Source organism: Petromyzon marinus, chromosome 42, assembly GCF_048934315.1.
Source record: "Petromyzon marinus isolate PM22_M1 ecotype Great Lakes invasive population chromosome 42, UKy_Petmar_22M1.pri1.0, whole genome shotgun sequence".
NCBI classification, from domain to species: Eukaryota; Metazoa; Chordata; class Hyperoartia; order Petromyzontiformes; family Petromyzontidae; genus Petromyzon; species Petromyzon marinus.
In genome coordinates this window covers 3,608,271-3,680,359 of record NC_133708.1, presented here as the reverse complement: position 1 = coordinate 3,680,359, position 72,089 = coordinate 3,608,271, and the positions used below count along the sequence as shown (strand labels likewise).

Sequence of the window (72,089 nt, the reverse complement as noted above, 5' to 3'; positions counted from 1 at the left end):
GGTCATCGATGAAAATATAAGTAATATTAACAGAGCACCTCACGGTTTTAGGTCTTAGTTACAAATGTCCAAAAATATTCTCATCACCTGGTGATGGCTGAAATTTTCTTTTAATTTGGAGTGCACTTTAAAATACAACCGTTGTTTTAAAAAAAAATGTAAGGAGTTTATTTTTTTATATTTAGTCTATATTTTAACAATGAATTTTTAACAAGGAATATTCTTTTTAAAAATACTTGCAAAAAATAGACTCAGTCTAAGACTATGGTTTGTATGATGGTGAACCTGACACTTTTTCATGAGCTCACATAGCTCAGAACTCTCGTCCAGCTTTTTTGCTGTGCACACTTGATCAATTTGATTGATTCCCTCAGGTGTGTTGAATGAGAGATGATCTTCTATCCACACCAGCATGTGTAGATGTGGACTTCCACGATTTTGGAACTCGATTCACCACCAGTAATCCTTCAATCGACCACCAAACACCTCGTGAGTATTTGTCAAGAATTTCATAAGTGCCTTCAATCGAATCATGAAGTGTCGAGTGACTATGACAGCATACCGTTCGATCAATCGTTGTGTTTCATATATGTTGAGTTCATTTGGATGTTCATCAGGTCTTTCATCAGCTATTAAGAATGCCTTGCGCATATCAAGCCAATTCAAATCATCGCAACCGAATGTGGCGAAGTATGTTGGTGGTCCTATTGAACGTATTTGTCCGATCAATTCATTCAGCACTCTTTGGCAATATCCAGCTGATCCTCGAAGGTTCTTAAGGTAGAGGTGAAGATCTTCTACTCTATCATCTTGTCCTTGAACCTTCTTTCCACAAGCTGAGATGTTAGATTGGATGCGATAATACTCGAACATTCATAATGCGTAGAAGAGGTATTCGTTTCGTTGAAATCGTGTATCACTACCCAGAATTATTAATTGAAAGTAGTCCAATTGAGTGATTCTGACAGGTCTTACTTCTTTGAGTCCGTTGATTCCTTTTGGGAAGAGGTAAAACCATACAAACTCTTCACCTTTCAATTAATGTGCTTCGTTCACAATGTTGTTGGTTGTTTTACGCCTTATTTCGTGAGTATTATCAGAGACTTCCTATTCATCCTCCACATTTGGCTGATCACAATCTATCGAAGCCATGACTGATGTTTGTACAGGCATCCATTCAACTTGTGCTGCCATATTTTCTTGCATTGCCTCTCGCAGATGTGGTGATGAATCTTATTCTTCTCGCATTCCTGGATCGGCAATGTCATTTTTGGATTAACATCTATGAAGTTGATGGTGAATTGAACATTTTTTTATCCTGTTGATCGTCTGTAGATTCGTTCAAGTTCTTAAATTGTGTCACACTCACTTATGCATGCTCTGCCATTGCCTGCCGGTGTACCTTTCTGACCAGATGAATGTGAATCAGTGAAGGAGTATTTGTCATCTTAATGCATAATTCCTACCTGTTATTAGTACGGCAGCCTGATGATTTGTGAACAGATCATTAAATGCATCGCCCAAAGTGATTCCTTGTGAATCGCCTTCATTGACCGAGTCTTGTAGACTTCCAATGAGCAGTGTTTCCTCATCATCGGCTTTGAGAATGAGATGTTGAACATAATTAAGTTGTTTCTTATGACATCGAAATGTTTGACTTCCAGATATCCATTTGCTGTCATTGGATATCCTAGATTGTCAAATTTGGCCAATCGAATGGTTTCATACATTTCATCACCCACAATCAAGTTCACGTTCAATATGTTTGTGGTCTATATGCTTGGTGGCAGTATAGCAGCTCTTCCAATATTTGCCAACATCATTGTACAACATTCAACACCTGCATTGCCCCATGTAAACACATCTTCATTTGTTTATGCCATGCAGTGCGAACAATTCTAGATCTTTCATTGATTGCCATGTAAGCATTTGCAGGTTCTTGCGGCTGATTTTGCTCCACTGGTTGTTGCGCAGGAATAGCAACTGAATGTACATCAGCGATGTTTGCTTCTTCATTGACTGTTACATCCCGATAAAGTGGATTGTTTAGAATTAGGAAGTTGAGTGCATTGTAAACCTGTTCACGATTTATAGAGAATTCACGTGTGAGATTCTCAAGATGTTCTGTGATGACAAGCATTGCATTATTATCCATTGCTCGTGGAAGTGTGTCACTAACGTCAAAGATGTCCGTAGCAAAGAGCACTGCCTGCATACGGAAGCCATATTGCGCAAAGACTCCACTGAATTTGATGATCTTCACAAATGGTATAACTCTTGATAATAGACGTAGTTCTGGCTGTGTTAAGACTCGAATGACATCTGGAATTTCACCAGGATCCAAATTATTCCAGTGAGCTTTTGGCGGTGCAGCTCTTTTGTTACTGCTGATGTGTGTCTTGCAACGTGAAGATATTTTCCATGTTTGCTTTGATAACAATTCGGTTGGTAGATAGTGCAATGCATTTCATTACGTCGTACTGTACTCTGTAAATCTGATTTGGATAGCAGCGTTTGATGCAGACTTCACAGATTTTATCACAGAACGTATCTTCATTACCACGCTTTTCTTGGTACTTTTGCCGAGCCTTTTCTAACCGTCGCTTTCGTTGCGTTGCAGTTTATTTTGGCTTTGTCTCCCCATGATCCGTTATTTGTTTAGCATTTGTCGTTACCGTAGTTCCTTATTTTTTGTTTGATTTGTTGGTTTGCATTTTTGTTGGCACGAGTATAGGGCAAATGACGTTGGGTGAAAGAGTGGCTGGTAATTTTTGATAAGTCGGGGGCTTGAACTCATGAGCTGAGTTTTTTTATCCTATATAAAAGTCACATTTACAAACCTTAACCAACTTATGAAGCACAAAGAACCCACTCTTAAATATGCTACAGTTTAAAGCTCTATATGAAGTATCAAAAATCTTAATTGAAAAAAATATATTTCATTCCCAAGAATTTAACTTTTGAGCTTTAGATCGAAAGGCCAACACTCAACCGATTCGTTCACCACAACGAGCTTAATTTTTAAATGTAAATGGATAAAACATCAATATGAATGTGAAAAGTTCACTTTCAATGGGGTTAGTGCAAAAATTATGTCACCGACCCTATCCATGCATTATCCCATTGGATACACAACATCATAATAAACAACTTTTATAAAGACACCAAAGCATTTAATGTGACTGTTGACCTTAAAAAAGGAAAAATGAAATAAAAATAGTACAAAAATAATATGTTCCGGGCGAATTTCGAAGTGTCGACTCCTACGTTGGTATTAATATATATTTTTAACAAAACCTGTTCGCAAAGCACTCGTGGAATAAGGCTTCCATAAAAAAATGTTAATTGCTTTAAACGAGCCAAGTAATTGATTAATTGATGGCGATTTTGATTCAGGCATGCATTGTCTCCGGATGTCAGTATGTGTGCAAAATTTGAGATCGATTGGACAACGGTAACTGGATGACATTTTGATTACAAGATTTGACCACGACATACAAACAGAGATATGACGTTTAATAATAACTTGTTTTCACAACTTCATGGAACTCACCCTCGAGAAGTATGTCAATGATGCGGTGCCTACTCCCACATCAATCTTAGCGAGGGTATTAAAACTCAAAGTTGATGACCTCATGATGCTTATTATGACCAACGAAGGTGGCGTCTTTGGATAGATAAGCAGTAACATGCACACCATTGGGTGGCAAAAACGTCGTCTTCCTCATGCTCACATTTCACTATGGATGAGGGAAACAATTCATGCAAGTCACATTGAAACATTTATCAGTGCTGAGCAACATCACCCCCATCAAGACCCTGCCCTCTTTCTACGTGGTCTGCAACCAAATGTTCCATGGCCCATGTGGCCAGTTCTATCCAAATGCGATATGTATGCAAGACCACAGGTGTACCAAGAGGTATCCACGGAACTACTTGAAAGACATTCAGTCGGCCTATGATGGCTATCCTCTATATCGTCACAGAAATACTGAGCATGGTGGATTTCAAACAATGCTCAGACATGCCACTAACTTGCTAATTAAGGTTCACAACCGGTGGATCGTTCCCTACTGCCCTCTTCTGTGCAAGATCTTCTAGTCCCACTTTAATGTGAAATTCTGCTATTCTAAAAAAAGTCATAAAATATGTTTGCCAATACATCAACAAAAGCTCTGACATGGCTGTCTTTACCTTACAAAACAGAGGGGCAAAGTGTGCATGAGCTCTAACTTTTTTTCCAAGGAACATACATCAGCAAGAATAAAGGCCATTTGCAGAATTATTGGCTTCCCCATCCATGGCCATTCCCCTACAGTCGTCCATTTGGCACTTCATCTCCAAAATGGTCAACACATCTACATCACCAAAGAAAATGCCCAACAACAGACCCTGGCTCCACAAGATACCACCCTTATGGCGTTCTTTGTTTAGTGCCCAAGTCACCCATTTGCTGCCAACCTGGTCTACCATTAAGTTCCCTCCTAATATACATGGACTGAATTTTGATTTAAAGCTTTCGTGACTGCAGTAATTCATATTCTTAGTTTTTTCGGTAAAGTCACGTTGAAGAGAAACAACAAAATAACAAAATATATATAAAACAATAAAAAAATTCTCACGACGTTTCGACCATAACTCAAACGGTCATCATCAGGTGTGTTGGTTTGCATAAATTTATTTTTAAACGGCACATTTATTTATTTATTAAAAAACGTTGGCGTCACGCGCAGCGATTGGCAGTTTGCCCAGGACTAGTCCATCTATTTTTTTGAAAAGAGGAGGGGGGAGACGAATTTTTTTATAATGTATGCTGTCTGAAAGCCACTGTAAGCGTGAACAATCAATCAAGAACTGAAATGATTTATCAAATCTTTCCAATGATTGCTAAGATAGAATCCATCTTCTCGGTTGAAATTGTCTCTGTGCTTGTATATGTGGATAGCCTCATGAACGAATCTCTCATGGAAGCCAGATGGCTTACAAAGAACCTCCGTCTTGGAAAAGTCAATGGCATGTGAGCCTACTGAATTAGAACAATGATCTGCTACGGCCGAGGTGTTGGTCCTACCATGTTTAAGGTCTGCTTTATGTTCACGAATGCGGTCCGAGACATGGCGTTTGGTTTCTCCAATGTAACTACTACCACAGAGGCAACTTAGTTTGTAGACACCAGGGTATTGTATGTCCGGAATCACATCTTTTACAGACGGAACCAGATCACGGATTTTATGTAATGTGTTGAAACGGACCTGGATCTTGTGTTTATTCAAGATTTTGGAGATCTTTTTTGTGATCCCAGCAATGTAGGGTAAAGTGATGGTTTTGAAAGGCTCCTCAAGAGGGTTCTTCTTCATGGTTTGAGTGATAGCTTTGCGGATTGTATAGTCGGAGTAACCATTAGCCCTAAGAGCTTGGTGTACGTGCTTGAGTTCACTGCTTATGTGTTCCTGGTCGGATATGCATTGGGCTCTATGATACAGAGTCTTGATGAGAGAATTCTTCTGTGATGGATGGTGGTGGGAATCCGGTTTCAGATAAGCATCCGTATGGGTAGCTTTCCTGTAGACAGAGTGGCTCATTGAACCATCAGGTCTCTTTTTAATTAGGACATCCAAAAAAGGTATCTTGCCATCTATTTCGACTTCCATGGTAAATCTGATGGCTGGGTGTATGGAATTGATGTGGTCGAAGAATTGGTCTAGAGCAGGCCGGCCATGTGGCCAGATGACAAAAGTGTCATCCACGTACCTCTTCCATAAGGTTGGGCGCAGAGTGGCAGTCTGGATGGCGTCAGTCTCAAATTTCTCCATGAAAATGTTAGCTATAACTGGAGAAAGGGGGGAGCCCATTGGCGTGCCCTCAGTTTGTTTGTAGAAAGTTCCATTCCAAGTGAAGTATGTATTGGTTAAACAGTGTCTCACCAGGGGGGGTACCTCAGTGTTTAGTCCTTGATGAACCAAGTCTTCAATGATTGCAATGGTGTCAAGGGTATTTCCCTGTCCCCAGACGACCTGCTTGTCAGTTTTGATGTAGTTTCCTTATTCACCAAGGTTCCTGTAACTGACACCATTGCAATCATTGAAGACTTGGTTCATCAAGGACTAAACACTGAGGTACCCACCCTGGTGAGACACTGTTTAACCAATACATACTTCACTTGGAATGGAACTTTCTACAAACAAACTGAGGGCACCCCAATGGGCTCCCCCCTTTCTCCAGTGATAGCTAACATTTTCATGGAGAAATTTGAGACTGACGCCATCCAGACTGCCACTCTGCGCCCAACCTTATGGAAGAGGTATGTGGATGACACTTTTGTCATCTGGCCACATGGCCGGCCTGCTCTAGACCAATTCTTCGACCACATCAATTCCATACACCCAGCCATCAGATTTACCATGGAAGTCGAAATAGATGGCAAGATACCTTTTTTGGATGTCCTAATTAAAAAGAGACCTGATGGTTCAATGAGCCACTCTGTCTACAGGAAAGCAACCCATACGGATGCTTATCTGAAACCGGATTCCCACCACCATCCATCACAGAAGAATTCTCTCATCAAGACTCTGTATCATAGAGCCCAATGCATATCCGACCAGGAACACATAAGCAGTGAACTCAAGCACGTACACCAAGCTCTTAGGGCTAATGGTTACTCCGACTATACAATCCGCAAAGCTATCACTCAAACCATGAAGAAGAACCCTCTTGAGGAGCCTTTCAAAACCATCACTTTACCCTACATTGCTGGGATCACAAAAAAGATCTCCAAAATCTTGAATAAACACAAGATCCAGGTCCATTTCAACACATTACATAAAATCCGTGATCTGGTTCCGTCTGTAAAAGATGTGATTCCGGACATACAATACCCTGGTGTCTACAAACTAAGTTGCCTCTGTGGTAGTAGTTACATTGGAGAAACCAAACGCCATGTCTCGGACCGCATTCGTGAACATAAAGCAGACCTTAAACACGGTAGGACCAACACCTCGACCGTAGCAGATCATTGTTCTAATTCAGTAGGCTCACATGCCATTGACTTTTCCAAGACGGAGGTTCTTTGTAAGCCATCTGGCTTCCATGAGAGATTCGTTCATGAGGCTATCCACATATACAAGCACAGAGACAATTTCAACCGAGAAGATGGATTCTATCTTAGCAATCATTGGAAAGATTTGATAAATCATTTCAGTTCTTGATTGATTGTTCACGCTTACAGTGGCTTTCAGACAGCATACATTATAAAAAAATTCGTCTCCCCCCTCCTCTTTTCAAAAAAATAGATGGACTAGTCCTGGGCAAACTGCCAATCGCTGCGCGTGACGCCAACGTTTTTTAATAAATAAATAAATGTGCCGTTTAAAAATAAATTTATGCAAACCAACACACCTGATGATGACCGTTTGCGTTATGGTCGAAACGTCGTGAGAATTTTTTTATTGTTTTATATATATTTTGTTATTTTGTTGTTTCTCTTCAACGTGACTTTACCGAAAAAACTAAGAATATACATGGACTGCTAAAAACATATGGAAGCGACGTGCTGCTGACGGTGAATCTGATGCCTTAGGACGAGTCTACACAGTTCATCCTAACAATCAGCAGTGCTACTTTCTTCCAATGCTTCTCCATGTTGCCAAAGGGCACAAATCTTTCCAAGACCTCTAAACAGTGGAAGGAGTTGTCTGTCAAACGTACAGGGAAGCTTGCAATCTACGTGCAATTCTTGCGCATGATCACCATCTTCATGAAACTATGACAGAAGCTTCTGTTGGTCAGTCCCCTTTCCAACTGACATTGCTCTTCTGCATAAATCTTCAAGTTGGCAGCCCATCTAACCCCATGGGACTCTGGCAAAAATACAAAGAGGGCATGAGTAAGGACATCCTCCACGGAGCTCAATGACAAATTACAAACCTCAACGTCAACCTTTCTGATGTCATCTTCAAACAGGCCCTCATCCTCCTTCACAACAAACTGCACTCAATTAGTGGAAAATACCTCGCGTCTATAGGACTACCAACACCCTACAGGGACAACCTGCATGCCCTTGCTCAAGAGATCTTACATTAAATATGATATTATGCTTTACAGCTTCTTAAATTTAATGAGGAAAATTAACCAAAGCTAATGGATGCACAAATAGAAGCCTACACGAAAGTCTTGGAGGGAGACTACAAATCGAGTCTATTTTTTCCTTGATGCACCTTCCAGTACTAGGAAGACCTTTGTTTTCAAACTGCTCCTCGCTAAGGCTCACCAGAGAGAGAAAATTGCTCCAGCTGTGGCATTATCAGGGATTTCTATGTAAGTCTTGTCAGGCACGCTGAGGAGAGGCTTGCGGAGCCCCAATGCGGTTTCAGGAAAGGGCGGTCCTGCACAGATGCCATATTTTCTGTCCGTCTGCTACAGCTGAAGTGTAGGGAATTCCAACAAGACCTACATCTCTGCTATATTGACCTGGTCAAGGCCTATGATACCATCAGTAGGCCTGGGCTCTGGGTTGTTCTTCGTGCTTTTGGAGTACCTGACCCTCTGCTCACGATCATTGAGTACCTTCATGATGGTGAGCGGGCCCGGGTAAAACTACGTGGCCGGGAGTCAGAGCCATTCCCTGTACACCTTGGGGTGCGACAGGGATGTCCTCTGGCTCCCACATTATTTAACATCTATTTTGACCACGTAGTTCGTGAAGCCTTCAATAGCTGTACCGGGGGAATTTCCATTTGGTACAGATATAATGGGAGGTTGATCAATGCCCGGGTGCGGTCAAGGGATGGCTCCCTATTGCTCAAACACGTTATGTATGCCGATGATTTGGTAATAGCTGCTCATTCAGAGGAGGAGTTGGAGACACTGCTGCTGAGACTGGAGCATGCCACTAAGATGTGGGGCCTTATCATCAGTCCCACCAAAACTAAGCACCTGCCTGGGTATTTTGTACCATCGGACACTCCACCCCCACAACTGCCAATCGGTGATGGGGCAGTTGTGGAGAGATTGGAGAGTTTCCCATACCTGGGCAGTGTGCTTATGACCGGTTCCAGTTTAACAGCAGAGGTCTCACTCCGAATCAGTCAAGCGGCAATATATTTTCATGGGTTGCGTAACGCTGTGTGGAAGCTACCTGGTCTGTCGCTCCACACTAAGCTTCAGGTCTTCTCGGCCACAGTCATTCCCTCCCTTCTCTGCACTTGCGAAACGTGGACCCCCCTAATGGAATATCTTCGCTGGTTAGAAACATTTAGGCTATCCTGCCTACGAACTATCCTGGGTTTAACCAGGCTGGATTGTGTGAGGAGCTCACAAATCCTTGAAAGATCTGGACAAGGTCCCATCGGTGAGCTCCTCCGGCAGGCAAGGCTGCGTTGGCTGGGTCATGTAGCCCACATGCCCAGCCACCACATGCCTAAACAGCTTTTGTTCGGCCGGATAGAGGGGGCTAAACGGGCGCGGCATGTGCTAGAGAAGAGATGGACGTGGAGCTGAGTGGACTTGCCGATGACTGGTACCAGCGGTGTCAAGATCGGCCTCTATGGAGGAGGCTCGTGAAAAACGCTACTGGGCAGTTGGAGGCAGTCGCCCTCCAACAACAACGGAGGGCGGAGGAGCGACGCTCACAACAACAAGCGGAGCGCCGGGTGGCTAAAGCACAGCAATTTGGCACAGTAGGGGGCACAGGTGGTGCATCAGCCAGTCATCTCAGTCATCTCAGTCAGTCGACCCGTGGCACTTGGGTCTGCCCCGTGACCTCCTGCCAGTGGGCGTTCAACACTTCACGTGGCCTCAAGGTGCACATGGCCTGGCGCAAGCGTCGTGGCAAGCATCGTGGTGACGTCACTGCCACTTAGTGGCGAATGGCGGTTGTTGTTGTAAGTCGATGTGTGTCTGTCTTTTTTGCCCGGGCAACGCCAGATGTGTGTGTGTGTGTACGTCGATGTGTGTGTGTAAGTCCAAGTGTGCATGTCAGTCCATGTGTGTGTGTCTGTCGCTGTGTGTGTTAGTAGATGTGTGTGAATGGCTCGATGTGAGTGTGTAATTCACTGTGTGTATGTGTGTCAGTCGATGTGTGTGTCTACATCGATGTGTGTGTGTCAGTCGATATGTGTGTGTAACTCTATGTGTGTGTATCTAAAGTCCATGTCTGTGTGTGTGAGTCCATATGTGTATGTGTGTGTAGGCCCATGTGTGTGTGAGTCGATGTGTGTGCATGGGTCCATGTGTGTGTGTAAGTCCATGTGTGTGCTTAGGTCGATGTGTGTCTGAGAGTCTACGTATGTGTGTGTGTGAGTCACTCTATGTGTGTACGTCGATTTATGTGTGTAACTCCATGTGGGTGTATCTAAATTGGATGTCTGTGTGTGTGAGTCCATATGTGTGTGTGTGTAAGTCGACGTGTTTGTGTGTGGGTCGATGTCTGTGTGTGTGCCTAAGTGTGTGCGTCTTTTTCGCCCGGTCAAGGTCGGGTACTTCCCGCTAGTCTAACCTATGAAAGTATTTTTTCGTCTGTTTGTCTGTCCGTCTGTCTGTCTGTACACGCGCGCTTGCGAGGGTTTTGGCTCACAAACGGTGGGGTTTACGTAAAAAAAATAGCCAGGTACCACGCTGTAAGCCCCGTGCTGGGCAAGCGCTATTTCCTTTTCCCATCCGTCACCTTTAAATGAGTTAAAATAGCGTTTTGTGCGATTTATTATTTTTTTTATTTCCCCGCTCCGCTAAAGCTGCCCAGGGGTTGCCCCTGGCAATGCACGTGCGTCATCGGTGGAGGGTGGGGGGGATTTCTCATTTGCGTTCAAAATGCAAAAAAAATACATGCAACGCTGAAGTAAATTCATCAAAGTGTGATGTCCTCTTCTCTCCCCCCACACCCCAATGTGTGCACTTACTACTATAGGGTCGGTAGATACTGATATTATAGCGCTTAGATAGTATTATTGTAGCGCGGGCGGAGGGATGGGGGGGGGTAGCGGCCCAGCCCCCAGCCTCGGCCGGCTGGGCAATCTAGGCGAGGCTGGGGGCTCTGCACGGGACTAGGCCTCACCACGCCACTCTGTCAGGTTAGTACTTTGTGCTATAGAATCGATATATACTGCTATAGAGTCAGCATGTACTACTTTAGTGATAGCAGGTACCACCACAGTCAGTATGTACTGTTGTAATCATAGAGGTTCACCACCACAGTCGGTATGCACTGCTGTAATGAAACCAGGTACAACCACACTCAGTATGCACTTCTCTAATCATAGCAGGTGCCACCATAGTCAGTATCCACTGCTATAATCATAGCAGGTGCCACAGTCAGTGTGCACTGCTGTAATCATAGCAGGAACCACCACAGTATGCACTGCTGTAGTGAAAGCAGGTACCACCACAGTCGGTATGCACTGGTGTGGCTAAAGCAGGAACCACCACAGTCGGTATGCACTGCTGTGGTGAAAGCAGGTACCACCACAGTCGGTATGCACTGCTGTAGTGAAAGCAAGTACCATCACAGTATGCACTGCTGTTATCGTAGAAGGTACCACTACAGTCAGCATCCACTGCTGTAATCATAGCAGGTACCACCACAGTCAGTATCCACTGCTGTAAATAGCATGTTACTACCACAGTCAGTATGCACTGCTGTAGTGAAAGCAGGTTAACACCACAGTCGGTATGCGCTGCTGTAGTGATAGCAGGTTACCACCACAGTCGGTATGCGCTGCTGGGTGATCGCAGATACCACCACAGTCGGTATGCACTGCTGTAGTGATAGCAGGTATCCACCACAGGCAGTATGCACTGCTGTAGTCATAGCAGGATACCACCACAGTCAGTATGCACTGCTGTTGTGAAAGCAGGTACCACCACAGTAGGTATACACTGTTGTAGTTAAAGCAAGTACCACCAAAGTCGGTATGCACTGCTGTAGTTATAGCAGGTGCCACCAGTCAGTATGCACTGCTGTAGTGATATCAGGTGCCACCAAAGTCAGTAGGCACTGCTGTAGTGGCCGATGGCGTGCCGGAGGTGCGAGGCATGGTCCCGCTTCCAGACTACCCACACTGACCCCGAGTCCATTCCGGCTTCCCCTTATAACCCCCCTCCGTGTCACCAAGCCCCACCTCTAGCCACGCCCCCTTACGAACCTTCTAGATAGTATCCCAATAGCGCCCTCGGGCTCCGCCTTTGAATTCTGGCCCAGATAATCCCTTTCACCCGATTGGCTTAGAGGCTGAGCGGCGAAGCCTATCCCACCGATCGGCAAAGCCTATCCCACCGATCGGCAGTGTACGCTCGCATTACACGATGAAGAACATCGGACAAATGCTTCAGGTCACTCTTGCAAATGAGACCTCCCTCGTATCGTGGGCTCTGGCCTGGTTAATTAAATAAGCGTGAAACCCTCTGATTGTGTTTCCTACGCAAGGGGAGCCCATTTGAGGCGACGATTCCCCCTCAGTTTAGCGACAGCAAACGTCATCTGCTGCAGAATGAACACCTCATTCGAGACCCAAACATCATGAAACCTCCCGTATTTGACTTTCGTCAAATACAATGCTGTTATCGTCAACTGCATCAGAACATCAACAGGAAATTAAATATGCGCCAGAGGAGTGTGATTGTGGCCATCCATCCCAAACTATGGACCATACAGCAAACCACATGATAAGCTTCTTCGTGGAGCTATAGTTTTTGACCAGGTCGCATCTGAAAAATAAGTTAATACCTCGGTAAGTTTTGCCTGGTAAGATTTAAAATATATATTTGTATCTTTTTCCAGTTTGTTCTACTTTTCCTATACTTTGCACTCCCATCGTGTTTTCGTATTGTTTGTTAGCTAATCGGATTCCTCCAGTATAAATACATCTTCGTCTTCTTCACTGTAGTCTGAACTCCTTCAACAAACGTGTTGCACAATACTCTTAACGCTTAAAGCCATCTTGTTGTTGCGAGCATACACTATCGATGTTGCCAATAAGAAAAAAAATCACACGCAAGAAGAGCATCTAATGAGATGCCGACCACAATGAACCAACTCGTTTTTTGCTTGGCTAAGTGATATTTAAAAAACCCATCATCACGCAAGCCTGCATTCGCGGCAGTGTGGCGTAGCCCAGTTCAGTCACGCAGTGGAACTCTGCTTTGGGTTATCAGAATCAGAATGTTTACTCATACTGGAGAAATCCGATGACCTATGAAGCTCTTTTTCCACAGATGTCCACTTGGGGGCGGGTAAGAACGTTACAACAAACAGTACAGGAAACACGATAGTAGTGCAATGTACAAGAAAGGTAAACAAATGACCAAAACACAAAAACAAATTAAACCAAACCATCTCCATTTTACCAGGCAAAGCCCACTGAGGTGTTAACTTATTTTTCAGAAGCGACCTGGCCACAAATGATAGCTCAACAAAGTGGCCCCATCATTTGGAGATGTATAGCCCCAAAATAATCTAAATAATCTCAATGCACGTTTTTAAATGTAGAGGGTAAAAATCCATGCGACCACGGGGAAAACATGCAAACTCTAATTATACAGGCGTCAGGATCGGGATCAAATCCCCAACCTCCTGCTCGCCAGTCGAGGACGAGAACAGCTCGCCACGTGAACCAAGAATACAAATAAAGTATATAAGTTAAAATTTCATTATCAATTCCCAAGCTTCGGAAAGGCAGTAAAACAACAGCAAAATCAGTCCCAGGCCACACAAAGACAACAACACAGTCCCTCGCCAATGATCTCAGACGACAACCCCCACCCACCCCCAGAGGTCAGCAGGTCTGCTGCTTCAAAATGGAAGTTAAATATCCCGCGGCGTTACTTTGGAAGGCAGATTCGGTCATGGGCCAAATTTTCCACGCAAACAAAAAAATGCCCTGAAAAAAATATTAAAACATAAGACAAACATCAACACTGTCCCCCCTATTGCTCAACGACTGCAGACTATAAACTTCCCTCCAAACCTCCGATTAACATGGTTGGCTACGTACAGTGCGAAAGAAGTTCAACATAACATACTATTGGGGCAAGTGCTGTTAGCGAGTAGCACCTATGAGGGCCGGAACGGCACACGAGGGGGTGGGTGGCCAGCCCCACCCCTGACCGCCTTTGTTTCCCTCGGCAAATGTTTACACACCACACCAGCTACTCATTTGAGGCTGAGTCGACCTACAGGAGGCCCAGGACCGGGTAAAGTAATCGTCACTGGGTGATGGCCGTGAGCGGGAATCGAATCCCGATCGCCAGGTTCATAAGCGCAGGGCCCTAACCGCTACACTACTACTCCCCAACATACATACACACATACGAAATCAGAGCGCGTTCATGATAGCAATGGGTTACGAAGAAAAGCGCGGACACCACAAATGAATTCGTGATTTCACTTAAACTGAGGCAAGATTGGTGACCGCCACCGTTCACTAATATGAAGCACAATGGGCTCAGGACCATAAACGAATTTAATAGTTAATCCAGTGTTTCGTAACAACATGTGGCAACAGATCTCCACATATTACAAGAGGACAAACGGACATCAGAGATGTGACCGTTGCTCTTTCCGATTGTTGATTGTCAACGGTGAACTTTGCACACTCACAAGGGTGATCTGCAAGTTTATCATATTTTATATTCCCATAGCGTCGTTTTGCCCGCGTGAAAAATGTTCACTTATGAAATTACAAGTGAGCAGTGCAATTGCAAAATGCCAAAATGCAGACCGCAGAGCAGCCGGCACGATTCGAATGAGGTGCAAATAAACGGGCATTCATGATGAAATGGTGAAATCATTTCACTACCTCAGCCGCAACCTGCAACGTACTGGGAGCAGCGAAGGCAGACGTTTAAAACACGAATCTCAATTGCTCGTGCGCGTGTGCACGCAACGCCTCGACAGACACACACGTGGCCGCTCCGACATTGCGACGGCCACACGGATCTGCCTCTGCAAATGTGTGCATCCTTCCAGGGCGTCCGTATGGCTCAGAGAGACGCGGTCAATGACATCCTCTGTGTGCATCACGCTGGACGCATTCGACCAGTGGTGTCCGCGACGGTTCAGGAATGAGAATCTTTATTTTATACTGGAGGAATCCGACGAGCTGCAGAGAGCTCTTTTGTCCCATATGTCCAGGTTACTCTGCATCCTAAACTAAACTAATAAACATTGTTTTGTTTTTTTACCAGGTAAATAGAGATCGTTTCCGAAGAGACCTGGCCACAAATAATAGCTTGACACAGTGGCTTATTATCATCATGCGGGAATTCACAGCAGCCAAATACTCTAAACATGTGATGTTGATTCTAAATGTGGAGGGAAAACCCGGATGACCCAGAGACAAATTCACACAACCACAGGGAGAGAGAGACACGCTATTTACGTGATTAGTACACGTAAATATATAAATGTGTCGTTAAAACCCGCCACCACCCAACACAGCCAACGAGTAAGGTTTGTCACGTAAACAGAACATGCCAATTCGTCACTAGTACAGCACACCAGTGTGTTGGAGAGCCTAGCCACAACATTCACAATCTGAGTATGACGTTTCGCCAGTAATTACAACTAGCTTCATCAGGCGACAAACAGATTTGTGGTGACCACGCTTCTGCGCTCTTGTGCAAAGTTGGGGGGGGGGATTACTGAGTCAACGTACATTATGCAAGTGCATTATGCGAGCCCATTTATATTGTCCTTCCTGTCCATTGTGTGTATTAAAATAACCGTACCAACGGTAATCCCTATTGAAGTATGGTGGTCTGTATAGGCATGCATTTATGTATTTGTTGATTCGCTTTCACGCAGCAGTAAGTCGGTAGCTATCCTAATGGTTAAAATTATTTTTATTTCTTTCAATTTCGATAGATTATCTAATTAGTCTTGGCCAGTAGTAGCTAGTTTTGCACAGAACTTCAACATGATAAAAATAAATTGAGTGTCTATGTTGGCATGCGTGTTCTGCTACTTCTGACAGTTGCATTTGGGATCATTTAATATTTCTCTGATGTTCTTTTAGTCTCGTGATGATCATTCGTCCTGTTTGCCCAACATAACATTTACTACACGTGCAGTTAATCCTGTTGATAGCTTCGGTAATACATCTTTTGTACCAGATATTAATTTCGGTATTTTATGTGCCGTGCCAAATCTGACTCGCATGTTTTGTTTTTCCAAACATCTGGCTAGTTTAGCAGGCGTCAGGGTCGGGATCGAACCCACAACCTCCTCCATACCAGGCGACCTCCTGTATACCATACCAGGCGAGGAAGTTAACATCTCTATGGGGAGAGAGAGACACAAACTCTAAATAAACAGCAGGTGTCAGGGTCAGGATCGAACCCACGACCTCCCGTATAACCAGGCGAGGTAGTTAACATATCCTAGCCGCCGTGGCGCCCACTCCAGTGAGCAAATCAACAAACGCCGAGATCCGCTGTCGGACCGCGTCTCCTTGGCGGGAATGACCGAAATGGTCAGGGGGACATGGGAGGCTTCACTTCTTTGGATGTGTTTACTCGGGCGGACGCCTCGGCCGATCGCACCGGAGGCCCCGCGCAGCCACAGCAGCAGCATCAACAACAACGGTGGCGGTTTACCGCGGGGACGGCAGCCGACCTCGCAGGGGGTCCATACCGCGATTTGACGTGGGACGCGTAGCCACTGTCGAGGCCGCCTTCAAGCGCTGCAGACAAGCGAGGACTGCGGTGGTGGCACGCTAACAAAGTGAAATGTCACGGCGAGGTACGGAACGAAACATAGTTCGCTTAATTGGCAACATTTTTGTGTCAAAGTAAAATTCACAGAGGTTTCATAAATTGTATATTTTTTTATTCTTGGTTCTTTCGGTAAAGTCACGTAGAAGGGAAACAATAAAATAATAAAATACATTCTCACGACGTTTCGACTGCAACACAAGCAATCGTCATCAGGTGTGAAAACCACAGCAATTACGTATCTCTGTTTCTTTCTGCATTTCTGTGTTTCCCCCCGTCTCTTTTTCTGTCTCTCAGCAGCTCAGTTAGTCTCTCTTTTTGTCTCTCTGCATCTTAACGTATCTCTGTATCCCCATGTGATAGGGTGGGGTCACCTACCCGTATACAAACCAATCCTGTTTTCCAACTTCTACACGAATACATTTGAAAGCTACCACCTCTATGCCTCTCAGACTATATAGACATCGTATACAATACAACCTCTAAAACTAATTTGGATTTACTGAATCCACTCTCTCATTTTGCCTGATTAATGTGTTCTGTAAATTAATAATGATTGTATGAGTCTTCAAATGATCTACCCAACTCGGCTTATACCATAGGGTATTAATTGTTTTAATGTTGATTTATGTTTGTGCAATGCTGTATTTCCAATATCTCATGTGACACCGTTGTTTTTTAACGTTATTTATATATGCTTCATTTTATGTATTTTATTTGCTATGCTCTTGTCATTTTTGGTGATGCAGGCGATCCCTGAAAAATGAGACTTCATCCCGGTCTTCTGGGTTTCTCCCCTGAATTCACAAACTAAACCTCGACAGGACTTCACTGTGAGTTGGGTTTTTTGGTTTAGTAAAAAGCGCACAACAAACCCCATTTTGGAGTTCACCTACCAGCGCGAAGAGAGGCACTCTTTTACTATCTATTTGTCTCTTTTGCATCCCCATCGTCCCCTCTACATAACCTATTTGTCCCCGTACGACAATCTTGTCCACGCAATCAAAATAGTCCACCCGCCGGAGCTCCTGTTATTCGCGGGCGTTACACGCATATAAGAAGGCACTTTGGAGGTAACGCTACCTCCAAATTATTAGCCATTATCAGCTGTTATCAGCTCACTGTGCAGGTGAATTGTTACACAGAAAAGGACCAAAATAGGTTTGGGGGAGGCCTTCATTCAGCAGTGTATAGATATGCAGCTGTCAGGAACAAATGTCAAAGAACAAGTTTGTTGTGATGTGTGAATAATTAAGAACACAATGTCTCGTGGACTTGTGTGTGTCTGGCAAAACAACCCCCTACCTCCTCGCGGTGCCGGACGGGCAACTCTGTCGTGGACAGTGCTCTGGGGGGAGGTCCAATTTTGATTGGCTCCTCCCCTCATGGCATATGTGTCCACCACAGGGGCTAAACGGGGGCTCTGGATGGGTGCGAGGGGCTGGTAACCCCTCCACCTTCAATTAATTACCACTAAACCACGAGTTAAACTGAAATATGTAACTAATAAGCTTGTGCCGGAGGCTCCAGGGGGCCAGGCGTCTATGACCTCTCCTGGCCAAACCCCAATTGGCAGAGCCAGGAGATTGAATATCTACCCTCGGGGCTCCCCCAGAAACAATGAAAAGCCACTACGGGTGGCCACGTGGAATGTTCGAACGCTCACTGCGGAGGAGAGGCTGCCACTCCTCTGTCGGGAGCTGGACCGGTACCGCCTGGATCTGTGTGGCATTCAGGAGGTCTGGTGGACCGGCTCTGGCTCCTGCCACCATGAGGGGTGGACAGTCCTCTACTCGGGGCAGCAGACTGCCAAACAACAGGGTGTGGGTCTTCTTTTGAACAAAAGAATGAAGGGGGCGTGGGAGCGTGGCGGTGAGGTGTGGGAAGCTGTAAGTCCCAGGCTACTTTGGGCTCGCCTTCCCATCAACCGGAGGCGAGGAATGGTGGTCGTGGTTACTTATGCCCCCACCGAAGATAAACATCCGTGGAGGGATGCAGGCAAAGCCGATGAGTCAGATGCCTTCTATGACCTCCTGTCACAGGTGCTGGCTAAAGTGGCCCCTCGGGATAGAGTCATCATGTTGGGTGACTTCAATGCCCGAGTTGGTCATGATACTGGCACCTGGTCTGGAGTGATTGGAGGGCATGGGCCAGATTAGCTCAATAACAACGGTAGGAGGCTGCTAGATTTTTGTGCAGCCCATGGGCTTGTAATTACCAACACGCTGTTCCGGCATCGGCGCATCCACACAACATCATGGATGCATGCCGGGTCCAAGCAAGAACATCTGCTGGACTACATAGTGACGGACCAGCGGATGCCAGCCCATGTCCTTGACACCAGGACCTACCGTGGAGCTGATCTGCCCTCTGACCATCGATTAGTCATCTGTAAGATGCGCCTGCCATTCTTCCACTCCGGTGGTGGGTGTACACCCAGGACCCCATTCCAAACAAAAGTGGCCTGGTCTCAGTTATCTGATGAAAGTTGCAAGCGAGAATTTCATCATCACTTGCGGCTGGGATTGGCATTGTCCCCGACTCCTCCTGATGTCGAGGGTAAATGGGCGAGGTTTATGACTGTCACTCATGCAGCTGCAATGGCTGCTTTGGGTACGCGGTCCAGACCTCCCCAGAGACCCTTGCTGACAGAGGAGGTGTTCAGGATGGTTGAGAAAAAGCGACAGGCCCACTGTCATCGGCTACAGAATCCCACGTCAGAGAATGAGGAGGCTTACCGCAGCCTTCGCTCGGAGGTTCGGAGAGCCGTGAGGCGCTGCAAGGATGGGTGGTGGTCGCGGGTTGCTGAGGAGATGGAGTCTGCCTCAGTGGCCCGTGATCACAAGTCTCTATTTAACTCCATCAAAAAAGTAATCTGCAGCGCCACACCTATTACCATCATTAGGGGAAAAAACGGTGACCCAATCTCCAACCCCCAGGAACAGGTTTGCAGATTTGCTGAGCATTTCTGTGAGGTCCTGGGGGAGGGAAAATCCCTCAGCCAGGAAAACATCGTGGCACAAAGTGAGGATGACCCTGCTGAGGCTGCGGTGCCTCAAATATTGGAAGAAGTCACCCCCTGTGAGTGGCTGGCTGAGGTGCCATCTGCTGAGGAAGTACTGAAGGCGATCCAGAGTCTGAGACCAGGAAAGGCAGCGGGCAGAGATGATCTCCCAAGTGAAATGCTGAGGGGGGGCGGCGTTTGTGCACAGACTGCCCTATATGACATCATAACAACAGTCTGGACCACTGGACGGGTTCCGCAGGATTGGAAGGATGCCCTGGTGGTCCCCCTTTTAAAGAAGGGGGACCGCACAGACTGTAACAACTACAGGGGCATCTCACTCCTCAGTGTGCCGGGAAAGGTCCTGGCAAGGATTTTTCAACATCGCCTTGCCAGGCACGCTGAGGAGAGGCTTGCGGAGCCCCAATGCGGTTTCAGGAAAGGGCGGTCCTGCACAGATGCCATATTTTCTGTCCGTCTGCTACAGTAGAGGTGTAGGGAATTCCAACAAGACCTACATCTCTGCTTTATTGATCTGGTCAAGGCCTATGATACCATCAGTAGGCCTGGGCTCTGGGTTGTTCTTCGTGCTTTTGGAGTACCTGACCCTCTGCTCACGATCATTAAGGACCTTCATGATGGTGAGCGGGCCCGGGTAAAACTACGTGGCCGGGAGTCAGAGCCATTCCCTGTTAACCTTGGGGTGTGACAGGGATGTCCTCTGGCTCCCACATTATTTAACATCTATTTTGACCACGTAGTTCGTGAAGACTTCAATAGCTGTACCGGGGGAATCTCCATATGGTACAGATATAATGGGAGGCTGATCGACGCCGGGGTGCGGTCAAGGGATGGCTCCCTATTGCTCAACCACGTTATGTATGCTGCTGATTTGGTAATAGCTGCTCATTCAGAGGAGGAGTTGGAGACGCTGCTGCTGAGACTGGAGCGTGCCACTAAGAGGTGGGGCCTTACCATCAGCCCCACCAAAGCTAAGCACCTGCCTGGGTATTTTGTACCATCGGACACTCCACCCCTACAACTCCCAATTGGTGATGGGGCAGTTGTGGAGAGAGTGGAGAGTTTCCCATGCCTGGGCAGTGTGCTTATGACTGGCTCCAGTTTAACAGCAGAGGTCTCACTCCGAATCAGTCGAGCGGCAATATATTTTCATCAGTTGCGTAACGCTGTGTGGAAGCTACCTGGTCTGTTGCTCCGCACTAAGCTTCAGGTCTTCTCGGCCATGGTCATTCCCTCCCTTCTCTTCGCTTGCGAAACGTGGACCCCCCTAATGGAACATCTTCGCCGGTTAGAAACATTTAGGCTGGCCTGCCTACGATCCATCCTGGGTTTAACCAGACTGGATTGTGTGAGGAGCTCACAAATCCTTGAAAGATCTGGGCAAGGTTCCATTGGTGAGCTCCTCCGGCGGAGAAGGCTGCGATGGCTGGGTCATGTAGCCCGCATGCCCAGCCACCGCATGCCGAAACAGCTTTTGTTCGGCGGATTGAGGTGGCTAGGCGGGCGCGGCACGGGCTAGAGAAGAGATGGAGTGATGTGGTACAGGAGGACGTGGAGCTGAGTGGACTTGCCGATGACTGGTACCAGCGGTGTCAAGATCGGCCTCTGTGGAGGAGGCTCGTGAAAGAAGCTACTTGGCAGTTGGAGGTAGTCGCCCTCCAACAACAACGGAGGGCGGAGGAGCGACGCTTAGAACAATGAGCGGAGCGCCAGGTGCCTAAAGCACAGCAGGTTGGCACAGTAGGGGGCACAGGTGGTGCATCAGCCAGTCATCTCAGTCAGTCGACCCGTGGCACCTGGGTCTGCCCCGTGACCTCCTGCCAGCGGGCGTTCGACACTTCACGTGGCCTCAGGGTGCACATAGCCTGGCACAAGCGTCGTGGTGACGTCACCGCCACGTAGTGGCGAATGACGGTTGTTGTTGTTGTTGTTTACCTGTGATTTCACCCAACCCCTCCCACGCACCAATGAGATGTATATTGTGGTTTGTATAAAAGCCAGCACTCTTGCGCGGTCCATCACATCAAAAATAAATACAGCACGCAGATTTGTTTTCCCCGATATTTGTCTCTCCACATAAAACAAATATATACACAATATACTTTTTCCACGTTTATTTGTCCAAACGGCCTTCTGTTAATGATTCTTTTGCATCGCTAATATGAACTTTGATCATTTTGGCTAAGAATGCGGTGTAATTATTTATTTGTTCTGCTGCAGTATACATCCGTGGCTGCTGTCCCTCTGGTGCCTTCGTCACGTCGACTCGAATATCTTCAGCGTTGCAGGTAAGCGGGATGACTGGATGAATATCTTTCTCCCCACGCCGTATGGGGGTCGTGGGCCTGCGTTTCTTGTGTATCATTGCAACACGTTCAGGAGCTGAATGCTGATGTCGAGGCCTGCTAGCCATGAGAGGACTCCATCAGAGACTAAAGTGGTTAAATATACGGTCCGTAGTCTGGCTTGCGTGGCCACAGTCGCACTGTGGCTTGTCTTTCAGTTCACCTTTTAACGTGGGAAATGTGCGCATCGGGCTGTTGATGTTCTGATGCGGTTTATGCTTCCACCGGTGTCTTTGGGAGAAGGTCAAAGTCAGGAGATGCGATGTTTGGGTCTCCAGTGAGGATTTTCATTCTGGATATCCGCGTTTGTTCTACTTTGTTCGCGATCAGCGGTCTTCCGGATCTGGGTTGAGATTCTCGGTTGGTGACAGCAGCTGTGAGGGCTAGTGCCCCCCTCCCCACTCCCCATTACACGGGGGCTGACCTCCCTCTCTCTCACCCCAAGCGGGGAGAGCGCCACGTCTAATTGGTGGGGACTGAGGCCCCCCTCCCCCTCCACGCGTGGGGGGGGTGCGATGTTTTCCTCCCCCACCCCCGTCCCCTCCGCGTTTGTATCTTTCGGGGCCCCCCCGTGCACACGAGCGGGTGATCGCCCCCCCCCCCCCCGTACCAGGGTCCTCTCGGACCGACATAGCGAGCGGCTGGCTGACTCCCTTAGGGATTGAATAGGCGCGTGCCTTCACCCACTCGCGTGTCCTAACTGCGGGGAGTAAGTGTCAGTGCGGACCAGCAGGCAGATCTAATCTATCTCTCTACGGTCTAATCCTCAAGTGGCCTGTCCCCCTCTATTCACTCTCTCTCTTAGAAATTCCCCCTTTGCCTTACCTCTCTCACTTAAATTTCGATTTAAAGCTTTCGTGACTGCAAGGATTCATCTTCTTTGGTTCTTTCGGTAAAGTCACGTAGAATGAGAATAAAATAATAAATTGATAAAATAAAATAACACAATAAAATTGTCAAGGGGTGCCTCTATGGATGTATATGCTTTGACTTTAACATAGCCATTTCTGTGACCTGTCACAAGCTAATCACTCAGCTATTTCAATGCTAAATTCTATGCTAATTCCTTTGTCAAAGCGCTCTGTTTCTTCTCACACAGCTTAAAGGTCGCGATCTGAGCTTGGCTTTGTTCGCTCCAGCGCTGTCCTCCAGACAGTCTCGTCCCTTCACCTGATGAAGGCCGCTTGTGTTGTGGCCGAAACGTCGTGAGAATTTTATTGTGTTATTTTATTTTATCAATTTATTATTTTATTCTCATTCTACGTGACTTTACCGAAAGAACCAAAGAAGACTCTCTCACTTACGGTTCGGCCCAAATGTGTGAAAGGTTGGAGAGAGACACGGCTGTACCAATCTTTGGCTGGAGCTGGAGTCCGGCTGTTCTACAACCCGTCACACGGACGGTCGAGAAACAGGATGATCGCCCTCCGTCCTCCCTCCTCCAAGTCCCGAGCAAAAAGGCCCCCTACTTCTCAATCCCGTCCCTTTTTATTCCTAGATTTGAACGCTTACCCGCCACCCCCCGCTCACCTCTGGCCAATCGGATTACTACTGCGGTGCATTATTGGTAGATCCGTTAAACGTGCGGTGCATTGTGGGTAGGGCCGTTAAACTCTCGGTGCATTGTGGGTAGGGCCGTTAAGCTCGCGGTGCATTATGGGTAGGGCCGTTAAACTCGCAGTGCATTATGAGTAGGGCAGTTAAACTCGCGGTGCATTATGGGTAGAGCCGTTAAACTCGTGGTGCATTATGGGTAGGGCCGTTAAACTCGCGGTGCATTATGGGTAGGGCCGTTAAACTCACGGTGCATTACGGGTACGGCCATTAACCTGCGCCGCCCCGCTCCCCACCTGCCCGCCAGTCCGTGTGTGTTTATGTGGGGGGGGGGGGTGGGGGTGGTGGGGAGAGCGTTGTGACGGGAGCCGGGTGACTTCCCCGCTGCAGCAGCACCATCAGCACAGCGGCGGCTCCGGCCTCGGCGGAGCGGCTTCGCTGTGTAGAGGTGTTAACTACGCGCTGTTGCGTAACCTGCATTGCCACCAGGGTAGTGCAGCATTACCCCTGGGTACAACGGTTGGGGTCAGTCGAGGTGAAACGGATCGTAGCCAGGGTTTGGTACGAACCAATCAGACGGTTCCACGTGGGAATGTATGATTAGTTCTACCTGGCCACAAAGGAGTATAAGACGGGTGACCCAACGGACCTCGGGGATTCTCTCCCTGCACGAAGACAGAAGACTGGGCTGAAGCCTAGCTAGGACCCTGGACCAGCCTTCCAGCCCTTCTAAGGGCTAAGGCTCGGCATACCCAGTGGTCAGGACCCACCGGGCCAGCAGTGGGTCAGATAGCCTCCCCTAGGTCCTAGCCGGAGGACTAGGATAGCGGTAGACGTGTGAGTCCCGCCAAGTCCGGAGGTTGTACCTCCTTAGGTATCAAGGAGGTTAGCGGTAGACGTGTGAGTCCCGCCAAGTCCGGAGGTTGTACCTCCTTAGGTATCAAGGAGGTTAGCGGTAGATGTGTGAGTCCCGCCAAGTCCGGAGGCTGTACCTCCCTAGGGTGTCGGGTGAGGGGACCGAATATCCCTCTGTGTGTGTTAAGCATTGTATAAGAAAATAATACAATAAACAGAGTGTGCCTCCTAAAGAAGTCTGCTCGTCCTTACAACACTATAACTGGTGTCAGAAGTGGGGTGGAAATGGAAACCAGAAGTTCAGCCCACGCGCGGAGCCAGAACGAAGATAACGCTCTCTCACCTGCAAGCACCGCCAGCTCCGCTGAAAATGCTGCCACGTTGACGGCCGCCCAGCCACCGGTTGAGCAGCCGGTCGCTCCCCCTGCCATGGGGGACGGACTCAGGGCAGCACACGGCCGTCTCGCTCAACTCCTACATGCCGCGGCCTCCATTCTCGAAGAGATCAACTTGGAGGTCGCGGGCATGCCGAGTCAACCGCCGGCAGACGTTCCCGCCATCGGCCGGGGCGGACATTTTGATTTTCCCGCCGGAGAACCACGTGATCCCGCCGGAAGCGGAAGCTAGGGGCATCCTGGGAACGCGGGGGGCCAATCAAAACCTGCAACGTCATTAGCACGCGATGCTGCGAATTCAAGTTCCTCAGCGGACGCCGCATCATCACTGTACCGACACGGTACAGTAGACTCTATCGGCCGGGAAATCGCCGATCTCCGGCTCGAGACGGTGCAAGCTGAGGGGGAGACGACGTCCGCCCTCCACAACGCCTGCCCATCTTCCGGGAGTTCACATCTGAAGGGGGCGACTGGGCGGCGTTCCAGCGTTGCTTCCTGAGCCACCAAGAGATGGTGGGCTGGTCGGACGCACAGGCGCTCCGAGCGCTACCGGCCACTCTGGACGACGATGCTCTCGCCTCGCTCCTCACCATCCCCAGGCACAAAAGGGCGACTCTTCAATCGGCCCTCCGACGGATGTCCGACGTCTACGGGCCTCCATCCGACGTCCGCAGCCGATTTTACGACAGGCGACGCCGCCCTAAAGAGTCTCCATTGGCATTCCGGACCGCTCTACTGGCGATGGCAAGAGCGGGTTACCCTCGCATGGACGACGAGGCCATCGACGCCATCGTTCTCCAGAAGATGCTGGAGCTGGCGCGCGAGCTGCGCATCGTCATCCAAGCGGTGGATGACGACGGTATGTGCTTGCTACGAGCCGCTCGGTGCATCCACGCACATCTGCTGCTCCACACGGAATCGACCATCGCCGCCTCGGCTTCGACGTCGGAGCCTGCCAGCAGGGACGCCGAGTTCTCCCCCGACCGGGCCTTCATGGCAACCAGGTCAATGGGCCGGCGATCGTCCGACCACACTGGTCGCCGCAACGACCAGCAGTGGGGATGGCCTTCTCCACGCGGCGACGTGACGTGCTTCAACTGTGGCCGACGAGGCCACATCTCCTCTGACTGCCGTGCGCCTCGACGACACCCCTCCGCATCCCGGGGCCAGGACTACAGGACATCCACGGCATCGCGGCAAACCAGGCAAGTCGCGATGCCTCTCATGCTCGGCCCTCATTCACACCATAGACACCGCAACGCACCATAAGAAGGGCTCGCGATTCGGCGTGTGATGGGGGGTATTCTGGCATTTGTTCGCGGCCACTTGGACCTGGGCAGTGGTCTGAGTTGGCCCATAGGGTAGTCGCGGTGACGGCAGGTTCGTCCGTGGTTGTCGGATCAATCGAGGGTGTTTAATTTCGCGTGTTGGTCGATACTGGTGTGTCGGCTACGATCATTTCGGATTTGATTAACAATATACTGCCCGTACGATGCTGCCCCTTGGAACGGGTTTCTATCCCGTGTTTTGCCGCTAATGGCAGTTCACTGGGCATTATCGGGCAAATTCGGGTGCAAATTTTGATTGGAGACATTAAATTGGCAGGGCCTATTTTGGTCTCTTCTTCCCTCGCCGTGCCGTGTTTGTTAGGCACTGATTTTCTCGCGAAAATGCCTATTAAGATCCTTGTAGATCAAGGCTGCATCGAACTCCCGTCGGGTCGACGGATGGCGTTCTTGCCCACACCCTCACATCCGCGCATGGCTAGTGCCTCGGTGCAGGCGTTTGTCGCGAGCACAGTCCGCATTCCGCCAGGGACACAAATGCTCGTGCCCTTGCAACTTAAAAAAACGCTAGCCACGGAGGCCTCGGCACATGGCATTTTGCTGGGGCCTTCAAACGCAGCTGCTAAGGGGTTAGATTTGGTGGCTGCACAGACCCTCGTAGCAGCCGACAGGGAGGCGTTCTTGCAGGTTTTGAATGTCGGATTGTCCACAACTGTCATTCCGCAAGAAACTGTGCTCGCTCACGCGACCCCGGTGCCGTTGGGGACCGGAGTCGCGGGACACGTGCATGACACGCCGCAGGTCCCACCTCCTTTCGAATCAGATGAGAGATGGTTGGACGCACTCTGCACAGACATGGGTGATCTGTCTCGTTCGCAGCGAATGAAATTGCGCGCTCTTCTGCGATAATTTTCCGATGTCTTCAGTAAATCTAAATTTGATATTGGCTGCACCAAGCTGCTGCGTCACCACATTGATACTGGTGACGCTGCCCCGATTCGAAAAACCCGTTTCGGCTTAGCCCGGCGGAGAAACAGCATGTTAAATCGGCTGTGGATGACATTCTGGAGGCCGATATAATTTCTCCCTCCACTAGTCCCTGGGGTGCTCCAATAGTGCTGGTCAAAAAGCACGATGGCAGTCTCCGTTTTTGCGTTGATTTTCGGTGCCTAAATAAAATCTCGGTAGCGGACGCCTACCCTCTCTCTCGTATGGACGAGTCATTGGATGCCCTGGCAGGGGCGCACTATTTCTCCACCTTGGACCTTCTTTCGGGGTTTTGGCAACTCCCCATCGACGAAGCATCAAAACCTAAGACTGCTTTTCGGACACCACAGGGCCTTTTCGAGTTTAATAGATTGCCCATGGGTCTCCACTCGGCCCCAGCGACGTTCCAGAGGCTCATGGAGCTGGTCCTCGCTGGGCTCCAGTGGGACTCATGTTTCATTTATCTTGACGACGTCATCGTCTTTAGCCGCACGTTCGGCGAACACATCGAACGGTTGCGTGCTGTCTTCTTGAAAATGCGGCCCGCCAACTTGAAATTCAAGCCGCAGAAGTGTCACCTTCTGCGTGAGTCTGTGCGCTATCTGGGCCACATAGTTAGCCGCTCGGGCATCTCTACCGACCCTGAAAAAAACAAATGTGTTCAATATTGGCCGACCCCTACATCTGCGGGCGATGTTCGTAGTTTTATTGGTTTTGCGTCGTACTATTGCCGGTTTGTTGCTGGCTTCGCGACGATTGCCAAGCCGCTCCACGCCCTTACGTCAAAAGGGGTGGCGTTTCATTGGGGGGACGTAGAACAGGCCGCGTTCGACTCCTTGCGGAACGCGCTCGTGACGGCACCATCCCTTGCGTACCCCGATTTTTCCGTGCCATTCGTGTTGGACATCGACGCTAGCAATACGGGGATTGGGGGTGTTCTGTCCCAAAAAGTTGATGGCATTGAAAGGGTTGTTGCCTATGGTAGCAGAGTCTTGTCTCTTGCTGAACAAAGATACTGTGTGACCAGACGTGAGCTGCTGGCCATTGTTTGTTTTATTCAGCAATACAGGCCGTACCTGTATGGTCAGCATTTTACCATGTGATCTGATCATTCGGCTTTACAGTACGCTCTGCGGGTTGACCAACCGTCCGGGCAGCTTTCTCGGTGGCTCGAAGTCCTTCAGGACTACGATTTCAATGTCACTTACCGTAGGGGTGCATAACACACGAATGCCGATGCGTTGTCTCGCCTCCCTCTGGCTCAAAAATGTGCGTGTTTTTTTGGGCTCGGGCCTTTGTAAGCCGCCACTGCCTGCGCAGGTCGCGCAGGCAGTGGCGTGTGTGTGTGCGGTCTGTATTTTGAGTTTCATACTTTACTTGCAATTTAGCAATCTTTTAAAATAGCGTGATCAACCGGACTATGCGTTAATTGTGTTTTGACCGACCGTCTGTGTTGCTTTACAGGTTTCCAAAAATGTTGCTAAACCCTGTTTGTCTGGTATGCTTCTCTCTCTGTGTCCCCTGTTGTATCTGTGTCAGTTCCCCCTACTCGGGTGTCTGTATATACATTTGAGGTTATGTGTCTCCCCTCTCTCATAATTTAGCTCTTCTGTACTTGATGATGGCTGCTTGTGTTGCAACCGAAACGTCGTACGCTATTATGTTATTTTATTATTTATTATTTATACGTGACTTTACCGAAAAAAACAAGGAGTAATCCCTGCAGTCACGAAAGCTTCAAATCAAGTCTACAAATGGCAAAGTCGTGTCGGCGGGGGCCAAGTCGATTCTGGGAATCAAAACCGAATCGCCTCGTTCTCTCTCTCAAGCATTCATCATAGATAAAGTTGTGCGCTTATTCATATATATATATTTTTTAAAGTGACATGGCCAAAAATGATTGCTCAACGAAGTGGCTTATCATGCAGTAGCCAAAAACTTTTAACGCGTGTTTGTTAAATGTGGACGGAAAAAAACGGAAGACCCAGAGTAAATTCCACGCGACTACGGGGAGAGAGAGACACCGCAAACTCCAAATATACAACAGGCGTCAGGGTGTGGATCGAAGCCACGCACGACCTCCTGTATACTAGGCGAGGTGCTTAACATCTCACCACAACGGCGCTTCTTGATGTGCAGGTGGCTGTCGTTGGCAAGAAAAAACGCGTAGACTCCTTTGTGGTGTGCGCGTCTCCGTGGATGTTTCGAGGTACAACGTTCACTGCGCGTCGCATTACTCAGTTCTGCATCTCGCAGTTTTGTGTATGGGCTCCTGGAGCGGGCTGGAGCGCGGCCACCGAGTAAATTTGCCACGGCAGTGTCCACGGGAAGTCGGCTGAGGCATGCCAGTCTCTCTTCGCGAGTTTCTGAAGCAGGGCGATTCCAGATTTGGTCTTTTCACAGACTTGTATCCACGACATACCAATCCCAAATAATATCACTGTGATATATTATTTTTATTTAATTTTTCTACCTACGTGACTTTGTCGAAAGAACCAAAGAGTATCGATTCCTGCAGTCACGAAAGCTTCAAATCAAGGTTTTAGTTTTATAGTTGTACACCTCGCTGCTTTTAGCAGCTTTTACCTGCGAGGTGCTTTTAGCAGCGCTAATTTTAGCAGCGAGGTGTACACTGAAAGTACAGTTGCTGAGCATTGCATTCCTTAGGTGTACGGTAGAGCAGCAGCTGATGATTTTGCCTTCATCATCTGGGCATGATGCCAAACAGTGTCATGGGGCAGCAGAGGAGGTGGGTAAATGATCCCTGTGCTAGCTTTCTGCTGACGCTTTACAACCAACTGCTATGAAGCTGGTGATGGAACAGATCTGCTCTTGACAGTTACGGCCGATTCGAGATCCGAAGGTGGAAGACAAGAGGGGTATTGGCCCTATAGTTTTAAGGGTCTTGCGCCTTTCCACGATGCAAAATGGCATCAATGTTGCCTTTCTTCCACGTTTTCTTTTCCATGTCCTTTGTACGATGGTAAAACAAAACAAAAAAGATTTGCAAACCGTTGTTGAGTGGAGTCCCCCAGGTTCTTTATAAAACTAAGGACAAAGGCCATCATATCCCACGCCACACAACACGGATATTGTGTGACACGCTGAGGGCGGTGTTATCACCTTGCTCAATCTCTGTTGCCTGGGATAGTTTGGCACAAGACTCCCAGGACAAACTTGTTTCATGAGCCTGTTCATTGGTGCGCTTGAGCAGGAGAGCATCGTGTGGCAAGCCAACATCATGATTCGCCGTGGTGTTTGGCCGTCTGTGTTCCTTTGGTTTTAAGGCACCCGAGTCCTGCAGGAGCACACCAGACTTTGTGCAGCCGGAGTAAGCAAAGTCCAAATGTGCAGTGATGTCTTCCCAACAGGGTTTTCCTTGTGCAGAGTTAATGGTATCCCATAAGTGTAACCCTCATCGCTATCACCGGTTCTGATGAACGCTTTCCAGAGTTATGTTTATGGTTGCCAACGTGGCATATCGTGTTTCTGATTTCCTCCTCCCCTGCTTCGTGGGGCTTATACAACCATTCTAGATTTAAAGCTTTCGTGACTGCTAGGATCCATACTCTTTGGTTCTATTGGGTAAAGTCACGTAGGTGAAAATAAAATAACAAAAAATCACGACGTTTCGGCCACAACACAAGCGGCCTTCATCAGGTGAAGGGACAAGACTGTCTGGAGGACAGCGCTGGAGTGGAAGAAGCCACGCTTAGATCACGACCTTGAAGCTGTGTGAGAAGAAAAAGACCACGCGCCTTGACAAAGGAATTAGCATATAATTTAGCATTGAAATGGCTCATTGAAATAGCTAAGTTAAAGTATACACATCCGCAGAGGTACCCCTTGACAAAGGAATTACCGCTGGAGTGGAAGAAAGGCTACTCCGATTTGAACTCGATGCTTTAGACAGGACTCTCCTACAAGCTCATTTAATGTTAACACAAAAAATGTCACCTTCTGATTGGAATCACGTAGACAACATGACTGCTTCTTCTGCTGAGTCACTGTCAGTCAAATGTAAAGCTAACCTGATTTCTAAATTCAACCACCTATCAAAGAAGAACCCAGTTCTACATATAACAAAACTAGATGTTAACAAAATCGTCATTAATCAGAGTAGCACCCCGATTTCGGACAATCTGAAAACAGTACTGGCTAGGGGAGTAAATTTTGCTGTCACCCCAAAACACATACCAATAGATGATATCATCTCTCAGGTCGATGTAGCCCTCAAAGGCGTAGGACACATCCAAGCAGACGTTGCGAGAGCTGAAATAGCCACTATTCTTAAGAATGCTAAGAAACCCATTAATAACATCAGCAAAAATGAACGCTCTGAACTCGCGAATTAAAAAAAACAGAAGTGATATAGTCATCCTCTCAGCCGATAAAGGCAACGCTACTGTTATTATGGATAAAGATTCATACAACAACAAAATCCAGAATCTGCTCAACGATGGAAGTTACTCAAAAATAAAAAATCACCCTACTAATAGCCTAGCGATAGAAACCAACAAGATCATCACAAGTTCGACCTCCCTAACCGACCCAACTAAACGTTCCTCCCTAAAACCTTCTGCTGCAAGACCACCTAGATTCTATGGTCTTCCCAAGATTCATAAAGAAGGCACCCCACTTCGACCCATCGTATCCACGATCAACTCCCCTACCTATAGACTAGCCCAGTTTCTGTCAGATACCTTGCTGCCTTTCACTGGCAAGACCGCCTCAGCAGTACTCAACTCAGCCCAATTGGTCTCTATGGTCAAAGACGTTGTACTGTCCCCTGACGATATCCTTGTCAGCTTCGATGTGGTCTCTTTGTTCACCAAGGTCCCAGTACCTGATACCATTGAAATAATTGAAAATTTGGTCCAACATGCACTAGACCCCGACACACCTGCACTGGTTAGGCACTGCCTCAACAATACCTACTTTACTTGGAATGGCTCCTTCTACAAACACAATGAGGGTACCCCCATGGGATCCCCCTTATCACCAGTGATAGCCAATATTTTCATGGAGAAATTTGAATCAGACGCCATCCAGACTTCCACCCTCAGACCTTCCCTGTGGAAGAGATATGTGGATGACACTTTCGTCATTTGGCCACATGGCCTCCCAGCTCTGAACCTTTTCCTACACCACATCAATTCCAGACATCCCGCCATCAAATTCACCATGGAAGTGGAGAAAGATGGCAAGCTACCATTCTTAAATGTTCTGTTTGAGAGGAGACCTGATGGCTCATTGGGGCATTCTGTCTACAGGAAACCCACCCACACAGATTCCTACTTGAAACCTGATTCCCACCACCACCCAGCCCAAAAGAATTCTCTCATCAAAACTTTATACCATAGGGCTCATTGCATTTCGGACCAACACCACCTGACCAGTGAATTAAAACATGTACACCTGGCCCTCAAAAGGAATGGTTACTCTGGCCGTATCATCCGCCAAGCTGTCTCTCCCTACATACAGAAACAACCACTTGATACTCCGGTCAAAACCATCACACTTCCATATATAGCAGGCGTTACTAAAAAGATTTCCAAAATTCTAAACAAACACAAGATCCAGGTCCGGTTCAATACAGTACACAAAATTCGTGATCTGATCCCATCCGTGAAGGATGTCCTTCCTGATTTACAGTACCCCGGGGTTTACAAATTGAGTTGTACCTGCGGTGATTGCTACATCAGTGAGACAAAGCGACATGTTTCTGACCGAATTCGCGAGCACAAATCAGATTTGAAACACGGCAAAACGAATTCTTCTGCCGTGGCTGATCACTGTTACAATGCTGTGGGGGATCACGATATAATTTTCTCCGATACCAAGGTTCTTTGCAAACCCACGGGCTTTTATCAGAGATTTGTTCATGAAGCAATTCAGATCTACAAACACAGACACAATTTCAACCGGGAGGATGGTTTCAAATTAAGCAACCATTGGAAAGATGTTCTAAATCGAACTAAACATTAAACTAATTTCAATGGTACAGTATATTTTTTCAAGTAGTGGTACCCCAAACTTTCGCAGCTCTTATAAATTCTCCCTTTTCACACCATCAATAGGTAAACTCCCCCCTCCCCCCTTCCCCCCCCCACCGCGCTAAACTGCAAGTCCACCGGCACGTACACCACCTCTTTCCTAAAATCCGCCAGTGGTTGTGTTTCGCTAAATTCTCCTGTTTGATGAGTACTAGGTGCCTCGGTGAATGTATATGCTCTGACTTTAACATAGCTATTTCTGTGACCAGTTACAAGCTAATCACTCAGCTATTTCAATGCTAAATTCGATGCTAATTCCTTTGTCAAGGGGTACCTCTGTGGATGTGTATACTTTAACTTAGCTATTTCAATGAGCCATTTCAATGCTAAATTATATGCTAATTCCTTTGTCAAGGCGCGTGGTCTTTTTCTTCTCACACAGCTTAAAGGTCGTGATCTAAGCGTGGCTTCTTCCACTCCAGCGCTGTCCTCCAGACAGTCTCGTCCCTTCACCTGATGAAGGCCGCTTGTGTTGTGGCCGAAACGTCGTGATTTTTTGTTATTTTATTTTCACCTACGTGACTTTACCAAATAGAACCAAAGAGTACTTATACAACCATGTTTGGCAAATGCTGGTGAGCGCAGCCTTGTGACGGTGGCGGTGGAGAGCGCAGACATGGGAACGTAGAGTGCAATACGATCATGGGCATCGATGGAAATCTGATGGAAATCTGATGGTTTTGGCACATTTTGTGCGATTTGGTCATAGGTATAGGCTGTTTTTTTCATCAAAATGTCGCAATGAGCAGTTAGGCCCATGATAAGGTGCTCTGCCCTGCAGAGTGGAGATGTGGCGAGATGTTAACTACCTCGCCTGGTACACAGAAGATCGTGGGTACGATCCCGACCCTAACGCCTGCTGTATATTTGAGATTGCATGTTTTCTTTCTCTCTCATGGTCAAGTGGATTTTTCTCGGGGTCCTTCAGTTTTTTTGCCCGCCACGTTTAGAATTAACATTACGCGTTTAGACTCGATTTGGCGCTTTCGTGACTGCAGGAATTACTCTTTGGTTTTTTCGGTAAAGTCAGGTAGAAAAAAGAAAAATATACATAACAGCATACGACGTTTCGATTGCAATACAAGCAATCGTCATCAGGTAGAGGAAACACATGACCGCAGATATATATACAGACCCTAAGGAGAGGGAATTAACACAGATACACCAGGAGATACAGAGAGAGAGACGGAGGAGCACACTAAATCAAACAGGGTTTAGAAAAATTTGGAAACTATATAAAGCAATACAGACGGTCGGTTAAAACACAATTAACGCATGGTCTAGTTGATTACGCTATTTCAAAGATCGCTCAATTGTAAGTTAAGTGTGAAATTTAAGAGAGTGATAGAATACAGACTGCAAAGAGATATATGGGGGGGAGACACGCACACAGTGAAGAAGTGAAGCAGCATCTCTATGCCGAGGTCTTAAATAGACAGACGGTGGGGCTGGGACTCAGAGACAATGGGACACAAATTAGCATGATATAAGTTGTCAAGCACACCGGGAGGACGTCGCAGTGCACACTCGGAGACACCAAGGCACACACAGGCAGAGACAGCACAGCGACATAAACCCAATTAAAGACACAAAGGCAGACACACCAGCAGAGACAACACAAAGACACAGATTTCATACCTCCCCGTAGAGGTGGTGCAAACTCGAATTGCCGTTTTCTTGACTGCAGGAATTTCTCTCCAAATTTTGCTGAACCCTGTTTAATTTAGTGTGCTCCTCCATCTTTCTCTGTATCCCCTGGTGTATCTGTGTTAATTCCCTCTCCTTAGGGTCTGTATATATATCTGCGGTTTTGTGTTTCCTCTACCTGTGTTGCAATCGAAACGTCGTATGCTATTATATAATTTCATTTACTTTTTTCTTATTTCTACGTGACTTCACCGATAAAAACAAAGAGTAATTCCTGCAGTCACGAAAGCGGCAATTCGAGTTTGCACCACCTCTACGGGGAGGTATGAAGTCTGTGTCTTTGTGTTGTCTCTGCTGGTGTGTCTGCCTTTGTGTCTTGAATTGGGTTTATGTCGCTGTGCTGTCTCTGCCTGTGTGTGTGCCTTGGTGTCTCCGAGTATGCACTGCGACGTCCTCCCTGTGTGCTTGACAACTTATATCATGCTAATTTGTGTCCCATTGTCTCTGAGTCCCAGCCCCACCGTCTATCTATTTAAGACCTCGGCATAGAGATGCTGTTTCACTTCTTCACTGTGTGCGTGTCTCCCCCCATATGTCTCTTTGCAGTCTTTATTCTATCACTCTCTTAAATTTCACACTTAACTTACAATTTAGCAATCTTTGAAATAGCGTAATCAACCAGACCATGCGTTAATTGTGTTTTAACCGACCGTCTGTGTTGCTTTATATAGTTTCCAAATTTTGCTAAATCCTGTTTGATTTAGTGTGCTCCTTCCACTTTCTCTGTATCCCCTGGTGTATCTGTTTTAATTCCCTCTCCTTAGGGTCTGTATATATATCTGCGGTTATGTGTTTCCTCTACCTGATGATGATTGCTTGTGTTGCAATCGAAACGTCGTATGCTATTATGTAATCTTTTTTTTATTATTTCTACGTGACTTTACCGATATAACCAAAGAGTAATTCCTGCAGTCACGAAAGCGCCAAATCGAGTTTGCACCACCTCTACGGGGAGGTATGAAGTCTGTCTTTGTGTTGTCTCTGCTGGTGTGTCTGCCTTTGTGTCTTGAATTGGGTTTATGTCGCTGCGCTGTCTCTGCCTGTGTGTGTGCCTTGGTGTCTCCGAGTGTGCACTGTGACGTCCTCCCTGTGTGCTTGACAACTTGTATCATGTTAATTTGTGTCCCTTTTCTCTGAGTCCCAGCCCCGCCGTCTCTGTCTATTTAAGACCTCGGCACAGAGATGCTGCTTCACTTCTTCACTGTGTGCGTGTCTCCCCCCTGTTGTATACACCCCTTTTTACACAATTAATATCCATAAGAATATTTACCGATATATACATATAGTTTTTTTTGGGACAAAAATTTATTAATAAACATGTAAGTCGCAGCAGTAAAACCAAATGTCGATCATAAACAAAGCCATAAATATATAAAGAAATAATAAACATCCTCGAGGCGAGAATGTTAACAGCTATCTGCGAAGATCTCCAGATGAACAAGTGTTTGATGTGCCCTAAGAAAGGGTCACCCAGAGGCGAGCCCTCAGGAGGACAGACACGAGGACGCCAACGGGTTAAACCATTTTTCCCTTATTCGCCATTAAAACAATGGTTAAAATTAAAAAAATGCAATAACCGGAATAAACTAAAATTAGCGATCCTCACGCTCACTCCAATTAAGACCAGGCCACCAGATACATCAGTGAATCATTATCCAATTATTAATTCGATATCAAATGATTTTCACCTTTAATACTTTTACTGTTAAATCACAGGCTTGGGGACAGAAATACCGAGTCACGTCAAAGGTTATCGAGAAGGAATGAGGCGAAGGGGCAAACTTACGAAACGAGTTTAAACATTATCCCAAGCAACCCTGACCGCCTTTGTCTCTCCTGCAGCGCGGGAGAGCAAGAATATCACACCATAGCGAGAGAATGTATCATCAGTGCTGGCCATCTGCAGCGTATGCGCTGGGCTTAAGGAGAAACACACAAGCACCCACCCTGCTACACAGGCGGAAAGAATCCCTTAGAAGCTACACTGCTGCCATCCGCGAACAGAGTTTAATTAAAGAAATTTACTACACATGGTGTCACACAAACCTTAATGCTAACGTGATTTATCTTAAATTACAGTATATCTAGGTGTTACATAACCTTACAGAACCAAGGGATATGGATTCCAACAATCAAGAAACGGACCTCTTAAACTCAGGATAAGCATCTTTATTATAAAATAAATAACAACTCCATCGTAACAACGCGAACCTCGGTATAACCCGAGAGGTGCGTCGGGAGGACGGAGTTACAAATCACGAGCCTCGGTGAACATAAGACCAAATGGTATTTGAGAAACATTAAACCGAAAGCAGCCAGAGAGAGAGGTACTCCCGACCGCTTTTGTCTCTCCCGCAGAGCGCGAGAAAGGAATTTCACGCCAGAGCAAGGAGATTATTATCGCAAGGCCATCTGCACACACGCGCGGGCTTAATAATGGTCCCACCCCACCCCGCAACCACGAGCAGCAAAGCCAGGCAAGGAAGTTTTTAAATTAAAAGAAATCGCAATACATCTATATCAGGGGTCACCAAACTTTTTCACAGTGGGCCAGATAACTGAAAGAATGACGAGCGCGGGCCGCATAATCATTCTGTTCAATACTTGCAAGCCAGAACGAAAGCTCGTGGAAAAAAGACGAAAAACTAAGTTTAGCATTCCATGTTTATCATGGGTGAGTGGCGTGCAATGCACAAAAAACAAAGACAACCAACATATTTACTTACTAAAAAGTTATCAAAGAAGGCGACGTTAGCAAAAAGATAGTTACATCAGACCTAATGTGCACATATCCGTATCTCACAAACTAAGCAGCAAAAAAGGTTAGTGAGATTTGTGAAACTGACGTTTGGCTTTCAAGATATCATCAATGTTTGGTTTGGAATTGCTGCATCCAATCAAGATAATTTCTTTCAAATGTTCATCAGTCAATCTCGTTCGATGTGTTGACTTCACATACTTCATTTTTGAAAATGTTTGCTCACAGACATAAGTTGTTCCGAACACTAATGCCATACCAGCGGCAAATTTCTTCAGTTTCGGAAACTCAACATCAGGTAAGCAGCGGTAAAATTCAACAAGTTTTCCTTCTCTGTGCATCTCTTTCAACAAGTCATTTGCTTGCAAATCAATGAGCTCCAACTGTAGTTCAACTGGCACATCATCAAGGTTACAATCAAACGGATTCTGGAACAGAAGAATGTTACTCTCAATTCTGTCAAGATCTGAAAATCTCAACAAAAAATGCTTCAAGTCACGAATAATCTTTTTCGGAAAATCGAGGTTGACAACTTCAGCGATTGTAGCGCAAAACTCTTTGAAACAGTGAAAATTAGAGGAGTTTTCTCCTTCCAGTTGTGCTTCAAACAATGACAGCTTTCTCCGAAATCCTTTGATGATTCTGTAGAGATCACAGACGAGGTTATCCTTTCCCTGAAGTTTCAAGTTCAGTTCATTCATGTGGGATGTGATGGCGACTAAAAATGACAACTTTGACAGCCAGGTAGGATCTGGCAGCTGTGGATCAGCTCTATCTTTTTCAGTGAAAAAAACATCTATTTCGTTTCGGAGCTTGTAAAAATGAAACAGGACTTTACCGCAGCTGAGCCACCTCACTGCTGTGTGATAAGGCAAGTCACAGAAATCAGAATCCATTTCTTCAAGAAAAGCCTGGAACTGATGGTGATTGAGTGCATGTCCCTGAATGAAGTTCACAGCAGAAACGACTGGTTTCAGTACACAAGAAATATCTAAGTCTTTCCCACAGAGTGCTTGCTATGTATGATGCAATGTATGAACAGAGCGCCCGGAATTTTCAAATCTTCCAACTGAGTCCTGATCTGCCCCACCAGACCCTTCCTCACTCCAGCCATGTTTTTTCCTCCATCAACTGTAACACCTCGAAGCTGATTCCACTGAAGGTTATAGTCTTGCAAAGTTTTTTTCACTTCCATGAAAATGTCTTTTCCAGTTGTTGTTCCATGCATGCTGCAAACGGATGCCAACTCTTCCGTTATCTGAAAGTCCAAATTGACACCACGAATGAACACGAGAAGTTGTGACGTACTCGAGAGATCAGTAGATTCATCCAGCACCAGATAATACCACAACAAGTTCCTAGCTTTCTCGCGTATCTGTAGCACTATGTGCTCTCCAAGTTCTTCTGTTCTCCGCACAACTGAACTTGCCGAAAGGCTGATACTTCCAAACAAATCGGCTTTCTCAGGACACAAGTCATTTGCTGCTTCCACCATACACTCTTTGATGAAGTTTCTGCCATCTTATGCTCTATTTTGTAACTTGTACAAGTGACAGATTCATTTTCAGCAAACTTTCTCGTGAAGAGATGTCTTTGAGTTTCTAAACCACGTTTCATGGACTCATATTTCTCAGAGCGTAACTTTCCAGAAAACTTTGAATATGTTGATACATGTTTTGTTTCATAGTGACGCCGAAGATTGTACTCTTTCAAAACGGCAACACTTTTGCTGCATATTAAGCAACTAGCTTTCTGGTCCTTTGTTTCTATAAAGAAGTACTTTACTCCCCATTCTTCATTGAAAATGCGACACTCGGCGTCCACTTTTCTTTTCTTAGTAGCCATAATGACGGGTGAAGAAAACGGGATCTGAAAATGAAAAAGACATTGAATTGTTTCCTATTGAAACACAAGAAAAGCAGAAGATTCAGGGGTCGCTGGTGAAGCTACCGCTCACCAAAGGTACATATAAAGTTTATAGGTGTTGTATATGTGGGTGTGTGAAAATTGATGAAAAGTAATGAAAATGAAATGAAATTCGAAATTTGCATAATTAATCCAAAATTATGTTAATTCGTGTAATTATGCGTATAACTATGCTAATTAGAGAGGTAATCGTATTAATTTATACGAGTGGGTGTGGTTGTGTTAATGATAGCCTTTATGATAATCAGGCCCCGCCTCGTTGACGAGGTGGGGTTATCAATCAGGATAACGCAATCAATCGTGTGCAGTTATGCTAGTGTCAATTCGGCCTCGTTGTCTAACTTCGTATTATTGATCAGCATAATACAATGATTCTCGCTTTAACACTCTCCGAGTGTTCATATTTTAGGTCCCAAGTTCATATAATTCGCTTTAGTTTAATGAGTGTGGATTGGTGTGTTTATAGTTTAGGTTCCCGAGTTCATATCTCATCGCAGGATACAGGTCTTATGCAAAAATTTCAGGAAAGAATCACACGACCACTTCTGTATTAATCAATTTATTTTCTAATTAAACCTTAACTGTAATAAGTATGTGAACTCTCAATCTCGGAACTTCAACACGGTATCCACACGGCATCAAGACAGTATCATCAACGACTGTACGATTTCACTTTGATAACACATGGACCCCGCATGAAGCGATGGTTGTTAGTGAAAGAGAGAGTTATGTGAACATGCAAATGCTATACTAAACAAAAACCGTAACTTTATAATGAATGGTTATACTTGAATTGTTCCCGCAGTATCGCACTCGTTATTGATCATAGATCATATGCAACCCTTATCACGTTGTTAGTACACTGGGTCACGGAACAGGTGATTATTTTGTAGAGTACGCGAGTACGTGCGGCGATTACGAACGAAAGGTACTTTAAAGATTATACGACGATAAGAAAAACAATTAAAACAGTTATTATTCTCAAAGACACAAATCTCAACAGATACATTGGCAGATTATCTGACTACATAATGGCTTGGAGTAAGGGTATGCGATGGGGTGCTCCTTTCTCCTGAAGATCTTACCTGATACCAAGTTTTAATTAATTGTGGACCAGATCGCCTGATGATGATCTGGTGGGACACACCCTTCCCCACAAGAGCGTGGCTCTACGGGAGAAGGTGTCAAAAAGTCAATTCGTATTGATGGATCTGTTGAATATTTATGCGATTAAGAGTACAGCCCACTAAATAGTAAAGAGGACAACTATGGATATGCTTACAACGACGGGTGGTTGTCACTCGGTCTCGTTGTGACGCCTTCACAGCCACTGATGGTCGATAGACTTGAGTGTTGGCTTCTGGTTTAAGGATCCGTGTATGTTTGAGTGACATAAATTGTTTTGAATAGTCAGTGTTCGGAGTCGATCTTTGTGTCAAACAGACGCCTGCTTGTCGTGTGGTGAGGGGGCGGTGCGCGTCATACGTATCAGTCGATTCGGCGGTCACTGTGTTGAACGGATTCGGATGTCGTCGATACGCTGCTGCAGTTCAGGACGCGGTCGGTAGATGGCGCCACAGCTCGCTCGCAGCGTGCACGGTGGTTGAGTGTTGACCCGGGTGCGCACTCGGCTGGCGATGCACGGTGTGCACGCAACCTCGTCGCCAAACAGCGACCCTCACCACCCCGGCGGCAGCAGAGACCTCCGCATCGGCAGAGGCTGACCCACGCAGGGGCGAGTTGAGCTGTCAAGAGGGTCTTGCCCGCCTGCAGATGAGATGGGGAGCCGCTCCGATGAGTCGAGCCCCCGATGGCCAGCTCCGGTGAGCCGATCGAACTCAGCTGAGTTCCGATGAACTGCGGACGAGTCGAGCCGACCCGTTGGCCGCAGCTCGCTCCTGAGTCGACCCCCCCGGTCGAACTGACGTTTCAATGTTCAGGATCCTCTTTTTATGCCCAAAAATCCCTTCACTCGGACCCTGCCCACAAGGCGGGGTTTCTTCCGATTTTTGCTGTGTCAGGGTTTGTCCGTATGTATCTGCGTCCGTGTGTGTGTCAGTGTGTGTCAGTGTGTGTTCTTGTGTACATCACCCACGGTATATTCCGTTGTCACCCTCCTTCCATAAAGCCCACAAGTAAAACAATCAAATGTTATAAATTGTCTCGAAGGCGCCTCTCTGTCTGGGTGCACAACCTGGAGGGAGGGGCGATATTCCCTCCGACTTTCACCGACGCACAAAGAAACGGTTAAGGTTTTTAAAGTTAACATTTATCCCTCACAGTTTCACAGTTATGCTCTGTATGTAACCCAAGGTCTGGGTTAGCTTCCGTTGTGGTATTGTACTTAATGTCAAGGGAAGGTTTTTTTCCCCGAGCGTATACACACTCCTATCCCGCGCTGCGGGGATACAAAGATGGCCGGAATCTCCCTTTCTTTCCAACCTTGGGTTTAACACCGCCCAAGTCATTATGCAGTTTATGTTTTGTGTAAGCCTCGGTGAATGGTGCCAACACGAATGTTAAGTAGGAAATAATGCACTGTGAATTTTATTAAACCTGGTGTTTTCGCTGAAATGCGTTGACACTCTAAGGTCCCGCCCTTATTCTATTTTCAGTCTCTCTACACTCTTTGGCCCTCACTCTCTCTAGCGCGTGGTGGCCGCTGTTTTCGCTGACGCCGCCAATTCAAGGCCTCATTAATTTCCGTAACTCCGTGTAGGTGAGGGCGGGTTAGCCTTGGAGTCAGTTCTGGTTTTCGTCTGCCTCTCAGCACTTGGTCCGTGACCTCTGACCCCGGGATTTATCTAATTTGATGGCCTGTCTAGCCCTGGCTTCCTGTTGTTAGGTTGGTTGGTTGTTCCTGGCTTTTTGCCTATGTTTGCAGTTTGCTGTGCTTATTTTTTCTTTCCTCTCCAACCTTATATCCACTCTGCTCATTATTCGCTCATGTCTGGGTTAGAACATTCATGTTGACTTCGGAAAACCTGATTGTTATAGGCTTTGGGTCAAGTCGTATAGAAATTATTAAAATATGAAAATAGATTTAATATTAAACCAATAGACGGGTGATGGTTACATTTACGTAGCTGGTGGCAGGGTTCAATTGAAGTGGGTGTGAAGATCAATAACTTTAGCCTACCCTGTCGTTAAATTCCAACTTCCAGTTACTTTAATAGTAATGTAGAACCAATCAGCTTTTTGACTGAACTATATCTAGGCTAACACAAACTCCCAGTGACCCTGGCTTGGTGTGTTTACGTCAGCCCCTTTCAATCTGCTGTGCTCTGCTCTCTATCTGCTCTCTCTGACCCTGGGAGGGCTCTTAATGTCAAAATCGTGTTAGTAGGTCATGGTAAAAATAACCTCCACATGCCATGCGGAGGCCTGGTTTGGTGTTTTTATTCATTATTATAAAAAAAAACAATAGAAACATGTATCTATATGTATCGGAAAATTACCTATTAACATTAAGATGGAAAAGGGGCCTAGATACAACATAGGTACCTTTGGTAATAGAATATATCACATAATAAGGTTTACAAAATATAAAAATAGGGTGGGCCTAAATAAACAGCCTAGAGACCAGCTTGATTAACACCTTGACCGGGGAATTTTTCTGAGCTGGGGATAATATTTTCGTAATAACACGAGGCTTCGATGGCATTGTTATTCTATGTTTGTTACTTTATGACCTCTAATCACACTTGTAGTTCACTTACCTATCACTGTCAAACAAATAAATCCTTGTTACATACCTATAAAATGGATGACAGGCAAAAATAAGTAAATATTTCTGGAGCGTTGGACAGCCGGAAAATCTGGGGGCGGGAAAGATGCGTGTTTGTGTGCGTTGCCATGGAAACCATGGTAACGTCAGAGCGTAGGCGGAGCTACCACGAGCCGGGGAAGTACTTGGGATGGCGCGAAATAAGTAAACATTACGATTAACAAGAAAATCTAGATACAATAATTTTAAATTTAAAATAGTAAATTTAAGGCACATAGCAGTCAGGAGGTCTCTGCACGCGTGAAGATCTGGTATTCTAAACATAATATTTTTAAAATTTAAATTGTATCACAACGCCTCGTGTTCCATACGTTTTATCAACCAAATTCAAGTACCGTCGGCGGGCCTGATGGACTGACATCGCGGGCCGGATTCGGCCCGCGGGCCGTAGTTTGGTGACCCCTGATCTATATGATAAGACACAGGATGACGAAAATTAATAAAACTGAATAAGAGCCAAGAAAACGGGGTGGATCAAACTGGTTGAATATAAAATCGAAATTATATTTGAGCGATGTTAACTCAAGGTATAGAGAGATAGAAAGATCCCGGCCACCTTTGTCTCTCCCCGCAGCACGTGATAAAATATGCATACGCTCGAAAGAGCAGCTTCACTTGGAAATAAAATCAAATACCCCGAATCACAAACAGAATCATATATGCGAATGGTACGATACGCTGTCAGATGAGAAATGTTAAACTTTAAAAATTTTAACCATTTCTTTGTGCGTCGGAAACTTGTACAAAAAGGAGAGATGGAAACCCGCCCCTCCCTCCGGATGGATGGCGTAGACAGACAGACGCCTTCGAGATGAATTGAAGCCTCTGTTTCCCTTGATGGTTTATGGCTTGAGGAAGACCCGAACAGAACCGTGTCCTAAATGACACACACACAAACATACACACTGACACACGAACCCTCACCACCGACACGCAACCAGATCAAGGGTAGCTCCGCCTCGTGAGGAGGAGCCAAAAAGGAGAGATTTTGGCATAAAAATGAGCCGTTCCACCATTGAATTCAACTCATCAGCCGCGGGGCCAGCTCAACAGGAGAAGACTCATCTCTCCAGAAGACCAGCTCAACTCATCTCAGCAGAAGACCAGCCACCACCGACGCCAGAGATGCCTCTACAAACTCGCCAAATTGGCGAGTGTCGCCAATTGGCGACACGCTGCCCGCTGATGGCGGCCAGCGCGACCACGAGCGAATCGTGATACTGCATTCTACAACCGCGCCGACGATGGCGCACCAGCGTGCCAGCTGGTCGCAGACGTACTGCGAGTATCATCTACCTAGGGAGGGGGCGCCCACGACAAGCAACTCCACCAACAACCGTGCCGCTGCGAGCGGGCGAGCTCCTAGCGCCATCTACCCGACGGGTCATCGCAACTATAACAACGTATCAACCTGTCAACTCGTCAACCGACGTCAGCCGAGTCAGAACCAACTACTGAAAGGAGAATCAACTGATAAGTATGATACACTGCCCCCCACTACACGACAAACCAGACATCTGCTTGACGCAAAGAATCGATTCCGAACATTGGCCTACTCTTTCATCATTTATACCACTCAACACGCACACGGGTCATTAACAAAAGCCTACAACCTTAAGTCAGTAAACCATCTGTGACTGTGAGAGCATCGCAACGACCGAGTGAACAATCCGTCGTTTATAAGAGTGTTCGTAATTTTCCTCGTTAATATTGTGTCGGGGCTGTATTTCTAATCGCATAAGTTACCAACTGATCCTTCAATACGGGTTAATTCTTGGCCACTTCAACATGAGCGCCGCTCACGGTGGATGAATAGCGTGTTCAACCGGTTTCCCTGTCAGGGATCTGGCCACAATTAATTGAAAGATTGGTCCAAGATAAGAATCCCAAAGGAAAATATTGCGGCCATTGAATCGTGGATATGGTCACTTGGGATTATTTGAGTCGTTCGTTTTAATTGCATAATCTTGCTGGTATCCATGAATGAACATGACGAATCTATGAACGCATATTTGTGCCTTTAAGAATAATAATGGTTTGAGTGTCTTTTCATATGAACAGCGTTGCATAATAATCAATCGTCCTACTGTTAACAACGTGACAAGAATTTGCATTAAGGGTCGCGTATGATCAATGACCGTGTACCGTGTTGTGTAACAATTCAAGTATACGAATTTGCATATGATAGAGTAAGGTTTTGGTAGAATAGTTCTGCATGTTTTAATCTCTCTCTCAACAACTGATTAATTGTGTTACGCGTCGGAAATTTACCACAGGTGCCGTTATCGAAGTGAAACAACGCAATCGTGATGGTTACCGTGTTAATGCTGTGTTGAAATTCTGAGATTGAGAGTTCTCATATTATCCAAAAATGTAAGTTTAGCTAGAAAATAAAATTGATTAAAGCATAAGGATTGTGTGTGATTCTTTCCGTGATTCTGCATAAGAATTGTTCTGCGATTGAGATCTGAACTCTGGGGGACCTATCATAAGCACACTAACACACATAATACATTCAGTACGTGTTGAAGCGAGAATAATCGTATCCTTATTGATAATACTGAGTTAAACAACGGAGCCGAGTTGACTCTCTCGCATTCATGCTCACAACACCTACAGAACTGCATACGATTAATTGCGTTATTCCAATTAATAACATACCTTCGTCACCAAGGCTGGACCTAATGATCATAACGACCTGCATTATCATAACCACACCCACTCGCATAAATTAATACGATTAACTCTCGAATTAACATAATTTTGGATACATTATGCAAATTTCATTTAAATTTCATTATTTTCATCAAATTTTCATAACCTACATATACAACACCCCACATGTCTCTTTGCGGTCTTTATTCTATCACTCTCTTAAATTTCACACTTAACTTACAATTTAGCAATCTTTGAAATAGCATAATCAACAAGACATCCGTTAATTGTGTTTTAACCGACCGTCTGTATTGCTTTATATAGTTTCCAAATTTTGCTAAACCCTGTTTGATTTAGTGTGCTCCTCCGTCTCTCTCTGTATCCCCTGGTGTATCTGTGTTAATTCCCTCTTCTTAGGGTCTGTATATATATCTGCGGTTATGTGTGTCCTCTACCTGATGATGATTGCTTGTGTTGCAATCGAAACGTAGTATGCCATTATGTATTTTTTTTTCTACGTGATTTTACCGAAAAATCCAAAGAGTAATTCCTGCAGTCACGAAAGCGGCAATTCGAGTTTGAACCACCTCTACGGGGAGGTATGAAGTCTGTGTCTTTGTGTTGTCTCTGCTGGTGTGTCTGCCTTTGTGTCTTGAATTGGGTTTATGTCGCTGTGCTGTCTCTGCCTGTGTGTGTGCCTTGGTGTCTCCGAGTGTGCACTGCGACGTCCTCCCTGTGTGCTTGACAACTTATATCATGCTAATTTGTGTCCCATTGTCTCTGAGTCCCAGCCCCACCGTCTATCTATTTAAGACCTCGGCATAGAGATGCTGCTTCACTTCTTCACTGTGTGCATGTCTCCTCCCATATGTCTCTTTGCGGTCTGTATTCTATCACTCTCTTAAATTTCACACTTAACTTACAATTTAGCAATCTTTAAAATAGCGTAATCAACAAGTCTATGCGTTAATTGTGTTTTAACCGACCGTCTGTGTTGCTTTATATAGTTTCCAAATTTTGCTAAACCCTGTTTGATTTAGTGTGCTCCTCCGTCTCTCTCTGTATCCCCTGGTGTATCTGTGTTAATTTCTTCTCCTTAGGGTCTGTATATATATCTGCGGTTATGTGTTTCCTCTACCTGATGATGATTGCTTGTGTTGCAATCGAAACGTCGTATGCCATTATGTAATTTTTTTTCTACGTGACTTTACCGAAAAAAACAAAGAGTAATTACGCGTTTAGATTATATTATTTGGCTGCTATCCATTTCCGCGTGATAAGCCACTTCGCTGAGCTGTATTTTGTGGCCGGGTCGCTTTTGAAAAAAGAGCAAGAGCCTTACTTGGTAAAAAATATATGTTTTAAGGTTTAGTTTTTAAATAGTTACACTCCCCCACACCACTACATGAATGCATGACATTTGCGTGACGTCAGCATGCACAAAACCAGCTCAACGCTGTGGGATGCCGGTGATGTCAATGCGCAGATGTGAGCGGTGGCATCACCACTGCCCGCGTGCCAGTCAGCCAGGAAAATTTTATATGTGTAGTGACATTGAATGAGTCACTGTAGCACGTGCTGCTGGGAGATTGGTAGACAATGGAATTAGGGGTAACACCCCGTTCTACCAGTTGCACCTGTGGGCAAGGCACGTAACCCTCTGGGGGATCCAGAGGGGTGCGGAGCCTGGCCACGCTGGATAGGATAAAAGGCGAGCTCTGACTCACAGTCGGAGCTGCTGCAATCTGGAATGGAACTGGTCTTGCCGTCATCATCCTGATCTTCGCCCTCTTCAAGCTGTGGGTCTGGCAGCATGTTGGCTGTCCCAACCCAGTATGTGGTTATCCCCTAAGGCTGTGAAGGCCGGAATAAGAGCGAGTACCTCCAACTAGTGCAGTGGTTCTTAACCTTGTTGGAGGTACCGAACCCCACCAGTTTCATATGCGCATTCACCGAACCCCTCTTTAGTGAAAAATAAAATGTGATTTTTTTTCAATTTCAAGACATAGATATGTTTTTTTACTGGTACACAAAATGAGCCGTGCATGAACATTACCTTGTTCAAAGAATAAAACCAACACAATGCATAAACTCATAACAAATTACATACCTGAAAATCAATGTGACTTCTGCTGTTGCCTTTGAGAGATCAGTTCAGATATGCGTGGCTTCACCTTGGCAAGTGCCACTCTCATGTCATTTTCACAGCAAAGTCTGTTCCTTTTCTTCGTTTTTATGTCCAGCATCCTCGAAAAGGATTGCTCACAAAGATATGTTGTAACAAATGGTATAAAAAAATCCAGGGCTTTCTTAGCAATAACTGGATACTTGTTCATTTGTCGACACCAAAACGTTGAGAGCGTTGTTGTTCTGAAGAGTTGCTGTTGAACCTGGCTCTGCTGAATTTCAATGATTTCGTCGAGGAATTCATCATTAACATCTGCTGTTTCAACAGCAAACGTGAACGGCTGTCTCACCCATGCTGGATATGACTCTCTTGTAGGGAAATATCCGTCGAGAGACTTTGCAAGCTCATCTAAGTGCGTGGCAATTGTTTGCTTCAGTTCCGTGGATACAGAAATATCTCCGATTCCAGACACATCTTCGATCTTACTTGCACAGTCGTCCAGAAGCGGGAAGTTTGCGAAGTTATTGTTCTCTGTTCGTCGTTTCCATAACGGTAGCTTTTTTTGAAAATCCTTCAGGTGTTCTTCCGCTTCCATGATATTGACTCCACCACCCTGCATCTGCTGATTGAGATGATTGAGAGCTGCGAATATATCAGCCATGTACGCTAAAATTAGAATGAACTCAGGATTTTTGAAGCAATCTGCATGGCAGTGTTGGTGCTCTTGCAAAAACAGGGCTAATTCCACACGCATGGCAAAAACACGATTCAGCACCTGTCCCCGGGATAACCACCGAATATTAGAATGGAGCAGAAGTACCTCAAATTCAGAGCCCATTTCTTTACACAGCTCACTGAAGATGCGGTGCCTCAGAGCACTTTTTCGCACATAGTTCACACATTCCACCACAGTTTTTAATACTTCTGTCATTTTTGGAGGTAAGGTTTTTGTTGCCAACGCATGCCTGTGCAGAATACAATGCGTCACAATGATGTGTGGTGCATCGGCCTTTACTAGCGCACCAAAACCAGACTTTCTTCCCAGCATGACTGGAGCTCCGTCCGTACAAACTGCAGAAACCATATCCCATGAAAGATTGATGTCTCTGAAGAAGTCATCCACAAGCTTCTTCACATCGGCTGCCTTCGTTGTTGTTGTAAGAGGCTTACAAAATAAAAACTCTTCTTTTATCATGTCGTCTTTCACATAGCGTACAAAAACAGCAAGCTGGCTTAGATCAGAAACGTCTGTGGTTTCGTCGAGTTGAAGGCTGAATTTTGCCGGGCTTGAAATCAGATCCGCGACTACTTGAGCCAAGATGTCTTTACTCATGTCTTCTATTCTGTCACTGACGGTGTCATTTGAAAGGGGAATTTGGGATAATTTACCTTCGGCCGCTGTTCCGAGTATCAGATTCGCCATCTTTAATGCAGCTGGTTTCACAAGTGTTTCACCAATGGTGTGTGGCTTGCCCTGCTTTGCGATCAGGTAAGCAACTTCGTACGATGCTGTCAGGATCGGTTTGTTAACAGGTACAAATCCAAGAGCAGGCAGAGTGGCCCTTTCATCGAATCTGGCTCTCTTCACCCTGAATTCAGCAAGTGTTGTGTTCTTGTATTCCCCGTCTCCATGCAGCTTCAAGAAGTGTTCCTTTAGTTTTGCCGGTGCAAGACTAGAGTTGCTCAACTTGGCGTTGCAAATCATGCAGATAGGACACTCACTCCCATCACGTTCCGTGATACATGAGAATCCATGTTGTACATATTCGTCCGACCACTTTCTTCTTTTGCCCGACATAGTTAGTATGGATAAAATATTAAAGAAATCACACGACGTACGACAACAACAGTCACACGTTGACTACTGAGTATGCACTAAATTCCCCGCAGCGCTGATTGGCCAAGCAGTGTAGCATGATCATCTGCAGCCAGTGATGGCCAAGCGGGCCGTGTGTGTCATCACAAATTTACACAATAATTCAAGTGTGTCCCGACCTCCGTGGCGGGGGCTCTGCAGAACCCCTGAGATCGACTCACCGAACCCCTGGGGTTCGATCGAACCCAGGTTAAGAACCACTGAACTAGTGTCTGTGAATTAGTATAGTACATATATATGTACATATGTATGTAGAGTACTAAAATACGGCAGATCTTGCTTAGCGCTCAAGAAGCGTTCCTGGAGAAGTGAGCGCTAAGCAAATCAGCATTAAAAAGGGGTCATTATACCATTGTGTATATGGGGATGCATTCCGACGTTATTTCTTTCGTATGAGCAATATATGAGGGCTTCATTAGGGTATCGGAAATGGTGCGAACAACAATAATACAGATAGCAAACAGTATTTTCACGATTTGTTTTACTACAATAACGTCCGTATCACGTTATAATAAGAACACAACACGTCGCCCGTCTTGACGCGCAAACTCCAGCAAATTGCGCACTTTTGTTGGCGGTCGGCGTTCGAAGCGGTGGACTGCGACCCTCAAAGAAATGGTGCCTGCTCTACCCGTGGTCACCCCCTCCGCCAACCTCCCCTCCCCCCTTCCCCGTGCTCCGTGGATCAAACAAATCACTCGATATGCCGGTGCACGGTAGCCAAGAACAATCTATGTGAACGCTTTCACAAGAGGTTACGCGCCTGGCGCAATTGTCCTTGGCCGACTACGCCTCGTGACTGATTTAAATGTTACCTCAAGCGTCCCAAACAAACACTCAATTAAATTTTGATTTAAAGCTTTCGTGACTGCAGTAATTCATATTCTTAGTTTTTTCGGTAAAGTCACGTTGAAGAGAAATAACAAAATATATATATATTTTTATTGTTTTATATATATATTTTGCTATTTTGTTGTTTCTCTTCAACGTGACTTTACCGAAAAAACTAAGAATATAAACACTCAATTCTCAGAAAGGTCGCAGGCATTTAAAGGTCACAAGAACATTGCTCTGATGCTATGTGCAACCCCACCCCTACCCCCGAACTCCCCTTGGGGTCCCACCACTTTTACCATTTTCTCTGTTAGCTTGCACAACTGTTTGGTGCCCCAGATGCGTTGTGGTGCCGTGGCCCCTGCCGCGGCTACCGTCGCTGCTGCTGTCGTCTTCACAGTCCGGTATAACCAGGGTCATACTTAAATGCAAAGGTCCGGGAGACGAGCAGAGGTGTGCTATGTGTGTGGCTGGGATGGGTCATCTTAGCCCTCTGGTGCCCGCAGCGAGCTTCAGAGGGGGGTTGGGGGGCCAGCGTTAAGCGCCGGCGACCCCTCGGCAGGCGGGCCTATTGAAGGGCGCCTGCTCTTCCACCCGGGGAGCGAAGGAAAAAGGAGGCGGCAGCGATTGGCCGACGAAGGGCGTGGCACTTCATTCAGCACTTGGGGAGGCAAGGAAGTCGTGCCAGAGATGACCATCGTGACCCGAAGGGATTCGGATTTTGCCAACGTTCCCCCCCCCCCCCCCGTGCTCAACAACATTTGGGAGGTAGGGTTGCCACTTCTGAGGAACTAAAACAGTGACGCATCGCGTCTCCCTGAACACTTGATGCTCGCCCCCTATCGCGCAGGGTCGCCATGTCTGTGGATGCGTCTCTGAGTGCCGGTCTGGGCGGCTCCTCGTCCTGGGTTTCTTCGTGCTTGCTGCTGCTGATCTTCATGGTCTGGTTCGCCCAACGTCTGCTGGGAGGCGACTCCAAAAGATTCCCCCCAGGTCCCCGGCCATGGCCCCTGTTGGGAAATCTGATGCAAGTCAACCTGCATGCCCCGTACGAGACCCTCACAAAGGTGAGCACTGTGATACGGTTACCCAGGGTGCAATGTGTCCACAACCTTGATAATTGTAGTTATACAGGCCTGCGTCTCGCTTAAAGAGCGTTCTTTCGGCGAGAATCCGCTGCAACGAGCATTGCAATATAGACCAATTTTGTTCGCAAAACGAGCAAATGCTCGTGTAGCGAGCGGAGGACCGGTCGATCGAATGCGTTCCGTGGGAGAAGGGGGCCCACTGCAGCCTGCAGCTGTTTGTTTACCAGCTGTGCTGTGTGCATGCGTGATTCGCTGTGTGATGGAGAGGGGGCCTCGTGGTGTTTCTGTAATGGGTGGGTGGGGGAGCGTTGAGTGGGGGGACGCTAATTCATTGCAGATGCTGAGGACAGGCACCTGCAATCACTGTGGTCTTCATGTGTGGTGAGTGTTACTTTTGATGATTTATTACTTTATTTGAACATGATTTGTATTTCTCATGTTTAAAAAAAAAGTTGCTCAAGAGTGGAAAATGTTGGGGTTGAAACGTAACTTATTTTTTTAACATGGGAGTCAATGGGAAAACGATGATCGCTTAACAAGTGTTCGCTTAAATTTTGATTTAAATTTGTATTTAAAGTGTTCGCTTAACAAGCATTTTTTGTGAATGTATCTCGTTCATTAGGTGAGACTAAACAAATGAGTGTATGCAAACAGTATATATTTTATATTCGTTGGGTCTTTCGGTAAAGTCATGCAGATAGCAAAAAAAATAACAATAAAATAATAAAAATGAAAATTAAGATAATAAATATATTTATATTATTTTCATAATTTTATTGTTATTTTTTTCTATCTATGTGACTTTACCGAAAGACCCAAAGAATATGAGTTCTTGCAGTCACGAAAGCTTTAAGTCAATATATATTTTAGTTTTTGAAGGGTTTTGTAAAAACAACGACATAATAACCACATAAATCAATAACGGAAAGCTCACCAAACATTCAATTCCAAGGAAGTCTTTTGAAACGTGAAATTCTTAGAAGATTTAAAAAAAATCCACTGAAATCGATTTATTTGTTAAATCGTTAACATATGACAGAGAAACCTGGTACAAATTAGAACAGAATAGGAATGACAAGAAATTCGACCAAAACTACCACGTGACTACACCCAAATCAAAAATGGATCTTTGTGCTGCATATGAAATCCTAACCACACATGCTTGTGGTAAATCCATGCAAACAAATATGATCTGATGTGTGTATTGTCCTTGAAATTGATTGGACTACACCAGGCAGAGCCTCCTGTATGGCCTTGTCTCACGGTTGTTCGACCTAAGAAAACTTACTCAACTAATTTTAATTTTACCAGGTAAGGCCCAACTGAACTGTGTAGCTCTTTCTCAGAAGCAAACTGATCACAAATGATAGCTCAACGAAGTGGCTTATTGCATGGAAATTTATAGCAGCCAAAAACTCTAAACGGGTGATGTTGATTCCACATGTGGAGGGGAAAACCGGAGGACCCGGATAAAAATCGACATGGCCATGGTGAGAAAGCGAGACACGCAAACTCCAAATATACAGCAGGCGTCAGGGTCGGGATCGAACCCACGACCTGTACACCGGGCGAGGTCGCTAACATCTTGCCACCGTGGCATTAATGCTGGAAGGCCGGCCGATCGACGATCAACCGGTTACACTTAACACTTATTCCGATGTCCGATGGCGTGCATGGCACAGCTGGCTGAGACGTACGGGCCGGTGTACAGCGTGAGCCTCGGCCCACGCCGCAGCGTCGTCCTGGCAGGATACAAAGCCGTGCGGGAGGCTCTCGTGTTGCATGCAGACGACTTCTCGGACCGTCCCATCGTGCCCCTGCACAGGGACTTGTCCTCCTACAAAGGTTAGGACGTGTAAAGTGCACCACCACCAAAGACAAAGATCCCCCGTGTCGCGGTCGGCTTCGTCGAGCCCCCGTTCCTTTAGAGCAGCGTGGTTCTTAACCTTTACTGCAGCCTGCACCCCATTTGGTTCTCAATCAGGGGCGGAGCCACGGGGGGGCTGGGGGGGGGGCTCAGCCTCCCCTGAAATTTTGGGAAAGTCGGTAATCGGGATAACTGGATATCCGGCTGCTGCAAAATGCTGGCTGCCACCTTGTGCTGCCCTGCAGGCTGCTTGAGCGGCAGCCTTTCGAACTTATCGAACTTATTAGCCACATCAGCGGCTCCGACCTATTAATCAACTCCGCGTTCAAATCCAATAAAATTTGTTTTATACATTTGTGGTGCCCATTGGAAAACATACACTCTATCTTAGAATATTGAAATTCAAAATCCTGGCTCCGCCCCTGTTCTCAATCGTAAAAAAATTATGTTAATAAATACAAGGTGGTTCAATAAAATGTTAACACTTCAGAGAATTTACAACAATAGCACAAGAAATGTGCCTCCGGGCTCTGGAGGCCACCTGGAGAAGATTCCAGGCATTTGTTGACAACGATGGCAAACAAGTGGAGACTCTTTGACTTTTTGAAGCTATTAAGATACATTTGTTATCATGTTACAGTATATTATTATCCATTCTTTTTCCAATAAAAACGATAGTCTCATATAAGAGTTAAAACATTTTTGAAGCACCCTGCCCACGTCTCGCACCCCCAGAAAGGGCATCTCGCATCCCCAGGGGGTGCAGTGTGCACCCCAGGTTAAGAACCACCGGCCTTGACTGTGTTTGTCTCTCTGCGCATCGTCCGTACCTCCTCCCATCGCAGGGCTGGTGTTTGCGCAGAGCGAGCAGGCGCGCATTCGGAGACGCTTCTCGCTGTCCGTGCTCCGGACGCTGGGCATGGGCAAGAGGAGCGTGGAGGCAGTGGTCGCAGAGGAGGCCGAAGCCCTCCTGCAGCGCTTCAAGGACATGGACGGTTGTGCTGGGGGGACTCGGGGGGGGGGGGGGAAACATTCGGCGGCTGGTGTGGGGGGATGGGGCTGACCAGAGACTTAGCACTCCACCCCCTCCCCCCCCCGTGAAACCCATTCAACGAGCCGAACATTCACACGCGGCCTCTTTTTTTTCTTCCTCAAAGTATTGTATTAACAACACGTGGCCCCTTTAAGATAGAGCCTCTCGAAAGCGGACTCGGCGAGAGGGAGCACAGAGCGCGTGGCAGTCTGACGCGATTGGCTGACCCCTTGACCGTTGTCTTTTTTAATTTTGCAAAGGTAAGGGCTCCCACTGAGCTACGTATCTTCTTTTTAAGAAGCGACCTGGCCACAAATGATAGCTCAACGAAGTGGCCGATCGTGTGGAAATTTACAGCAGCCAAATACTCTTAAAAGCACGTTGATTCTAAATGTGGAGGGAAAAACCGGAGGGACCCGGAGAAAAAACCTCTCAACCACGGGGAGAGAGACACACAAACTCCCAATATACATGAGTCAGGGTCTGGATCGAACCCACAACCTACTGTATACCAGGCAAGGTAGTTAACATCTCGCCACCGTGGTGCCTTAACATGAATATCGTAAGGTGGTAAACAGCCACGGCACAAAATAAAAAAGAGCCCCTGAATGTCTTAAAGCAGTGATTCTCGACCTTTATTTGGCTACTGTGGCGCCCCCTTGTTGAATTTCCTTTCAACCGAGTACCCCACCCTCCCGATTCTTTGACCCAACATGGTTCTGAGAAATAAATGTATGAATAATGAACATCAATATTTTAAACTAGATTTGGTGCTTTCGTGACTGCAGGAATTAATCTTTGTTTTTTTTCGGTAAAGTCACGTAGAAATAAGAAAAAATAAAATTACATAATATACGACATTTCGATTGCAACACAAGCAATCATCAGGTAGAGGAAACACATAACCGCAGATATATATACAGACCTTAAGTAGAGGGAATTAACACAAATATACCAGGGGATACAGAGAGACAGAGCATCACACTAAATCAAACAGGGTTTAGAAAAATTTGGAAACTATGTAAAGCAACACAGACGGTCGGTTAAAACACAATCAACGCATGGTCTGGTTGAATACACTATTTCAAAGATTGCTAAATTGTAAGTTGAGTGTGAAATTTAAGATAGTGATAGAATACATACCGTAGAGAGACCTATGGGGGGAGACACGCACACAATTAAGAGGTGAAGCAGCTCTGTACCGAGGCCTTAAATAGCCAGAGATGGAGGGACTGGGTTTCAGAGACAATTGAACACAAATTAGCATGATACAAGTTCTCAGGCACACAGAGAGGGCGCCGCAGCACACACTTAGAGACACCCAGGCACACAACTATAGGCAGAGACAGCACAGTGACATAAACCCAATTCAAGACACAAAGGCAGATACACCAGCAGAGACAACACAAAGACACAGATTTCATACCTCCCCGAAGAGGTGGTTCAAACTCGATTTGGTGCTTTCGTGACTGCAGGAATTAATCTTTGTTTTTTTCGGTAAAGTCACATAGTTTCCAAATTTTGCTAAACCCTGTTTGATTTAGTGTGATGCTCCGTCTCTCTGTATCCCCTGGTATATCTGTGTTAATTCCCTCTACTTAAGGTCTGTATATATCTGCGGTTATGTGTTTCCTCTACCGAAAAAACCAAAGATCAATATTTTAGCCAAATGCCCATTTTGTGAGATATCCTAGTTAGCGAATAACGGCAAGCAAATAATTTTTTTTTAATGGATGCTCTGCTTGCATAAAATAATTTGTTCGTGCTCGCTGGTTACTTTTTCAAACCAACGTTGTTTACGATCAACGAGTTTCGAAAGGTCTTTCACGTCGTTCTAGGTTACCACGAGGATTTTCATTTTATTGTAGTTATATTATACTTGCAGATTCATACATGACTATTTACCAATAACTCTCATGTACGATATAATTTCACGCATTTATGAACCACCTCGCATACCCCCTGGGACATTGCCATGTTACCCCCAGGGGTCCACGTACCTCCAGTTGAGAACTGCTGTCTTAAAGATTGGCCCAGCAGAAGCCGGTTACCCTAATTTGAACTATGGGTATAACAACCGTCACAATACCAGGTGCGGTCCGTTTCACTCGCAGCGAATATAAATACGCAACGACGCCATTTGCAAGAGGAGAGGCCATTGTTGCCGGCGTCGGTGTCCAAATTGGCCAAAATTAGAAAAAATGTTGCGACAATACTGGCAGACTAGCGTGCTAGATCATGGGTTAGCCAGGGAACTAAACGACGCACTTTGAAACCCCCTCCTGACGTTGGTTTCATGCACAAGGGAAGCCATTCGAGACGATGATCCACATCAACTTGGCGACGGGGAACGTGATCTGCTCCATCACGCTGGGCAAGCGGTTCGACATCAGCGACACGCAGATCATCCACCTGCTCGAGTTGCTCAACAGCAATGTGCAGACGATGGGCAACGCTTGGGCGCAGGTGAGCTTGCTGCGTGCCCAGCCCGCCCGCAGAAATGTTCTTTACGGGGGCCTAACATACATTTTGCCGTGGCTGAAAGGATTTATTTTCCACGTGCCAGTAAGTGCCCCCGGGTTTACGTCGGGGATACCGCTCCTGAAATGGTGCGGCGGCAGATATCAAAATGACGTGAATCGAGGCGATGTACACGGTAGGTGGAGGTGGTGGTGAGATGTTAACCTCGCCTGGTATGCAGGAGGCCATGGGTTCGATCCCGATTCTGACGCATGCTGTGTATTTGGAGTTTGCATGTCTCTCTCTCCCCGTGTTCATGTGGCAGGGGGTGCCTTGACCCCCCCCCCCCCCCGATGCCAAAAGCTACGAGTAGGGGCCCCTTTAATAGCCACCTCGAGATATGTGTTCAACGGTTTAGTATTGGAAGTAATAGCTTTTTTACCGTAAAGAAACGTAACAGAATTTGCTTTGAATGACAGTAACTTGAATAAAATAACTTTGGACATATAACTCCATTTCTAAGATATGTATTTCATTAGATACGCATAAATTATATTGCAAAGAGGTATTACTACGGAGCTGTAGTGGCTGCATTTTGCAAGGACGGAGCGGCCCTGCAGCGTTTAAATGTTGGAGACCGTGAACGTAACGAAGATGTGAATAGGCAAGAGGAGCCACGGTATATAATAGCCTCTAGGTGCGACCGTGCGAGACGAATCAAATATTGGGGGTTCCCCACCTGACCAGACCTTCTCCCTCCCCGAACTGACAATGTCGTTACTACGCCACTTGGGACAGCCTTTCTGAAACGGTGACGACCAGTCCCATCCAAGACCGGGGGGGGGGGGGGCGTGGTTTTGGGGTCGCCTTATTCCTACCGACGGAGCCTTCATTCCCGGTCGGCGGCGCTCCTCCTCTCCTCGTTCCAGGTGTACAACGCGTTCCCCCTGCTGAAGCACTTCCCGGGGCCGCACAAGCAGCTGTTCAAGGACAAGCAGCGGTTTTTCGACTTCCTGCAGGTCTACATGGATGAGCACCGGGCCGAGCGCACGCCCAATGAGCCGCGGGACTACATCGACGCCTTCATCGACAAGCAGGCCGAAGAGGTTTACGGCGTTTCCCTCGCTATTCGCGCCGAGGGATATACGTTCCCAGAGACGCTCATGAACGGCACATTTGGCGGATGAAAAAATGTTTTAATGAATTAGTTTAAATAAATACGTAGGCTATTAAGTGCATGAAAATTATGTATCTCATCTTTCTCATCACTTTCTCTTCACTTTATATTATCACTTTCTCGCATCACATTGTCCCTCGTCATTTTATCTCATCAATTTATCTATTTCTCGATGCAGTCGTGTGAAGTTCCAGATGCGATTCACAGATACCAAGTTCGTGAATAACGTCTTTGTTCAATGGCCGGCAAATAAATCATAATTTGGGCGGTAGTTTAATGGCCAGCTGCCTATCGGACGCAGCTGGGCTTGGGGACTGGCCTTGATACTGTGGAGTGAACATGCGGCAGATGGTCCATGACAGGAAGGGGAAAAACTCCGGGGCAAATGGCTGCTATTTTTACACGCTTTTATTTAACTCACTGTTGTATCTTCAAATCTTGTAACTCAATTTTAACCCACTTCCCAATGTGGTATCGACTGCAAACTTGATATACTGACGTCATACTAATGACTATGCTATATTCTATCATAAAAAGTATATAAAATGTATATATTTCAAAATTCTTTTTTATATGTTATGTTTCGGCTTGGGTCTAATTGTCCACGGTAAACTGACGTTGGCTGTAATTGACCACGGTCCCTTACGTTGTGGCAAGCTTCGGGGCCACTTCCTGGAGTCGTGGAGTTCTTCCATTACTGGTAGGGTACACTTCATTAAAACGTGTTTTAAAAAAAAATGTAATATCATATTTTAAGTAACCAGGTGGGAACTCAAAAGAGAGCAGGATAAAGTGTAACTTAGAAAGCGTGACCTGAGTCACCAAAACGACAAGAGAGAAGTACAACAGCGAAACAAATAGAACAAAAAATTGCCAAAACAATTAAATACAAAGCAGAGAAAAAATCTAACCGAGTTACATATGACATTGAACATACTGCACTAACATAAATGAATGTCAAATAAAAAAAAATGTCCCGTAACGAAAGTTGGCTCGGACAAATTATTATAAAGTATCGTTCACCAGTACGAATAAGTGAAGAAACATTAAAATGCAATTTGTGCTTTATTGCACGAGCCTGTAAACGGACAACGATGCATGAGCATAGACAGGCAAAGAGGGAAGAGGCAGATGGGGCCTCTGCTGTCTGGGTAAAGCCGCCTGCAGGAGGAACGACCATCGCATACGCGACACAGATGTCAAAGTTGCTTCATGCGTGGGTTCGATCCCGACCCTGACACCTGCTGTATATTTGGATTTTACGTGTCTCTCTCCCCTGTGGTCACGTGGATTTTTATCCGGGTCCTCCGGGTTTTCCCTCCACATTTAGAATCAACATCACGCATTTATGAGTATTTGGCTCCTATACATTTCCACGCGATAAGTCACTTTGTTGAGCTATCATTTGAGGCCAGGTCGAATTTGAAAAAGAACTACATAGCCCATTGGGCCTTACGTGGTTAAAATGAAAAATTGTTTAGTTTTTAGCATACATGAGGTAGTGAGTTTGTTCTTGACCATTACACTTGTATATTTGGAGTTTGCATGAACTTCCCATGGTTGCATGGATTTTTCTTCATGTCCTCTGGGGTTTCCCTCCACATTTAAAAACAGGCGTTTAGAGTTTTGACTTAAAACTTTTGTGACTGCAGGAATTAATATTCTTCTATTCTTCATATCACCTTGCCATACATAGCAGGGGCAACCAAAAAGATTTCCAAAATCATGAACAAACACAATATCCAGGTCCAATTTAACACAGTACATAAAATTCGTGATTTGATCTCATCCGTGAAGAACAAGATTCCTGACATGCAATATTCCGGTGTCTACAAACTAAGCTGTATCTGCGGCAGCAGTTACATTGGGGAAACTAAACGACATGTCTCGGACCGTGTTCGTGAACATAAGGCAGATTTGAAACACGGTAGGAGCAATACTTCTGCCGTAGCTGATCATTATTCTAATGCGGCTGGCTCACACGAAATGTATTTCTCTAAATCGTTGGTATTTTGCAAGCCTACTGGCTATCAACAAAGATTTGTTCATGAAGCCATCCAAAAAATATATACACAATTTAAACCGAGAAGACGGTTATAAACTCAGCAATCATTGGAAAGATGTCATCAGCCACTTCGGGTCATGACTTGATTTGAAATTTCTTGTCAAACTCCGCCGTCAGCAGTGTGGATGTGTGGAGCGAGGTGCAATGCCCCCCATCTCTACCCCTCTCTCCCACTATCTCTCACCCCCCTCTCTCTCCCTATCTCTACCCCTTCTCTCTCCCCCCCTCTCTCTCCCCCTATCTCTACCCCCCAAATCTCTCCCCTATCTCTACCCCTCTCTCTCCCCCCCTATCTCTATCCCATCTCTCTCCCCCTTTCTCTCCCCTGTCTCTCTCTCCCCTATCTCTGCCCCCTGTTTCTGCCCCCCTCTCCCCTATCTCTTCCCCCCTTCCCTCCCCCTATCTCTTCCCCCCTTCCCTCCCCCTATCTCTGCCCCCTCTCTCGCCCCCTGTCTCTCCCCATCTCTCTCCACCTATCTCTGCTCCTTCTCTCTCCCTGCATTAGCATTGGCTGCCCCGCCCATGCTGCTGACACACCGCTCAGCGCTGGCTCCACGGCTCTTGTGCCCCGCCCACTCACAGCTTTGGCTCGTTTGCGTCCATTTCAAGCCTTTATAAACAGTTGCAGTTGGAGGCTTGCCTCCACTTTTCTCTCTACCTGATGACGACCACTTGTGTTGCGATCGAAACGTCGTGAGTTTTTTTTTTACTTTCTATCTACGTGACTTTACCAAAAGAACTAAAGAATAGGCGTTTAGAGTATATGGCTGCTATAAATTTCCACACGATAAACCACTTCGTTGAGCGATCATTTGTGGCCAGGTCACTTCCGAAAAAGAGATCTATAGCCTCACCTGGTAAAATAAAAAAAAGTTTCATTTAAGATATGTTTGTGGAGGAGGTGATTGCATCTGCCGTGGCGAGTTCAGATATGATGTAAGGTAAACCCGATGGTTGCGGAGCATTCAGCTTCCCGATGATGTTTGCGTTCTGCCACTTGTTCCTCCATCATCCTTCGATGATGCTCGGCATGCGGCCAAGTCGTTCTGCGGCGTTCTCGATTTGGGGCACATTATTGGGAGGTTGGCGAGGTCTGTTTGGGCGGTCAGGCCCTTCGTCTTGATAGCGGGTGTATTGCCGGAGTGTTGTTGCTTCCTGGTAAAGCTGTGCTGGTGAGATAATGGGAGAGAGTACTTCACTGCCCTGGACTGAAAACATAGCCACTCAGTAGCCTACAACACCAGTATGATGCATGGCGGTCACGTATTCATGCACTATCCAGGCCCAACTCTGCTTGGCTTTGGAGTATAACTTACAGTACAGTCTTTTCTCCTGTAATGCTGCGTGTAGTTTTAATAACGCGAATTAGATATATAACACGATGAATTGTTAGAGAAGACATTTTTATAATAACGTGGATGCGAATTGGATATAACGTGATCGAGTGAACAGAACTACGTCGCACGAGTAGGAATAAGCGTTTTTACATGCTGCCTTGGGGTAGCATCATCACACAAGGCATTGGGATGGTGCTTGATGCTTCTACAGTAGATGCTACCCACATGCCTCAGTCTTTGTTCAGCCTTTGTATGCATCTCATGTGTTATCGTGGACTGTGCTTTTTATCCTATATTATTTATAATAACGCAATTTTTCCATAACGCGGTGTTCTTCAGGACCGCAAAAACTACCACCGCGTTATAGGAGAAACAGGCTGTACTTAAGAGGTGTTAAACTGCAGTTCAATGAAGAAACTTAAACTAAGAAAAGGTGGCGAGATGTTATCTACCTTGCCTGGAATGTAGGAGGACGTGGGTTCGATCCTTGATGCCTGCTGTACAGGCAGTCCCCGAGTTACGGAAGGGTTAGGTTCCGGAGAACAATCCGTAATCCTAATTTTCCGTATGTAGGAAACTCAACAAATTTCCCCCCTACCCGATTACGAGGTTCGTTTTCTCTCAATACAGTATCACGCTGTCGTCCATTTTCTATCGCTACCTGTAACGTATCGCTGTACATATGCTCTGCCCTTCCTACGATTCTTTCATTTAGTCGAATATCTATCCTAACACTACCCATTATGAAACTAGTTGAACATTCACTGTATCCAATTCTTTATGAATACCACACATTTTTTTATATTGTTAACAGAAAGCAGTCACTCCTAAATGTTCAATTACTATGCATTAGGCTAGCCGAGACTTCTTCGATTGCTGTTGGTTGAGACCATAAGCAATCGAAGTGTAATTGTGTTAAATCAAGTACATAAGTAAATAACTCATGAAATAAACTTAAAATGTAGAAAACTATGAGTAGAAACATGGGGAAAAGGAGATAGTTCTAAGCACAGAAAACAAACAATTACATAATGCTACAAAAGAAACGAATTACGTAACGCTCCAAAAAATTCCAGAAACCCAAATCCTAGTGAAGCTCAGGCTTTGTGAAGGTGATATTTTTGTAGAGGGAGGCGTAAGGCGGTATTCATCCGCAACCTCACTGCCCATATAACGAACTAAACAATTTCCGCATGTTGAATTTTTTTACATTATTTATGGGAGCATTTCCGTAAGTCGGGCCTTCCGCAACCCAAGTACTTACTCTATATTGTATATATATAACTGCTGTCTTGGCTGTGATGCAATGTGCACGTGAGGCTTGGGGTCCAAATCCCTGTGCCACGCTGTTACACTATGTACATGTATATTGAACTTCTTTCGCACCATACTGCACAACAGATTTTTTTCTGCACCTCCCTCTGTTGTTGTCCACGACAATATTATTGTTACTGGTTTTACAACTGACATTGCGAAATGCACGATAATCACCAATGGCCACCCGCGGTTTGTCGATGAAAGGAGGCAGGCATGCGCAGCACGACGTTTGACAACGAGTCGTTCCTCGCCTGCATCACCAGCCTCTTCCAGGCGGGGACGGAGACGACCGCCAACAGCCTGCGCTTGGGCCTCTTCTACATGATTACCTTCCCGGACGTGCAGAGTGAGTGCCACCACCACCATCCATCATCAGCGGCAAGCTTGGCTTCGGACCGAGCGGTTTGAGCAAAGCGATCGTGATGTCTGCGAGGCTCAACTGGGATGGTGTGGTCGTGAGTTGGCAGGCTCCTTCCTTTTTCAGTCCCCCCACCCACTTACACGTGACCATGCCCACTCAACCACTAGCCCCGCCCCACACAGTGATTGACCAATCGCTCTCTCTCTCTCTCTGATGGCTTCACCCATTGCTCATAGGCCCCACTTCTCTGCTAACCCCACCCACTACAGGGTCTTCTCTACTAACGAACGAGTTAGGCTCTGGGGGTCTCTGCATAAGTCGATTTGTTCTTAAGTCCAACTTTACTCCTGTTGATTCCAAACGTGTAGTATGGCGTGTACACTAAACAGGGGAATGGCTTCAAAAGTTGTATAATCTCCTATAAGATGTAGATACCACTGGTTCTTCACGTTCTGCAGATGTAGATGCCACCACCGCCATGTATTGCGTGGTGGTTGAACTTACGACTCTCGGTCTGAACGGGCTATTGGACATAAGAACAGGTTTGTTTGTCCCTCTGAAAGTTTGTAAGTCGTTCTCTCAAAGTTCGTAATTAGAGTCTCCATACTCAGGTAGCTCCATACCTCTGCCTGAAATCACAAGTCCCGAGGGTGAAGCCGGAAAATTTTGATCCGGGACAAAATCCCGATTTTTTGGGGGGGGGAAATGCTTTGTAATGCCGGAACAGCCTTTTCTGAAGCTGTGACTGTCCCAGCCAAACCAGAACGTTTGGTCGCTTTCCACTTTGGGTTAGGACGAAGGTTTGAATTGCCATGTTTGATTTTTCAGCTGAATGTACATGTTTTGCCTTTGAATTTAATCAAATATGGATAAAAGTCTCACATGTAAGTGTTGTACTTTTGTCACATATCCTGGAAAACAGCTTTGTAGAATGTCGATGTCAAATGACGCAAACTATATAGTCAAACTACATCCCTTACCAACCTACTCTCTCAACTATTCACCTTGCAAGTCTACCATTCTTACCCACCCAACTAAGTACCTACTAAGCCTTTTTCTCCTAGTTACTAACCTACTATCTCATTCTTGATTTGAAGCTTTCGTGACTGCAGGAATCCATACTCTTTGGTTCTTTCGGTAAAGTCACATAAGTAGAAAATAAATTTAAAAATATATATCACGACGTTTCGATCGCAACACAAGTGGTTGTCCTCAGGTGAAAAAAATAATCCAGCAGTAGAACTGCTGAACCAGCGAGAGAGCTGCTACAACAAGAGGTTATATACGTGGCGAAGGGCAAGCAGGTGGGGTCTGACCTGGAAAGGAATTCCATCCCCGGACGCAAGCACGTCAGTTGTGTTAATGGGAGAGATTAGGGAGAGAGAGATTAGGGAGAGAGATTAGCATGAAATGAGCTTCCGTCGCCGCATAAGAGTGTCCTCCCCGCATATGCGCATAACAGCAGTGTTAATGGGAGATTAGCGCTATGTTGATGGGAGAGATTAGGCAGAGAGATTAGGGGGATTAGCAAGTTAATGTCATGTCTATGTGTAGATGAGTAGTATGGCGACGTGACGTCCTGCGCGCGGTGAGGCGCGATGACTTCAATCACCACACAACATATGTGTAACACAAGCTGCGGCGCTGTTACTACCCATTTACCCACTCGCTCAAATAACTTTACACCTACTAACCTACATGCTCACCTATCTACTCATCCCCCACCATTACTTTTACCCATTGATAGTCTTAATAATTTTTTTTGAAGGAGCTTTTAACGCTTCCTTATGGAAGCAACATTTGCATATGGGACAAAGCCAGAGCACCGGGACAAACCCTAGACATACAAGAAATACTCTACACTCTAGGAGAACCTGATAATGTGGATACCTTTAAGCCTCGTCTTAAAACACATCTTCTTAAGTCAGTTTATTTTATTTAGCTTCTCTGTCTCTCTTGCTAGTTCCTTATTCTTAGAAGGCACCTTGAGACATTAGTGGAAGGCGTCTTACAAATACATTCAAATTATTATTAGTACACTTGCTTTCTGCTCCTCAATCCCGGATGTAATTTTTGGGATTCCAACTGAGGCTCTCTCGTGGCCCAGCATGAACACTTATCCTTTGACTGATGACTCGCCAAGCTCACCTTTGCAAATGAGACCATTCTGGTCTATTTAGAGTGGCTCACCTGGATAAACAAATACCCTTGAGACGACCCTGCCAGCGTGATCGGAAACCTTCTTGAACACTGCGAGGGAGCAACGCACAACCCCCGAGACTCGAGCAGAGATCTCGATGACCCCGGGCCCCAAGTGACATGTTCTCGTGCATGCGCAAAAGTGCGTGGAGGAGCAGATCAGCCTGTAATGCTGTGTAAGAGCGCGTGCATGAGTAGATCAACCTATAATGATGTGTGTAAGAGCGCGTGCATGAGTAGATCAACCTATAATGATGTGTGTAAGAGCGTGTGCAGGAGTAGGTCAACCTGTAATGCTGTGTGTAAGAGCGTGTGCAGGAGTAGATCAACCTGGAATGCCGTGTGTAAGAGCGTGTGCATGAGTAGATCAACCTGTAATGCTGTGTGTAAGAGCGTGTGCAGCAGTAGATCAACCTGGAATGCTGTGTGTAAGCGCGTGTGCAGCAGTAGATCAACCTGTAATGCTGTGTGTAAGAGCGTGTGCAGGAGTAGATCAACCTGTAATGCTGTGTGTAAGAGCGTGTGCAGGAGTAGATCAACCTGGAATGCCGTGTGTAAGAGCGTGTGCATGAGTAGATCAACCTGGAATGCCGTGTGTAAGAGCGTGTGCAGGAGTAGATCAACCTGTAATGCTGTGTGTAAGCGCGTGTGCAGGAGTAGATCAACCTGTAATGCTGTGTGTAAGAGCGTGTGCAGGAGTAGATCAACCTGGAATGCTGTGTGCATGAGTAGATCAACATGTAATGCTGTGTGTAGGAACATGTGCATGCATAGATCAACCTGTAATGCTGTGTGTAAGAGCGTCTGCAGGAGTAGATCAACCTGGAATGCTGTGTGCATGAGTAGATCAACATGTAATGCTGTGTGTAAGAGCGTGTGCAGGAGTAGTGCTGGCCACCCATCCCCTCATGTGCTGTGCCGGCCTTCGTAGGTGCTTGCAAACAGCACTTGCCCCAACAGTCTGTTAAAGGCTATACGGGGAGGGGGGGGATATTTGTCTCTGTGCAGAAGTACATCAGACCGTCATGCTGTGTGTGTCAGCAACAGATCAGACTGTCATGCTGCGCCCGCGCGTGCATACACAACAAGCGCAGGAGTAGATCAGGCTGTCATGCTGTGTGTTTCGGAGTAGATCAAGACGTCCATGCTGCACGTGCAGCAGGTCAGACCGTCACGCTGCGATAACCCCCCCCTCTCCGACGCGCGCGTTTCAGAGCGTGTGCAGGAGGAGATCGACTGCGTGGTCGGCCCGCTGCGGTTGCCAACGTTCGCCGACCGCGACGCCCTCCCCTACACGCATGCCGTGGTGCACGAGGTGCAGCGCTTTGCCAACATTGTGCCCATCGCCGTGCCACACGCCACAACCAACGATGTCACCTTCCGCGGATTTTTCCTGCCCAAGGTTCGTGGCGATGTTTGTGGCGGGGATGGGGGGGGGGGTAGAGGCGGCAGAGGCCCCCAGGGGTTTGGGCTGCGCCTTATGAAGACCCGGTGGGCCTCGGTTCGATTCCCGCGCACGGCCCTACACCACCCACTGACGATTATCTGAACCGGTCCTGGGGCCTCCCCTAGGGTGAAGTCATCCTCAAAAGTCAGTGGCCTTGTGTGGTGCGGAAAATCATCGCCACTGGGGAGACAGAGGCGCTCGGGCACGGTGTTGGCCACACCCCATCCCCTTTCGCGTGCCGCGACGGCCTTCATAGACATTGCTCGTGGACAGCACTTTGCCCCAAACGGTCCCCTAAGGCCACGTGGCGATCTTTGTCTTTGTCTCTGCAGGGCACCCCTGTGATCGCCCTCCTCCACTCGGTGCTCAGGGACAAGTCTCAGTGGGAGAGGCCTGACCAGTTTTACCCGGAGCACTTCTTGGACGCCGCCGGAAGATTCCGCAAGCGGGACGCCTTCATGCCCTTCTCCGCAGGTGGGAGAGTCACTGCCACGCGGCAGCTCACATGTGCGTGTTACACGGAATGATCGACACCCCCCACCCCCCCCACCCCCCCCGATGTCAGTCAATTAATTATCTCGATTCCTAGGAACATTTCGATGCTGATGTGTTTTTGTCTCCTTTGTATTGGCCGAAGACACTGTGGCAGTATTTGCAGAAACCGATCCATCTTTAAGATTCCCAACGAGGTGACTGAGATCTTTGGATCGCCTTCTAAGTCATCGTTCTTCATCACTCCCAAACCCAGGGCGATGTGTATGGGTTTGGGAGTGTTTGGCGACGCGACCTTTGGTGCCCATTAAACCAAACACCTTGTTTCTGACCAACAGAGAGCAAACAGCATTCAGAACAGAATGTTGACCGAGCATTACAGGAAGAAAAAATCAAGTGCTATCCCTCGCTCACATCGTCACTTCTTAATGGAAAACACGCGTGCCTTCGTTCAATGTAACACACATCAATATACAGTTATACTGCAGTGTTTGTCATTGCAAAGCCACCACGGGCCACTGGTGGCTCCTGGTGGCCTTTAGTGCGACCCCTGACGTGCGGCCCCTGACAACACGCAAATTGTGAAAACACCACCTCATCATCATCGTGCTGCTGTGAAACCCCCAATGGTTTCACATGTGTGGCGGCCATCACGCTGATGATGTCATATCGGCGAAAGTGGTCTTCCTCTGAAAATTAGTGAAGAACGCTGCTCGATGTACTCCGAGGCCAAAACTAATTTCCGGGGGTGATCGCGGCTTTTTCCGGTCCTGCTCCCAGGCTATGGAATGCTTTGCCTTTGCTAATAAGACCATCACAGTCGTTCGACCATTTTAATTTCGTCTTGAAAAATCACCCCTTTAAATTGCCCTTTTAACACGCCTAGTTCCGGTCCTATTAACCCTGCAGGTTCTCTTTATTTTCTGCTTTCCATACACGGGGGTGCTTTGGGAATCTACGAATGCGCCCTACAAATAGCGTCCCAAAGCCTGGGAGCTGCACAGTGGCCAAAGGCCGATGACCCCAGGAACAGAGCCTTGACCTCGGAATCCTTAGAAGAAGGTGATCTGGAGATGTCAGAGACCTCGTTGAAGAGTCAACACGGATCAGTTCCTGTAGATACTGCGGGGCTAAACCACTGAGTGCCTTGTAGGTCAGCAGTAGGGTCTTATTGTACAACCCGATTAAAAGATTTACAAATCCTTACGGAATGAATAGAAGATGCCGGCTTGGACGAAGGTGGTGAGATGTTAATTACCTCTCCTCATCTGCAGGAGGTCGTGGGTTTGACCCCAACCCCACCGCCTGTATATTTGGAGTTTGCATTACTCTCTGCCCATGGTCACGTGGATTTTTCTCCGGGTCCTCCGGCTTTTCCCTCCACATTTAGAATCAACATCAATCATTTAGAATATTTGGCTGCTATAAATTTCCACGTGATTAACCACTTTGTTGAGCTATCATTTGTGGCCAGGTCACTTTTAAAAAAGAGCTGCATAGCTCATTCGGCCTCACCTGGTAACATGAAAAGTTTTCGTTTAAAGTCAATGTGGACAAACATAAAGGTGAAAATTATTATAAAAATGCTCCCCTTTCTAGCACTATATCGGAGTTACTATGCATACATTATCAAAGCATATTTGTTTGCATGTTTTACCACAAGTATGTGTGGTTAATGCAGATTTAATGCCTTGCGATCGGTGTCTATTTGGTGTTTTAACATCTTAACACCTCCTGTATTATTGCCATCTAAATACTGTCGATATGGTCCCACAAAAGTGATCACAGTTACAGGTGCAGTGACACCCGACACAGTAAGTCCTCAGCAGTTGGAGTATTTACTTCTTCCGGCACGAGACGCGGGTCTTCAAGAATTCCCTTTTCTCCAAAGCGTACCGAGCTCTCGCGTTTCCCCCGAAGTTTCCTTGGCCGACTTTCAACTCCAGCCAATCACCTTCCACTTTGCCGAATCGATACAAACCGACATCCCTGTCAATCATCCTCTGTTTCCCCGCTCTTTCCATCTTGTATTTCTACCTGAAATCCCTTCTATATCCCTGCCTCTAACCAATCCCCTTTCAGTCCCGTTAAGTACCAATCAAAGGGCTTGTTTTCACTTCCCCTCTTGTGCCGCTCCGTTGCCCAGGTCGCCGCATGTGCATGGGGGAGAGCCTGGCGCGCACGGAGCTCTTTGTCTTCCTCTCCGCGCTGCTGCAGAACTTCTCGTTCCACGCTCCGCCGGGGCGGCCACTCCCCAAGCTCACGCTGTGCCCGGGATTCGTGCTGTCCGCCCCGGCCTACGAGCTGTGCGCCATCAGCCGCATTTAGCCCCTGCTGCTGCTGCTATAGCTGCTGCTATTGTTATTGCTGTAGCTGCTGCTGCTACTGCTGTAGCAGCTGCTGTAGCTGCTGCTGTAGCTGTTGCTGTTATTGCTGCTGGAGACTTCACAGTATATTGGAGGCGCCACGGTGGCTAGGAGATGTTAATTACCTCGCCCGGTATATAGGTCATGGGTTCGATCTCGACCCTGATTCCTGGTAGTTTGGAGTTTGCGTGTTCACTCTCCCCGTGGTTCTGTGGATTTTTCTCCGGGCCCTCTGGTTTTTCCCTCCACATTTAGAATCAACATCCACGCGTTTTGAATATTAGGCTGCTATAAACGTCCACGTTATGATAAGCCCACTTTGTTGAGCTATCATTTGTGGCCAAGTTGCTTTTGAAAGAAAGCTACATAGCTTAATGAGCCTTGCCTGGACCTCCCATTAGCACGCTTGGCTATGTAGGGGGCAAAAGAAGTTCAACATATATACACAAACACCTGGGAAAATAAAAATTGTTTATACTTTAGAGTCACGTTTGACAGAGAGATGTGACAGCTGGAAACTATAGGTTTGGAGAGGCGGGAGACTTTGATTTGCCAATTGTTCAGTATTGAATTAACAGAAATGGAATAGTACGTTAATTGTGAATTAAATGTTTATTAGAAAATGGTAAAGAGATGCATTTTTATGTTAAGCATAAAAAACACTAACATAACAAAATCACGCTATTTCATAATTCAATTATCCGGGGAAAATGCCAGATCATGAGCACTTTGTGACCATTGTTGCCAGATCTACCGATTAAAATACTTAATTCCATCTTTGTTGGTTCCTCGTGTCTTTGTGAATTTGTTTGGTAGCTGTAACACAAACCTCTTTTAATCCAAGTTCAATCACTTATGAAATTAACAAATTTTTCTCAAAAGTCCATCATAGGTTTTTTTTGGTTATATCGCGTAAATGTTTCTTTAAACCCGGCACAGCCAATTAGTAAGGTTTGTAACGTAAATAAAACGTGCCAATTCGTTACTAGCTTAGCACATTGGTGTGTTGGAGAGAAACCCACAAAATTTACATTCCGAGTACAACGTTTCACCAGTAATTATAACTAGCATCAGGCGGACAGTAATTACTGCTAGTTTGAATTGCTGCTAGTTGTGGAGGGAAAAACAAATCTTGGGCCGAGATGATTGCCCTCGCATATTCGTCAAACCTGCATGATGAATACGACTTTAGTTTTGTATGTCTGGAGTGAGTTCTAACCAGGTGCACACCAAGACTTGGAGGCAACACGTTTATTCACTAACACAACCAACACTGCTCAACGTTCCAAGGTTAACTTTGTACATTTCGGGTTAACTACGTAAGGTGGTGGCCACCGTTCCTAACCACCTAACCACTTGAACGGAATCACTATATGGTTGAACCAGAACAGCCGACACGCCATCGGGTCATTGTGCGCAGAGACTGAAGAGCGAGGATCGAAGAAGGCGGTTTCATTCCCGGGTCGAACAGCCACGCTCCCTCACGGGACTGGGCTTATATCGCCTCCGCCCCTGGTCACGCCCCTGGTCACGCCCCTGGTCACGCCCCTGGTCACGCCCCTGGTCACGCCCCTGGTCACGCCCCCTTCTCTCGCTCCTTTGCGGAGGCTCTGGGTCCACATCACGTGGCCCACTCCCTCCCTCCTGGGGGTCCCCGTGCCCCCTCGTCCGGTCACGTGCTCTCTCGGGTTCACCCAGACTGTCACGTCCTGATCCGACCTCCGTGACATCCGGAATCTGCCCTCTAGTGAGCCCCTATGTACAGTGAGGGAAAAAAGTATTTGATCCCCTGCTGATTTGTACATTTGCCCACTGACAAAGAAATGATCAGTCTATAATTTTAATGGTAGGTTTATTTGAACAGTGAGAGACAGAATAACAACAAAAAATCCATAAAAACGCAGGTCAAAAATGTTATGAATTGATTTGCATTGTAATGAGGGAAATAAGTATTTGACCCCTCTGCAAAACATGAATTAGTACTTGGTGGCAAAACCCTTGTTAG

At 46.4% G+C, this 72,089-nt stretch overlaps 1 protein-coding gene across 4 annotated transcripts; it reads left to right on the top strand.

The window, feature by feature from the left end:
• The first annotated feature begins 17,456 nt into the window (after nucleotides 1-17,456).
• Nucleotides 17,457-70,859, top strand: LOC116951219 (cytochrome P450 2F3-like). 4 transcript variants are annotated; one of them, XM_076073431.1, is made up of 11 exons: nucleotides 17,457-17,534; nucleotides 21,947-22,014; nucleotides 51,726-51,942; nucleotides 53,646-53,808; nucleotides 54,676-54,825; nucleotides 57,169-57,329; nucleotides 58,253-58,429; nucleotides 63,424-63,565; nucleotides 66,994-67,181; nucleotides 67,559-67,700; nucleotides 69,865-70,859. In XM_076073431.1, exons 3-11 carry the CDS (start codon nucleotides 51,733-51,735, stop codon nucleotides 70,044-70,046), a joined length of 1,515 nt encoding a protein of 504 aa, XP_075929546.1. In that variant the 5' UTR covers nucleotides 17,457-17,534; nucleotides 21,947-22,014; nucleotides 51,726-51,732; the 3' UTR covers nucleotides 70,047-70,859. The 4 variants fall into 4 exon arrangements, with proteins under 4 accessions (XP_075929546.1, XP_075929544.1, XP_075929545.1 ...); XM_076073429.1 differs by lacking the exon at nucleotides 17,457-17,534 and having other exon boundaries at nucleotides 21,868-22,014; XM_076073430.1 differs by lacking the exons at nucleotides 17,457-17,534; nucleotides 21,947-22,014 and adding an exon at nucleotides 47,794-47,870.
• Nucleotides 70,860-72,089: the final 1,230 nt, after the last annotated feature.

Excerpts from the sequence above, each read along its gene's own strand:
- LOC116951219 (XM_076073429.1), top strand. The coding sequence starts at position 21,914 with ATGCGGTGTAATTATTTATTTGTTCTGCTGCAGTATACATCCGTGGCT. Across the intron at positions 63,566-66,993 it reads TACCTTCCCGGACGTGCAGA|AGCGTGTGCAGGAGGAGATC; the intron begins GTGAGTGCCACC and ends CGCGCGTTTCAG. Across the intron at positions 67,182-67,558 it reads GCGGATTTTTCCTGCCCAAG|GGCACCCCTGTGATCGCCCT; the intron begins GTTCGTGGCGAT and ends TTGTCTCTGCAG.